General features: G+C 42.2%; 1 protein-coding gene and 1 pseudogene across 1 annotated transcript in view; both read right to left on the reverse strand.

Annotated features, from left to right (window-relative positions):
• Positions 1 to 13457: 13457 nt before the first annotated feature.
• LOC145391340 (cytochrome P450 2L1-like) lies at positions 13458 to 34222 on the reverse strand (annotated as a pseudogene).
• Positions 34223 to 67578: 33356 nt separating this feature from the next.
• LOC145391341 (cytochrome P450 2L1-like) overlaps positions 67579 to 72089 on the reverse strand; it is a 15295-nt gene continuing 10784 nt past the window's right edge. The window contains exons 6-10 of the mRNA XM_080265940.1: positions 71238 to 71355; positions 69565 to 69745; positions 68872 to 68989; positions 68634 to 68778; positions 67579 to 67763 (exon numbers count right to left, since the gene is read on the reverse strand). Coding sequence (XP_080122066.1) covers positions 67579 to 67763; positions 68634 to 68778; positions 68872 to 68989; positions 69565 to 69745; positions 71238 to 71355 — 747 coding nt within the window. The remainder of the gene's footprint in view (positions 67764 to 68633; positions 68779 to 68871; positions 68990 to 69564; positions 69746 to 71237; positions 71356 to 72089) is intronic.

Here is a 72089-nt window from a genome sequence, read left to right on the forward strand (position 1 = left end):
TCAGGAAAAGAACAAATGGCTAAGAAAAATGTGTTATGGAATCCTCAAAGCCACTCACAATAAGCGAACGTTTTTTCTTGACTGTGCACTTACCTGGGGGCAGTCCTGGGGGCCGCCTGAGATGGAGGAAAAGAAGGAAAATGAGGAAACCGAGGAGAAGCGCCTCCGTCACCATCCTGTCACTTGCTGGGGAGAGGCATCGATTGACTGCTTGATGGTAAGGGTGACTAGCAGACTGCCCATATCATAAATACCCCTTTCCCTTGCTCCTTCCCCTTCCCTTCCTCCCTCCCCTGTACTCCTCTTCTGCTTTCCTCTACCCTCCTCTACCCTCCGTTGGCTTCCCATTCCTCCTTTTCTCTACTTCCCTCTCCCCTTCTCTCCTCTGATTTCTTCCGTCTACTTGCCTTTCCCCTTCCCTCCCCTCCTTTCCTCTATTTTCTCCTCCCCGTCTCCCTGCCTTCTCTCGACTACTTGCCCCTTCTCTCCCCTCCCCTCCCCTCTGTTCTCTGCCTCCCATCCCCTGTCCTCCACTCCCTTCTCCTCTCTCCTCTGCTTCCCTCTCCCCTCCCCTCTCGTTTCCCCTACTACCCTCTCCCCTCCCCTCTTCTCACCTTCCCTCTTACTTAACTTTCCCCTGCCCTCGTCTCTTCCACTACTTCTCCGTCCCCTCCCCTTCCCTTCTCCTTCCCTCCCTTCCCCTACCTCACCATCCTTATCTTTAGTACATATAATTAGGTATGATACCAATAGTCCTCTCTGCAATATTCAGCTCAGATAGAACTCGTTAGGTCTATCGGTGTTTGTTATCATTTGTACTCCTTTTTACACCTCTATTCCTCCTTCTCTTCTTTTCCCTTTGCCTCCTCTCCTCTCCTCTCTCCTCTCTCCTTTACTTTTCCTTACCTTCCCTCCTAGCAGGGTAGTAGTAGTAGCAGTTGAGTAGCCCCGGTCTACCTGACCAAGTAGACCCGCCAACCGCAGATGAACAATCGTCCTTGCAAGGTCATCCCATGCAGTGTACCAGTGTTCCCCTGCGGTGGACAGCGCCTAACCACAGCGGAGCACAGGAAAGGATTGAGGTTTGGTTCCTGGATGGACTCCGCATTTGTGTCTCTCCACACTGTTAACAGGGGCAACACAACAGGCTCTGCATCGCCCCTTTTTGAGTTCTGTGGTTTCCGTCCAGCGTTGTAAATGACTTCCTGGGTTACAGAAAACATTTAAGCTTGCCACTCAGTGTAGATTCACCTAAGGAAGTGGTGGCCAGCACAATATGAAGTGAGTTGATGATAGTCGCCACAACCAAACAACCTTCCAAGCAGAGTAACGTGCAGTTATTACAGGCTTTGAAAGGTGATGATCATATTTTTACTACAGGCTTGATAGTGCGGTCGCTGCTGTTGTTGGATTACATTCTTGCATTGCAATCCTGAGTGAGCTACATCACAGTCATCTAGAAAAGAATTTATCAAGGCCATAGTAGCTCTGTAAACGTACAGAGAGAGGTTTGGCAGAAGCCCATAACATCTGGCACTCGGTGTGGTGATCTGCCCGACATAAGGCAAATAGCTGTCTGCTGCAGACTGTAAGCCTGCCAATCAGATGTCAATAATTTAGCTGATTCTTGCAGCGGCGGGGGAGCAAAATGTGGCCGGTGTAATAACTTCATTTTATTCCAACTTGTTCCTTCCTTTTCTCAGCTAACCCAGAAAAGAAAAAAAAAGAAAAAAATGGGTGAATAAGGGAGGGATGGAAGGCATGAAGGAATGAGGGGAGGAGCATGGGAATGAGTGAGTGAGGAAGGAAAGGAAGAGAGGAAGGGAACGAAGGAGTGAGGGAATAAGTGAGTGAGGAAGGAGAGAAAGGGAGAGAAGAAGTAAGGGAATGAGTGAGTGAGTGAGTGAATAAATGAGCGAGAGAGGAGAGAGGGACGGAGAAGGGGTCTATCATGCTGACTAGCAACAAAGCCAAGGAGTTAGTATCCATAAAATATCTGAGACAGTTCTTACGATAAACAACCTCCACAACACTTAACCATTTTCCCGCATGGCTACTTTATTTGTCATTTCTTCCACATGAATATTCGCTCTAAATATGACCGTAAAGTATCTGGTGGTTGTAAGGGTGAAGAGAAGCGTGAATTCAAGCAACCCTATACACAGCTTAAGCTTTAAAAGTTTATAAGCATGGCTCAAGGTCAGGGTGAAATGAATCACGCAGGCGATGTGTTTGTGTTTTAGAGCGATTGGTAAACTGCGAAGATGCTGGACCACGTAGCTAATTTGGAGGGAATGTATGCACGCCTTATGCTGCTTGATGCAGTGCGTGTGTTTGTGTATGTATGAGTAAGATGTCTTGCTGAGTAGTCACAGTTAGAGGTGGCTACAAACAACTCACCTCCATGTCACCCTGTCCTCTGACATTAAACCGCCCTCCCTGTAGCACACACACACACACACACACACACACACACACACACACACACACACACACACACACACACTCTCTCTCTCTCTCTCTCTCTCTCTCTTCACATGGCCAAACCATGTCATACACTTTCAATCACATCCACATCAGCACCATAAAGCACTTCTTCATTCGACTGTCAGATGTGCTGATTCAGAATGACTATATACAGTATCTGTATACCATCTCAGTCCAATCAGTAAACTTCGAAAGGTCAAGACTTTTTTCTGTAATATTATTCAATGTACTGTGTGTGGTGCTGGAAAGGAATACCTTCACGTGGTTCCACCCAATGTAACTGGGTGATGAAACTGCCTGGTTATACAAACATCCCTCACCTGCTACCCTATAACCTTCGAAGGAGGATGGCGAGCCTCACGACGAGAGCAACTTCAGCCTGCAGTGCACTGGGTTCACATTTCAGATGAACCAGCTGCTATCACAACACCAGTACCAACAATATGAGTGGTGTAGAGAAACACGAGTCTGAGACAGAAGTTTATTCCTGACTCGTTTCACACAAAGGCTTCTTCAGAGGAATGAACTTTTCCCTTTGTTGTTATAGATTCACCCCACAGCAGTGGTGGGGACACGAGCAAACAAGAGAGCCCGTCAGAGAGAAGCAAAATGAAAAGCAAACAGGCGGGAAAAATAAAAGCAGGAACAACGGTGATAACAAACTCCCAGATGAAAGCAGCAAGCAGATCAAGGGCAACTGCAGAGATGGGACAGTGAACAGTGAAGTTAGGAGGGCAGTCTGGTAGCTATGTAATTAAGCAGGGCAACACGAGGTGTATCGGCATCGACGCCTTCATGGATAACAGCTTCCTTAGATGGAGAGAGGGAGTTGGAAATATATGTCTCACGGATCTCTTGATAAAGATGTTGGTAAACAAGAGGCAGTATATTCTGGGCATTGATGGGATCCGTGAGGTCATACAGAAGCTCCTCTAGGTATGTATCTGTGCAGACGTCGAGGTGTGCAGGGTTGGAGAGTGGCGGAAGGGGTGCCTCGATGCGTCTGGCAACGTTGGAGGGGTCAGCCTTGCACTTGGTACGCTTCTTGTTTTTGTTTTTCTTCTTCTTCTTAGGTGGAGGGGGAGAAGAACACACGACAGCATCAGATAGTGGTGGGGGTGGAAGAGGCACCTTCACAATGTCAGAAGCAGATGGAAGGGGCGTGGAGGGGAGTTCCTCTACGTCTTGATGGATGGAAGGGACAGGAGAAGAGACCCACTCCTCCTCAACTTCTGACAGCGGGAGGTGAACATCGATGACAGTCTCAGTGTGGTCCAAATCCATGGCTTGTAATGGTACCAGGTCGGTGATTGGAAAGTCGGCGGGGATAGTAGTAGTAGTGCCAGTTGCCCTGTTGAGAGGGGCATCCAGCTGCATCCATTTCCACGGTGTCATGCGTGGTGGTGGTGGCGGCTGCTGCCGCTGGGCCTCACGCTCCTGGCTAGAAGGGAGACGTGTATTGTGGGCAAAGCTTCAAGGGATGGCAAGGCACGGAAGGCCGTTCTCCTCAAAGATTTGAGGGAGGAGAACAGCCAGAACCGCATTGTCACCCCCACTGAAAGCCTCAGCCGTCATGATACATGTCGCAATGAGGGTATTGGTGTCGGCAGAACCCCCAGGACCTCTGGTCCGGTGTGTCTGGGCCAGGCGGCGCTGCCATGCTTGGGCAGAGCCCTTCACAGCAACACCACCCAGTCCAGTGACATCCCTAGCCTCGGGACACTTGGAAGCCTGAACGACACGAAACTCCACCATCTCCCCCTTGCCAAGTGAGTGCTGGGAATGCCGTGGATTTGGTACAGCGATCCCAGAGACGTGTATGAAAACATCAGCGCCAGTGTCCTGGCACTTGGATGAACCCGTAACACGCTCTCAGGTTGAACCAATTCACGGTTCCTTTGATGGTAGAGGCTCCTGATGGCTCGGATCTGCTGCAACCCTCAATGGGTCGCAGGCAAGAGCAGAGGCCCTGGAGGGCTCACGGAGCTCGAGCATAATGGCAACTGGCCAGGCCAAGCAGTGCTAGGAGAGTCCACTTTTCCTGGGTCAGTCTGACTTATATGGCCAGCTGCTGGATCATGCTCTTTTTTAATCCTTAGTCTGCCGGTCGCATATTTGTCCATTACCTTTCCCTCTCTGACCTGATCATCTGCGTTGCTATGTTAGACCACACTATGTCGCCTAATTTTTTGTTATTATTTTTATTGTTTGTTATATACTGTAGAGTGCCTCCAAAGCTCTTCTTTGTACCTTTCTTAAATTTTTCTCTAATGTTTCTGTTTCACTCCATTTTGGCAGATAATGTTTTTCATCTGTGTGGTTGACCAGAACTAAAAAAGCATCCTGCTCCTAAAAATCCTGGATCCGCCACTGCAGTGGACTGCCTTTAGTTGTCCTCCTCCTGAACTCCACCATCCTCCTTCTGGGGAACGGGGAGGGAGTTAAGGGATCTTTGTACAACTAGGCAGCCCTACATCCAAGTTATATCAGTGCCACCACACGAAGGCGTCCTTCTTCATCCCAATGAAGTGAACTAATTAAATGAGAAGGGATGAATTACAAGGCAAACTTTGATATTACGAATATATTTCAGAATATAACACACAGACAGCTACAAAATAATACTAATAATAATAATAAAAATGATTGTGCCTCCCTTAAATCACGTTTATCATGGTAAATCATTATCATATTCATGCAAAAAAAAAAAAAGGATATGGAGACCTACTGCTCTTTTAGATAACACAACTCATGTTAATACAATAATAATAATAATAATAATAATAATAATAATAATAATAACACAAGTAGTAGTAATCATCATCATCTAGACCTCCTTTCCTACCCCAGTGCAGGTTGAGGAGTAGCAACGTCCAGACAGCTGAATATCGCCCAGTCCAATGGGCCATGCTTCCATTCACTCATCATTCAGCCCCGGGAATCCTGGCTCAGTCTGATACGCCAAAAACTTCCACCACGTTCTATAGCTTTTTAATTCAGATCCCTCCAGTGGGGTCAAAGTCACTCTAAGAAACAGTAGGTGGAGACTTGAGACTGTCCACAGGACAGTTACAGAGTTCTAGTTATTATTATTATTATTATTATTATTATTATTGTTATTGTTGTTGTTGTCTATTATTATTATTATTATTATTATTATTATTATTATTATTATCATGGCAATAATAGCAACAACAACAACAGTAATAGTAATTATAATAATTATAATAATAATAATAATAATAATAATAACTAGAAATCTGTAACTGTCCTGTGGCCCATGCCAGGACACATAACCAGGACCTTTTAGATTCCTTCCACAGCCTCTGGTTCTCCTGGAATCTTTGCAAGACTCTGAGGCCAGACTACTAATAATACCTGCAAAAACAGTCGTCTTCAGCTGTGTAATACGTGGAGACAGATCCCATCATTACAAAATAACTGGAAATTATTTTGAAACATGAAAAATAGACAACACAAAGACAAGGGAACTGTTGTAAAGTGTTCAGAGAGAAAGAACTGGACTACAACTTCACAAAGTCATCATGGAGAGTATTATGGAGGTCAAATTATGAGTAATGGTGATATGATAGTGTAGAGGTCAGAATGCACCAGAGTGGAGGCCTTGCATGGGTTCCTTCCTCAACAAGTGACTAGAGTTCTAATTATTTTTACCCTCCACCTGGCGAAGTCAGAGGAGGGTATTCTTATCACTAGCAGCAACAACAATAGGTGGCATCGAGATTTTTTTTCCGGGACAGAACTCAGAAAGTATTCAGTATAGAGTCATAAAACTGTAATTGCTTATGTCTTAAAGTGAACTGGTACATTTGATTGATAGACTGCTGTGTCTTAGATAGTTTATTTATTTGTTTTCAATAATGAAAGAGTAAAAAAAAATTCAGAAATTTCAATATGACCTTCCCGAGGAATCTGAACGGTCCAATGTATATTTAAAAAAAAAATTAGGAACTTTTACACCTTTCAGGAAGAAATTGTACATGATAAATGAATATATATCTAATTAAGTCACATTTGGCCAGTGCCATACCTGAGGGGGGGCTTGGGGGCTGTTTGAAACTGCCCCCCGGGCCCCCAATGGAGGGGGCCCCCCAAAAGCCTTAAAAATTTATAAGTTTTTTTTATTAATATATATATTTACCATCCCGATAATCCCGGCTGAGATATTAGATAAGTTTGGAGAATGAGTGGGGCTAGGTTGTTAGCAGGGCTCCCCTCCAGGAGAGGGGCCCGGCCAAGAACCTAGCCCCCCGGGCCCCCATAGCTCTAGGTATGCCCCTGCAATTGGCAAAGTAGTGTCGGGTGTAAAATATCTACGTGTGAAACAGATGCAGTAGAGCAGTTGATGAGTTAATGTCCGTGAGAGTACTCGTGTATGAAAGTAATGCTTTTTCGTTGTACCCTTCCTATCTTTTGAAAACTTTGCTCTGAAACTCTTCCCCTTGGCAAGCTTTCGCCCAGCGTTTGTCTGACTTTGTTCTTTATGATACTTCTTAACCGGCTTTAACATGAACCAGAAATCCTCTCAAAACGCAGTACTTCAGGGCATAATACATCCATGGTGGACTCTAACCTAGGGAAAGTTAAACCTGGGTAAGTTGGGGGCGGCCGGGGCAAGATGTTTGATAAGAAGGGTCACTGCGGTGGTGGCTGACTGTGGGGATGGGAGGGCACACACACACACACACACACAGTGGTGGCTGACTGTGGGGATGGGAGGGCACACACACACACACACACACACACACACACACAGATCCCATTACCAAAGAAACATGTGTTTTCGAAAAGGTGTATATCTCGACAGCGTAGTCGTAAGTACTTGTAGGGAGATAGTGAGGTCTGTTGTAGATCTTTGGAACACTGCCAGAATAAAGTCGTGAGACGTAGTATGGCTCGAAGGTCTTGCTGCATATTACACGGTGTGTAGTCGGCTAGAGTGAACAGGAAGGTCTCTCTCTCTCTCTCTCTCTCTCTCTCTCTCTCTCTCTCTCTCTCACACACACACACACACACACACACACACACACACACACACACACTTTTCCCTTTGTGTATTAGTGAGGTGAGTTAGAGCACTCTTGGGTTACGGTTTTTTTTGTACAGTTATAATGAATAATGAGTTACAGCGTAATTTAGCGTGACGGCAAAGTCTCCAGCTGACCCTCTTGTTGTCGGGCCTTCCCTTCAACCCCTGCTTACCTGAAGGGAATCAGCTTGGAGAGGATGTGTGTGTGTGTGTGTGTGTGTGTGTGTGTGTGTGTGTGTGTGTGTGTGTGTGTGTGTGTGTGTGTGTGATGTAGTGTCTAGCAGATTTCCATTCACGTGGACTAACCGACTAGGTCTGGTTACTCCACATGTTCGAATACGTCATGAAATTCTTGGTTGTCTGGACTAAAAAGAGATTGTTTGAGATACATCAGATGTTAAGAATGCTTGATGGTCTGGGACAAAAAGATTGGTATATACATTATATGGACTGACATTTCTAGTGAGAAGCTGTGTATGTCTTCAGCAGATACTGCATCCTGTACACTGTTTTATAAGATATATACTAGTGCCTATATAATGTCTACATATCTCTCAGTCACTCAAGGCTGTCGTACCCACGACAGTGAATATTGTCGTAAGATATTAATGCATACTATATACATATTACAATCAACTTGTAAGCTAATTAAGTGAAGTACATAATATTATAATTGTAATAATATAGTGATTATAGTTGCAGTCATTGTAGTAATATAATTATAACATAATAAAATTGTACATGTAAAATAGATATATAGATATAACAACAATATTAAACTAATACCATGGCAAGTCTACTGTAGTCAATTATACAGTATATATGAGAAGGACTTGCTGTATATATTCACATATAAATGAGACATAACAGTATAATTTAAGAAAGCCTATGATACGTGTAACTCACATTTGGTTATAATATATTATATACATATATCTATATCTATCTATATCTATCTATCTATCTATCTAGCTATCTATATATATATATATATATATATATATATATATATATATATATATATATCAGTTTGTCTCACTTGTACAGAACAGTTCTTAAAACACTGATTCTACTGTAGGTTAGCAATACCTTGCATTCTGTGCATGGCCAAATGTAATGTAGCAAATATGATGGAGAAAATTAAAACGATGACTGGAGCTGGGCTGTATACATAATATGGGTTGAATATAATTCTGCTGTATTCTTCCCAAGGTTGTATTGTTTGATTTATTAGTTGCATGGTTTCACACTTGGGTGAAGTCAACTTAATGTGTGCTGGAATGTAATGGCTTGTGTGTGTGGTTGAGAATGGCATAATCGTTTTCAGTGGGCAAAGTAGGTGTCAGAACTGTACAGTAATCTGGTGAGATGTATAAACCAGATGCTGATGTATGGGCTGGAGGTGTGCCTGGGCAAGTCACAAAAATTGATGTATTTTGAGTGAAGGAGAAGAACTGTGAATGTCTAATGAGTTGATGATGGATGACTTTATCTGGAGCAAGTGTGAAGTTGCAGTGATGAGGAATGTCATCTTCTGTGATAGCCATTTCACAAGGGACGGTCTCAGCTGGCTGAAACGTGAAGATGTACGCAGGACAAAGATGAAATGCATGTGATGATGTGCGACATTTGTGTTCAGTTGTTGTTTCACTAGTGAATGTGACAGCGTCCTGTTTCTTGGAGACCATGATGATTCCTGTTTTGATGTTGATTTTTTTTTTTTTTTTTTTTTTATGTGTCCGACTTCTGGGCATAGGCTTCACAGCCTGCTCTCAAGGCCCAGTAGTCCTCCTACATACCATACACGTCTCTACATGTCACCACTTCGGCGCTAACACCCACCGTTCATATTGAATACATGCTAGGGCTGTCTCATACAGGACTGGTGTATTGGTATTAGCGGGGGTACTTTTATGACATGTCGGTGATGGTGACTAATGAGTCATATTCCTTAGAAGGAAAACGATATAATTGATAGACAGTGAAAAAATCATCTGTCACGAACGGTACATGAACTACCATGGATATTGTTGTGAGTGCTGCGTCCAGATATGGATATCATCAGATTTCTTTCCTCAAATAAAGGTTTCAAACCATGCTCATGTATGCCTTGACTAATTATTTGGAGGTGATTGCGAATGAGGAGTAAATTAATGGTGATTCTTCCCTTACCAGCATTAGAAATTCGCTTCATGAAAGACAGATAATGAGCTCTAGTATTGTGTAACTGTAGTATTATTACGTCAGTATGTTCCATGATCACTGACAGGTGTTGGAATAGTGTATTGTTTCCTTCTAGTGCATTTACTTTCTCCAAAATTCCTAGAGTTGATGCTTCTGCCTTCCTTGGGTTCTTTACGATCGTCAGCATTAAGGTGTTCTAGGTATCAGCCAACTTACGTTGATATGAGAGAATTTGTGTAATTTTGTTAAATTTGTTATTAATTTCCCCCAGATCATTTTCTGTAGGCAATCCAAAAATGTTGTCTATAATTGTTCCACATAGGTTGAACAAACCACGTCTCTTACGTGTATTTGTGATGTCGTTTCCTGCCCTAAATTTGTTACTCCCAGCTGATGAGATGTCCTGGATCATGGTGATCATTATATGCTTAGCCTGTTCTAGCGTCCAGTCAGTTAACTTAATTCAGCTACTTCCTGTGTGGGGTGATCATGTGAGGAAGGACGTGTTAATACCACTAAGAGTTCTAGGTGGTCCTGATATTTTTTGTAACATTACTGGTAGGTCTTCCAGTATGTCCAAACTACAGTCGGTACTTATGTCCTGTACTATACATTTGCCGTTGAGGCTGTTGGGGTGATCAGGCGCCCTTGTATGATTATTATGTTGAGGGTGTAAGTGAGGTGATCCTCTTGATATCAACAGGAATATGATCCATTGAATAATTAGCCTCGTCTTTACCTACCAAAATAACAACTGAATTAGATATTATCTAATCCACTTTTGTTAGCAAGTTATGCTAAGTGTGATGATAGTGATGATGAACACTACAGTTATCTCGACCTGTTTAAACTTATTACCTTTAAAAGGAATCTAAATCGATTCCTAAGTAATGTAAATGCCTTTTTATATTGACAGCTGTATTGGTTGCTCGTATGTTTGTCTGCCTGGTATGCGACCGCAGTTTATTTAGTTATGTGTTAATTGCTTCCAGCATATTTTCATCGTGTGTACTAGGCTTTTCAGTCTTGTCCGGTGTTTTATATTCGCGAGCTAAATTTCCTGAACCTGTTGTTAAATGAGTAATATGTATTTCTTTTTCTTCGTCACTTGATAGTGACTTTATCACCATCTTATTAGCTTTTCTCCTATAGTAATTACCCTGTATCGGCCTGCAAATTTCGGTGACAGTTTATTGTCACTAGTCTGCACGACGTCATATACAATATTACCTATGCTGATGTTTGATTCTTTTGCCTTATTATTAAATGAGTCTGTCATCTCTTCCTTGGACATCATTAACTGTTTCTTTACCTTTGTGTGTATTTCTTGAAATTCACTTAAGCGAAGTTTAGGATAATCTCATAACTGTATGCGGGATTTTGTTCACCTTCAACTCGTAGGTTGAACTCAAGTAACACGCACTGTTACTATTGCGCTAATCCTGGTCACACAAAATCTGAGTGTGTCATTAAGAATAAAGATGACAGACAAAGGGCAAAAGGTTTTGAACAGTATTGCAGGCACCATAAATCTTCCGGTCACTGGACCTGAGACTGTAAAACAGTAGACAAATCGGTATCCATCTATAGGTCGGGGGAAGGTCGTACCAGCACAAAAGACGACGACACATACACCCAAATAAACAGATGGTCAACATATGAAGTATCTTTGGAAATGAAAGCATTTTTGGTCTCTGCTGTATGTGAAGACGAAGATATTTCATTTTTGGATTCAGGCTCATAAGTGAATTTCAGTAACTGCCGAACGCCCACAGAACGAGCGTGTGCTGACATGGCCTCCAGCAGCCGTCACCACTCGTCACCACCCCAGTCACTGCAAGCGCCGCAGGCCTCGCCCTTCAGACCATACCTCTAGCAACATGGCCCAGACTGATGCCCATGATAGTCTCCCGTCTTCGGAGAGTGACGAGGAGGGGCAAGAAGTAGCAGTATCTGAAGCACAAGACATGAACATGGAAGGTGGTGCCTCTGCTACAGAGCAAGCGGCACCGTGTGACACAAGTGACACAGGTCCTAGTGTCAATAAACGACAATATAGAGAGGAGGACGGCAATATGCCAGCACCTGAACGTGGCATGGACTTCGGTGTCCCGGAGGAACGATGTGATGCAAGAGTGAAGCTGAATTTTCCCTTGGATTGTGAGCTCTCCCTCTGAGAAAAAGCAAAGTGGGCCATTTCAGTGGCAAAACAGTTTCCTGATTTTAAGGTACTGTTCAAAGAAGATAAGACACATCCATACGTGCCTGTGAATAGTGGCCCTACAGTAGATTGCCTGACCAGTGATGGATTTCAGGGAGTTGTCTTGGAAGCTGTGATCAACTGCCCCCATTCCAGGGTTATCATTCATAGTGTTCCTGTTTGTTGGGGATTGGAGGAGCTTGAGATCCCAGAAAATGTCCTGTGGATGAAAAGAAGAATGGTTGGCCAATACCCCAGACCGCAGCTTATTGCTCTGTTAGAGAGGGGAGATCCCCGAGAAAGTATTCATCAAGGCAGTGGGCTACAAGAGAGTTGCACGTTATGTTTCGGAGCCTGACCTCTGCTACTGCTGTAGCAGGTGAGGGCACATGGCATGGAAGTGTAGTAAAGCATACAGGTGCCGCTTCTGTGTTGGGAAGCACGAGGGTACCATTTGCCCGGAAAAATCAAGAGGAGCAAACACTTCAAATCTAAGTGCTGCAACTGTGGAGGGGAACACAATGCCCACTCGTTCCTTTGTTCCCAGAAACCGCAGATGAAACGGGCGCCAGGGCACACTGCCACTCAACCTTATGTAGCCAATACACCACTGCCATTTCCTACCAATGCTTGGGACACCCGCCTTCAGGCCTCAAATTTCCCACGTCAGGGACAATCATCTGACGCGCATCCATGCACTGCCAGCCACAAGTACATCCTGCTGAGTCCCTGGCAAGCCAGCCCCAAGATGGCGATTCAGGTCAGCACGAGCCAAGCCTATGGGAAATGGTTAGGGATCTTCAGCTGGCAGTGCAAGACCTATCCTGGAGACTCCAGGAGATGGAAACACGTTTGCAACAGCAAAAACAGCAACTGGAGGACTTCTTTGTTGAGTCTGACACAGAGGACGATGATTGTGATTCTGCTGCCAGGGCTTCCCCTCATCGAGGTCATGGCAGTGGTGAGGAACCTGCTGCTGGACACGCAAACCCGATGGGGGCTCGACCTAAGGAAAAAACTAGACCACCTCTCTGCCCCCAGGTTGACAAGTTACAAGGGATTTAATGCCTTGACCCGAGACGTGGCAGAATTTAGGCATTCGATTGTGCAGTTAACAGTATTGGTACAACAATTAGCAGTGAGACCACCATCCAATGGGTAACTCCCTCTACACCTTCCTGTACTGGAATGTAAACGGCTTACAGACTCTATTTACTGACCTCCACTTTTATGTTATAGTGAACAAACCCTCTCCAATTGCCTTATAGGAGGTAGGACGTGATGTGTCCCATCTAAGAGGTTATAGTGTTTTCACCCTGGATCAAGATGAAGGCTGCTTCAGGGGGCTTAGCAGTGTATCTTAAGTCTAGTCTCCCTGTTACACTCTCTGAAAAAGATGTACACAATGGAACTGAATACAAAGTCGTCTGCTTAAATTTTGACAGCATACTCATTTATATTGTGAATATTTATGTGCATGCTAGTTCCTTTCATGTGGATTCCCTTCCCACTTGCATTCTTGAGGAGAGAACTATTCTACTCAGAGACCTTAATGCCAGGCATCCAGATCTGGGTAGCATCAAAACCTCCAATGTCAATGGCGTGCATTGGAAAAATTTCCTTGATATTGTTGATACTGCTTTTCTTACAGATGAAAATTTTCCGACCCATATTCAGGGAGGCAGGCTCGACTATGTAGTCTTGTTCAACTTTGAAACAAGTCCTGCTGGAACACATGAACTCAGGTATCTGCTCAGTGATCATTTCTGCTCTAGAAACTTCTCTTACATTATGTACCACTATTTACAACCCAAGGAAAAGGTTAGTCATTCCAAGTGTAAAGTTTCCTAAACTCTGCTGCCATGTCTAGAAATGGTATCTGACCAATTGGGGGTCCTTTTGGGATATTAACACTTTCTATGAATGTCTTGTTGCTGTTATAGAAAATTTTGCTAAGCACCACAGTTCAGATAAAGTACCCTGAACAGTGGCCAGTAAACCTACATATGCTACTGATCCAGCAATAATAGGATGGCAGAGGACACTGGCTAACTTCCAGAGGCCCTGGCAAAACAGTCCTAATGTCAATGAGGTATGTGGCAGTATGGTGGCAATTACACAGTGCTAACTGAACTACGTCAGAAGGTCAGAAAACGACACTGAGATATCTTCCTCACGACCACTGGGAAGACCAAGTCTCTCCAGTGTGTTTGGTACCATGTATACAGGATAATAGGGAAAACTAGCAGCATAACCTCCGTCCCAAACCCTAGTGGCAAAGCCCAAGCCTTGACTGACCAGTGGGCCAGTGCCTCTGCACAGTCAAGCCTTCCTGCCAGTCTTGGAGAGAGCCTTGGCCACTACAGGCCCTTTAGGAACTCCCTGGTTGATGCCAGTATTAATGTGAGGGATGACACATGTCTTCCCATAACGTACGACGAATTACTTTGTGCTGTAAAAAAAGGTAAATTGACCGCTCCAGGCCAGGAAGGTATAACCTATGGCATTCACAAATTAATACACAGTAGATGGTAAAAGAAATGCCAGTTATTGGTATGCCTGAGTTAAACATGAAATTTACAGAGATCATAAAATCATTCACTACCACCTTTTACATAGTAGAAATATTATCAATTAGAGGAAATATGCTGCTTGGACTAAATACAATGAGGACACAAAATAAAATATTGATGCCCCATTTCAATGGAATTAACTACGACAACGAATTCATTGAGGGGAAAAAGAAGTGAGTGGTAATCATAGGGGCATTTGTCTTCTTAGTGTAATAGGAAAAGTGTATGGTAGGATACTTATTGACAGAGTTAGGGAAATAACAGAGGAATTAGTTGGAGAAGAACAGGGAGGCTTTAGGAAGGGAAGAGGTTGTGTAGATCAGATATTCATTCTTAGATCTTTAGTGGAAAAGATTCTAGAGAAGGGAAAGAAGTTGTATGCGGCTTTCATGGATTTGGAGAAAGCATATGACAGGGTGGATAGACAAGGATTCTGGAAAGTATTAAGAATATATGGAGTAGATGGGAAGTTGAATGCTGTGAAGAGTATGTATGAGGGTGCTAAGGCTGCAGTACCTGTGGATGGTGAACTGAGTGAATTTTTCTCTTTGAAGGTTGGGTTGAAACAGTGATGTGTCATGTCTCCCTTGTTGTTCAATCTGTACATGGATGGGGTAATAAAAGAGAAACAAGGTAGGTCAATGGATATTGGAGTGGCCTAGTGAAAGAGGGTAGTGTTTGGAAACTCTATGTACTGTTGTCTGCAGATGATACTGTGATGTTAAGTGAAGACGAAGGGGAGCTGCAAGGCTTGGTGAATGAGTTTGGGAGAGTGTAAGAAACGGAATCTAAAGGTGAATGTAGGGAAGAGTAAAGTGATGGTCTTTGAGAAAGGTGAAGTCAGTGAATGTACAGTAAGGTTGGATGGTGAGGAAATTGAAAATGTGAGCACGTTTAAGTACTGGGGGAGTGTGATGAGTAAGGATGGGAGTTTGGAGAGTTAAGTGCTTGAAAGGGTACAACAAAGAAGGAAGGTTGCTGGTTCCTTGAAAGCAGTGATAAGAACCAGGGAAGTGAGCATGGAAGTGAAAAAGTTACAACATGACAGTGATGTGATACCATCTCTAACGTATGGAAATGACGCTTGGACGTTGTTGGAAGGACATAAGTCAAGAGTGAGAGCAGTGGAAATGAGTTATTTAAGAGGAGCCTGTGGAGTCACATGGAGAGACGGCTGACAAATGAGGATATAAAGAAGTGCTGTGGTGTGGATGTGGATGTGATAGGAAGCGTTAGGAGGAACACACTGAGGTGGTTTGGCCATGTGGAGAGGATAGAGGGTGAGCGACTGACGAGGAGAATGTATGTGAGTGAGGTGGAGGGGGGGACAGGGAGAGGGAGGCCGAGGATGAGATGGGGGGATGGAGTTGAAAGGTATATGAGAGTGGGGGATGTGAGTTGGGAGGAGGGCAGTGAAATGGCTGGGGACAGGGCGACGTGGAGGCGATTTGTTTGTAACCACTCCGTACGGGATTAAGGCGTCTGGCAGTAGAAAGATAGATAGAATTTCATCTCCTGATACTACAACCAACAATTATAGACAAACTAGTCACAAGAGCGATTACACACACTATACAAAGAAGGTAGAGTCTGCCATATAATCTCTCAAAGAAAACGGGCGCTTAGACCAGGCATTACAAGCCAACACCCACCTCTCACGCACAGTCCAGTTGTGACTCGCTCACTCACTAGGCAAACATTAATTATGATAACAATTTACCATCAAAATCATTCATGCAAATTACTATTAAGAGTAAATTGAGAAACTGTAATGTCATTGTAATAGAAGAGACTATTAGAATAAATGGCCTTTTGATAGAAAGTGCCCTATGTTTGGTAAATGACAAGGGTGAGGCTAATGTCATTTTCGCTAACACCATGAATGGAGATGTGAAGATAAGAAAGGAACCTGTATTTGTAGGTTAGGGATGTGCCCAGCTCCTATACGCGAAGTGATAGTAGCAGGAGTATCGAGCAGAGTAAACTCATCAGACAGAGAGTGCATAAACGAGCATTTGGTTTGCCCAGATACTTCTAATGTGGAAAATGATTTATTACATTTACTAAAGAAACATCCACAGACTGCCGCATTACCTGGTGAAAACGTAGTGTACAAATCTAATCCAAAACCATACTAACGTAAAACAGGATACACAACCAATCTATGTGCCAGCATAGCCTACAGAGTTGCACACTCACAACGCACGCTAACAACGCAGTATGTGGATATACATTATGTGCACTGACATTCTTGGTGAGAAGCTCTGTATGTCTCCAGCAGACACTACATCCCGTACGTTGTGTTATGAGATATATACCATTTCCTATATAATGTCTACATATTGGTCGGTCACCAGATAGAAATGATAAAGAACAACAAACAGATGCAATATTTACAATGAAGTAAATAATGAAGACACTTGGTCAAAATTTTCAGATGTAGATAATGAACTTTAAAAAAATTTTCCTCCAACATACTATAACTTAGACCAAAGATTATTAAGGTCAGGAAAAACATAAATTTCCTGTAAATGACGATTGCAAGGAAAAAACTGTAAAAATGGCTAACTCAGATGCAGCAAACACCAGCACAGTACCTTCTCCACAAAATTCCAGTAATACCCCACTTCCAGTGTATATTTTTCATGAAGATAATGATCTCACAAAATTCTCTGGTACTGAAAAAGACAAGATTGACATAAGCACACTTATTGAACAGTGTCAGCAATATTTCATTACGAGACACATTACAGATGAGAAAGGAAAAATAGCTTTTTTTTTCAGCTAGAATAAACCAAGAATGATGCCCAGATGGTAATTTGCTCAAGTCAGACAAGCTGTTGAGAGCTTCAACATTTGAGTAATTTCAGATAGAATTTCTCAGAAAAATTCTCTGGAGGCAGGAAATTTCTTGGTGGTATAACCCCAGAATTACACAAATTGTAGACCTACTATGGCATATGCACTCAGGCTCACATCTAGGGGGAAGTAACAGTAGATATTCCCACTATTAAGAAAACCTTGTTAGCTAGCCTAGAAAACTCAAATTGGGTCACAGCTGTTGGTAATACGTCACCAGTGCATGTCATCGATATCATTGGCTACATATCAACCTTATGCAAATTTCCTGACAGGGTGTTAAAATCGCCAAAACCATCCCATATAATCCAGGACTCTGTTAGTATTTGATTTCATTTATGAGGTGGAATTAAACTGCAGCAAAGCTGGCATGATTGACACATCACAGGCCAACAGGACAGGGATCATAGTGTCAGAAATTGTAGCAGAGCTAAGTCAAGTCCTGGGAAGGACCAGAGACAATCTCGTCCAGATCACAAACACACAGTCAAGTTAGCTCAAGGACTCATTCCCGCACACCAGGCAACAGAGTGGAATAAAAGTCTGGCCAAAGTCCCAGTAGACATTGGTCGGCACAAAGACAAAGAAATTATCGTATACCGATTTTATCGTAAATCGGTAGATTGAAATCCATTATAAAAGGGGGGTTATGTCAACTCAACTTCTGAAGACTGAACCATAAATGACAACCCACCATCATTCCTTCTTGTGTTGGTCCAAGTCGTTCCCCCGAGGCTGGGTGGCAGCCTGTGATTACAGGCACTAGTGGTCAGCCTGAGTCAGACAGGAACAGGTTAGATGGAGGGGAATCCGTCCCATACCTGCAGTGGGACCCATATCTGCACCAACCATATCACTGAGGCCTACATTGGCACTGACCATACCATTGGGCACACAAATTCACAATAATCCCTTAATTCACACAAACATTTTTCACGCGATTACGTTTATTCACGATATATTCATACAATAACTAAAACAAAATTATAATATTCAATAAAATTATGTTAATATATGAGAGAAATAAATGAAATATAATAATGCCTGCCCACTGCCAGTGCACATACATGTGTGTGTGTGTGTGGGTGGGTGGGTGGGTAGGAGGTCGGTCTACTACACACCATACAGTCAGCTTGAATCCGACGGTCGAACTGCGCGTGAGTGGCGAATTGTTATTTGTGGCTTATTTTTCTGCTTTCCAGTCATTGCTTGCCTTGTTTGTCAACAAGGGGCCTATGCAAGGTGCTAGTGATGCATGTGGTAACACACCAAAGTGGGCTGGTAAAGTGCTGGACAAACTTAGGGAAGGAATGTCGGCGACAATTCGCCGTCAGGACGATTCCCCGTCATTTATTTACATACCAATTTATTTAGCAAGTACAGTACACTAGTTTTGTACTTATATGAGTTATAAAATCCCCCTGAACATTAGTTATTAAAGTATTAATTAGTCAATAATAAATATATTTATAGAATGACGGGGAATCGTCCAGGAGTTTGAAATTGTCCTGACGGGGAATTGTCCATGTTTTGACGGTGAATTGACTGTACGGGGAATTGTCTCGGAACCGTATGTTTGGGGTGAATGGGTCAACTGTTCGTACAATACAGAAGGCAGAACGTAGCATACGGGAGGCAGTGATGGCTAGTGTACCAGACTGTATTCAAGTGTCTCCACCTACGCTTGTGCTTGTCAGTTTTCAGTAAGTGTTAGGGATTACTTTACTGTAGTACAATGTTTGGCTGAGAGGTGATGATAACAGGCTGGCACACATGAACAAGTTGAAAAGACAGGGCTTTGAAGGAGACTTGAACCATAACAATGCACTGCACGCCGGGGCCGCCATCTTGCCTGAGACAAGTGATGGTCACTTTGCGTGTCCCTGGCGCTTCCCGATGGCAAAATCGTTATAGCGGGAAATTTATCGTAAATCGGATTTTGGGGTGGAACTTTTCTATTATCGTTGTAGGAAAATATCGTAAACCGAAACATCGTAAAACGAGTAATGACTGTAGAATGGCTCACGAGTTGTCGTTGCATATTATACTGTCTGTCATTGGCTGGAGTAAATAGGTAGGTCTCTCTCTCTCTCTCTCTCTCTCTCTCTCTCTCTCTCTCTCTCTTTCTCTCCCCCTTGGTTTAATAGCGAGTTGCATTAGAGAACTCATAGGTTATGGAGTTTATTGTACAGTTACATCATATAGTGAGTTACAGCGTAACATAGCATGATGGCAAAGCCTCCTAGCTGACCCTCGTGTCATCGGACCTTCTCTCTAACTTCTTCTGATCTGAAAGGAATCTCTCGAACATTATATACAACTTGGAGAGGATGTGTGTGTGTGTGTGTGTGTGTGTGTGTGTGTGTGTGTGTGTGTGTGTGTGTGATGTAGTGTCTAGCAGATTTCCATTCACCTGGACTAATCGACTAGGTCTGGTTACTCCACGTGTTTGAATACGTCTTGAAATTCTTGGTTGTCTGGACTAAAAAGAGATCGTTTGAGATACATCAGATGTTAAGAATGCTTGATGGTCTGGAACAAAAAGATTGTGGATATACATTATGTGGATTAGCATTCCTAGTGAGAAGCTGTGCATATCTCCAGCAGACACTACAGTATATCCTGTACATTGTGTTATGAATGTGTGTAGATATGTATGGGTATGTATGTATGTATGTAAACTGGGTTCATGGTGTATTGATTAAGCTGTTGGGCAACACTTGTGGGAGAAGGATGCTCCTCCACCCTATAGTATTTCTTCATTCTGTTAAAAAATATATCTTTACACTTCAAGTCCCTTTTTAATGAGCACATTGTTAAACATCTTGAATACAACAACTAAATTAGTGATAGACAATGTGGTTTTCGCCACGAAAGATCCACCATTGACATACTCAGTTTCCTAACTCATACCATCCATCAATCAATTGATCTACATGGAGAAACTCATGCAGTAGCTCTTGATATTTCTAAAGCTTTCGACAGAGTGTGGCACCGTTCCATACTGTCCAAACTCCCTTGCTATGGACTAACGTCATTTGTTCCTTTGATTTCTTCATATCTTAGTGACAGGAAAATAAGAGTAAAAGTAGATGATCTATATTCCAATTTCCACTCAATTAACGCCGGCGTGCCACAGGGGTCAGTTCTGGAGCCAACCCTGTTCCTGGTTCATATTAATGATCTCTTATCTGTCACCCACAATCCCATCCATTCATACGCAGATGACTCAACACTACATAGGTCATTCACATTCAGACACCCATTTACAAAGTTTAATATCTCTACCTCTCTACTCAGTACAGCCATCTCCATAAATCAATACCTATCTACGATCAGTGAATGGGGACAAAACAACCTAGTCTCTTTTAATGCTAGTAAAACTAAATATATACAGTTTACTAATAGACAGATATTACCAGATTCGTACATTACCTTCAGTGCTAGTAATATTCCCATCTCCAAAAGTATTGAAATTCTTGGCATCTCACTTAACAATGCCCTCAGCTGGACCTCTCATGTTAGATCACTTGCTAAAATCGCCTCAAAGAAACTTAGATTATTGTACAGAGTCCGTAACTTCTTCGCTGATGAGCAGTTGGCTATAATTTATAAGAGTCATGTGCTCTCTCAGCTTGAATATTGCTTACTCTTGTGGAATGGATGTGGAGAGGTTGCATTAAAACAAATAAATAAAATTCTGAACAAAGCTGTTAGAATTATTAACAACCCAGCCATTACAAATAAACTACCTCCCCTGCAAGTAAGAAGGAATGTTGCCTCCCTTCCATTATTTTTTAGATATTTTTTTGGCAAATGCTCAGACGAAGTTGCGTCCATGGTGCCACCTCTCCACGCCTTCCCTCGTGCTACTCGGGCATCTGGTAGTGCTCATGACTGGAATGTCATTCAGCCATATTGCAGAACTTATGCCTATCAGAATTCTTTCACTCCCCGAATTGCATCTCTCTGGAACTCGCTTTCCCAGAGTTGTTTCCCTCCAAATTTCAACCCACAGCTGTTCAAGTTTAACTGTTACAGATATTGTATGAACAGAGGACACCAGTAATCTGGTGTATGGATTATTATTTTTTTTTTTATTCATTTGTTTTTCCTTCCTCCGTTCTGTTATTTAAAAAAAAAAAAAACAATCTGCTGCCACTTGAGCATCATGCACAGCCCTTCTCGCCCTATTCCTTTTTTCCTTATACCTCTCATATGACACCTCATCCTTCCTCTGCAGCCACACTTCATATGCACATCTCTTCTCAGCCGCAGCCTTTCTACTTCCTCGCACCACTATTCACTTCCCTATCTTATAACATCACCCACTCGTCTCACACCACACACCTCTTCCGCCTGCCACACCACAGCACTCTTAAACAACCGCCATTCTCCTGATCTTTCACTGCGTTCCACTCATCTATCAATTTCTCCTGATAATCTATCATTGTGTTTCTTTTATCCACCTCATTCACATTCAAAATCTCCCTACCACACCTAACTCTCGTAGCTCTCACCCATCTCTTACTGTACCTACTCACAACTGTGGTCACAGGTAGTGGTCAGACAATAATTACACTTCCACAAAAAGATCATAAACTAGAAAACAAAAATTTTCTTCTAAAATCATTGTTAAGAAGTAAGAATGGCAAAAGTGCACAGATAAGATATGAAAGAAGCTCAGAAACAAGAGAGGATTCAGGATGGGAGGAGACAGACTGACACCATACACCTTCCTGAGACAGACTGACTCCAACAGCAGTCAACCTATCCCCGATAGACTCCACGTCCCTGAAACCAGTGCAGTGTATTTTATGAGTTTATGCATATTTCAAAAACCTGTAACTTTACTGCAGTAAAATTTGGTGAACAGAAGGGCAGTGAATCACTGAAGAGTCGGCTTGATTTTAAGGTGAGACAGAAGACGCTACAAAGTCTCCTATTCCACCTAAGATGTGGTTCTGGGTGGCATTTAAGAGGCTTTGATTCATCTCTTCCTTAGTGATATGTTTGGGTTACTGTATCGCATTATTGTTTCGTATTCACGCGATGGCACCGATATAACTGGACGGCTCCTCTGCCTGGTTGTAAGAGAGTCCCTCATCTCCCTCCTTATCCCCCGAAGGTCGATGGTGGACTGCAGGAGAAGGGGACCTTGAGCGTGCAGTCCACCGGGTTCAGATCCAGATGACTCTAGGGGTGTAACAACTACTACTAATACCACTACTACTACTAATACTGCTACTAGTACTACTACTACTAATACTGCTACTAGTACTAGTACAACAAGAAAATTATCGATGATCCGAGAAAATCCATCCCCCCCCAAAAAAATAAAAAGTAATGAAGAGGAAAAAGTGACGAAGGTATGGAGTTCATAAGTATACTGTCGAATGAAAAAAAAAAAATGAACAAATAAAGACTACAAGGCGATGAGAAAAATCCAAATAATATTGTTCAGTTGTCTTCAGTTATTAAAAAGGAAGTTTAAAATAATATTGTTTAAGATATTTTTATTCCTTGGTAACATAGTACCATCCAACATCCTGCAGTATATTTAGATGTCCAGGAAACACTTCATAAACTCCCCATTAAGGCATGAAGTAAAAGATCGTGGTATGTGGGAAATATTTTGTTCATGAATAAGTCACTTGGTAGTTACTTCGAGGCAGAGAGTACTAATAACTGGTGAATCTTATAAGTGACCTGAAATACGTAGCAGTGTATCCCAGAAGCCAGTTTTCTGACGTGTGTACTAACCTACCTATATCCATTTACCTGTCTATCTATCTATCTTCTATATTTTCTAAAAATAGTCTCCATGCTTTTCCTTTCCAGCTATCATGTTGCATTTTTTCTTTCTTCCTGCCGGTTATTATGTCCAAGGAAGTGATGGATGAGAGAGCCTTCCTCGCACTTCGTCTCTCTATTTCACTTCACTGTTCCCTCCTTACTCCTCCATCATCTCATATCTTCATCACTCCCTGTCCATCACTCCATCTCTTTAATTCACTTCACCACTTCTTTACCCTTGCACCAGCTCACATTCTTTTCATTATTTCCTCTCCATCACTCCTTCTCTGTTTCACTTCACTACTCCCTCCTCTCACTTTCACTTTATCATCACACCCTCTCAGTGATGATGACCCTGTAGGGCTTGGGTGCGTTGATCAGAAGAACTTCAGGATCCTTGCCCATGGTGAGTTGAAGTCCTGGTGGTGGTGCGAACGAGAAGTTCTGCAGGAGCACCGTCAGGAACACAAACACTTCCACCCTGGCCAGACTCACCAGGACACGACCGTCGACCTGATGGTGTGGGAATGGATTTTTTTTTTCTTTTATGCTGCGACATTGAGTCAAAGGCTAACAGAAATTAAAAGGAAGTAATCCCTGTAAGTTGTATACAAGAAGGGAATTCCAAAATCTATTAATTACAGGGTGTCAGGAGGTAGGGGATTTTGAATTATCTTTTTTTTCTTTTAATTAAAGATATGGGAGGAAAAGCTGAAAGACAGAAGAAAATGTATCTCTTCCAAAAAGATTAAAATAGAAGTGAAGGGGCAAATATAACTTACACTAACTCCTTCACTAGAAAAAAAAAAGCCATATAACGAGAACTATTGTACCTACCATGCCATATCGAGGAAATATTGTACCTACCATCACATAACGAAGAATATAGTACCTACCATCGTATAATGGGGAAATAATATAGCTGCCATGACATAACAAGGAAATATTGCACCTACCATGACATAACTGGGAAATATTGTACCTACCATCACAAAACGAGGACATATTGTACCTACCATTACTTTAAGAGGATGTATTGTACCCAAAGCTGGGAATAGCGCTACTATCTTCATAGCGATGGTGGTAACGCCATTACTTTTTTAGCCAGTAGCGGAACTGAGAGCGCAGCTACTTTTTGGCTGTACTCACGCGTTACCGCGCTCCTCGCTACTCACGCGACGAATACAGGTCCGGTGTCGGTGAGTACATACAGATATGCCGACGGTTTGGTTGTATTTATTAATGACGAAAAATAATACCTTCATCAATTCTGTCAATTCATGATGTTTGTTCTACATCACATCAGTACTTTATTAATTATTATTTATTAGTAATGTGTAATAATTAGACAGGAATTTGCTAGTTAATTATTATTTAAATTAAATAAAGATAAATAAGGATGTCAGTTAGATGTAGGCAATGCAAACACACACACACACACACACACACACACACACACACACACACACACACACACACACACATCTATCCCCGTCTCTAACTCCCCACTATTTCCCCCACTCTCTCTTTCAGACTAATTCCTACTCAATACTTTATTATTTCGTAACAGTATGTTGTTTTCAGTTTTAAGTAATGGAAAAAAAAAAACATTACTATTGTATAAATAGCTTTTAAAAGTAAGCTCCAGTTCATTTTTACTTTCGTTTTCGTACATATCTTAAATAGGTATCATTGAAAATATAATAAATCTATATAATATGTATCAATGGTATGCCACATTTTTTTGCCTTTTATCTACGTATGTTTCTTTCAGTAGGTATATTAGGTAACATTGTAAAAGAACATTTGTTACATTATACAGTAAATAGCTTTTTCCTGTACCATCGGCTCTAAGCTTCATTAAAGTGACACCGACACTTTCTTTTTTTCAATATAAGTATATACTGACATTAATGGTACACAACATAACCACTCAGACTGACTAATATTATCGAAGACAGTATATATTGTATTGCTATATCACAGTTTTTTGTTAACCTTTCCTTCGTGTACCACTTTCTTATCCAAAGTAGCGGGAGCGCCGCTACATTTCGTATCAAGTAGTGAAACCAGTAACGCCACTACTTTTTCGAGGTAGTAACGGGAATGGGAGCGCTGCTACTTTTTATTAGTAGCGTTCCCAGCACTGATTGTACCTACCATCACAAAACGAGGAAATATTGTACCTACCATCATATGACGAGGAAATATTGGACCTATTACCACATAACGAGGAATTATTGCACAATCCATCATAGAACGGGGAATAGATTATACCCACCATCGCATAATGAGGAAATATTGTACTTACCATCGCATAACGAGGACATACTGGACCTACTTTCAAATAACGAACATATACTGCACGCCTACCAACGTACAGCATAACATGGGCTTCTACTGTACGTACCGACAGAAAAAGGGACGAATCCTTCTTTCTTGGCGTTGAAGGATCCGTCTGGGTTGATGAAGTGGTCGGGGTGGAAGTGGTGTGGATGCGCCCAGTACTTAGGGTCCTTGTGGCAGCACTCTAGGTGGGGAACTACCACTGTGCCCTGGGAAGATGGGTAGATTAGGTAGATAGGTAGGTAGGTAGATAGGTACATAGGTATAAAGAGAGAGAGAGGGGAAGACCAAACACTAACCTTGGGGATGGTGTAGCCCTCGATCTGGGTGTCCTGCGAGGCGGTGTGTGCGACGGCCATTGGAATAAGGGAAACGCAACGGTGAACCTCGTGGATGAAGGCCTCCAGGTAGGGAAGCCTGGGGGAGGGACAGGAGTTAGAGGGAAACAGTGAGAAGGAGAATGTGTTTGTGTGTGTGTGTGTGTGTGTGTGTGTGTGTGTAAGATTTACTTCATCGTCATTACTGTCATCATCTCCACCATCATCACTTTTATCATCAACATCATTATCATCATTATCATCAACATCATCATCATCGAAATAAGGAACAAGAAGGCTCCCTAAGATCGCATACCTCCTCTAACGCCAATAAAATTTATGGTCTACTACAGACAGACAGCAAACATATTCACATACTGAGAGGCAGAAAGAAAAGCAGAGAGTTAAGAAGGTTAACTGAGAGAGTGACAAACAAAACAGTAAAAGAATTAGTGTTAAGGAAATAAACATAGAGACAGACAAAACAGCAAGGCATAAACACAGAGTTAAGAATATAAACAGACGCAGAGAGACAGAAAAGCAAAAACGTAAGCACATAGAGAGAGAGAGAGAGAGAGAGAGAGAGAGAGAGAGAGAGAGAGAGAGAGAGAGAGCAAAACCTTCATCCCCACTTGCTCCTCTCGTGGTAGTAGAGGAAGCCGCCCTTAGAAACCACGGCGTCGATGTCCCGCTGTAACCTGGCCTGCACCTGCGGGTACTTGGCTAGGTACTTGATCGACCAGCGCAGGAATGACGTCGTGGTCTCAACGCCGGCCAAAAACAAGTCAGTCATCAACGCAGTTAAGTCCTCCTCTGAACGAAGAAATATATATTTTTCAACTTTTACGTAAAAGTAAATCAAAGATCATCACTTCCAAATAATTCTCTAAAATATAAACACTCTTTTTCTTTTCTTTTTTTCTGCCTCAAAAAGACCAGTGCAAGTCTCTGGTCATCACCTTCAAATCCTTCTCTGAAAAAAAATAATCATAATCTTTTCGAATTTGTTATGATAAATATGCCACTCATCATTATCCAGTCAATCTCTGCCTTGCAATCATTTTTTTTAATTGCCTCAAATCATCTTTAAAAGTAAACATTCCCTCTTACAGATTCGAAAAGGACCAGTGCAAGTCACTGGTCATCAAATCTTTTTCAAAAATATAAGAATAGTCTTTTTTTTACTGCTCGAAAAGAATCCGTCTCTATAATATAAACTGCCTTTTCTTTTTTTCTTTTCTTTTTCTTAGATTTTTAGTTATCTAGAAAGACTCAGTAAGAATCACTGATCATCACCTTCGAAACCGCCTGTGAGTAAGCATAACCAGGTTCTTTATTATTATTATTATTATTATTATTATTATTATCTCCCCCAGTCCGATTACGTCCTTTTAGATTTTCTTCTTGCTACTTCAGTCGATTTGCTTCAGCTTCGGAGAGAGTGTTCTCTCTCTCTCTCTCTCTCTCTCTCTCTCTCTCTCTTCGGACTGTAGGAGTAAGATTCATGCAGGCATTCCAGTCAGTTAAGGAAGCTCCTTAACACCTCTTCCTAAGAGGAATATTTTACTTCTTACACCTTGCTTTCCTCTTCTGTGGTATATAAACTATTTTAATATCACACTACTCCGCATATATAACGTGTAAGTTTATGTTAATCAGTCATGTCCAAAAATAAATCGCAAAGGAAGAGGTGTTAGGGAATCACCTTAACTGGCGAGAAAATTATCAGCATCATATTTTAGATTTCATATATTTTTACAATTCAATATTCAGTCTATAGAGAAGACGATGTTAGGCCAAAAAATAGTGAAATGACTAGACTGTGGTGCCCCTCCCGTCATTATAAATACTACTCGTCTATAGTTCATTCACTTGCACTTGGCGGAAATTTTCGTCTTTTTCAGGTTATTTTCTGTAGCTAAGTGTCAGAAAAAGTGCTAAAGCTCTACATCCTTTCTGCAGCACTTCTTCATGACTAGTACGTGTACCATTCATTACATTCGTTTAATCTAATGTTGCAGCTTAGCATTCATGAACGAGAGATTCCCATTTTATGCTTGCTTAAAGTGAAAAGAGTATATATATATATATATATATATATATATATATATATATATATATATATATATATATATATATATATATATATATATATATATATATATATATATATATATATATATATATATATATTATATATATATACATATATATATATATATATATATATATATATATATATATATATATATATATATATATATATATATACACACACACTGAAAAAAAGGAATTTCCGATAAAAGCGACACCTGGACTTCTCTCTCCTACCTCAGACTTTTTCCGATATATCAGACATTAGTATGGATTGCATCAACTTTTTTTCATTAGCTCTGTTGCTTCGTTACTTGTTATCCAGCTCATATCCAGCAATCTACATACTCAAGACCCTGACCCACTCCAATGGCCATCCAAGGCCCATCATTAAGGTCACGACAACCACCCAATTCCCCTTCAACACCCATCATCAAGGTCACAACAACCACCAAATGTTCATCCAACGCCCATCATCAAGGTCACGACAACCACATACAGTAATTCCCATCCAATGCCCATCATCAAGGTAAAGACAACCTACCCAGTGCCTATGCAACGTCCATCGTCAAGGTCACGACAACCAACTAATTCCCATCCAATGCCCATTATTAAGGTCACGACAACAACCCAATGCCCATCTAACGTCCATCATTAAGGTCACGACAACCTACCTAAACATCCTCGTCCTCCACCATCCCCCTGCCCAAGCTGGACTGAGGTCAGGCAGTCCTAACTGCTTCTGGCTTTATTGGACTTTTCAAGATATATATGAATTTATTTCAGTGGGCTCCTCGACTCCGATAAAAGCGAATTCCGGTATATTAAAGTGCATTATATCGAGGTTTGTGTGTGTGTGTGTGTGTGTGTGTGTGTGTGTGTGTGTGTGTATAAAACAAGCCAGATGGTTTCCTGTACACCAGGAAGTCATGTACTACACTGGATTTCGTTAGTTTCGTTTCGTTTTTAAAGGCTCCAACATGCTTGCAAGCGTCGGCCTTGGTCACCTAATGGCGGCTTTCCATGCTGCACGATCCATTGCAGCCTCCCTGTTCAGTCCCTTAACCCTGAAGTCACACTTAATGACCTCGTCCGATGTCTTTCTCAGTCTACCCCTCATAACCCCACCCCCAGTATTAACACTTCTCACCTTCCTCACCCAATTATCATCCTCCATCCTCTCCACATGTCCAAACCATCTCAATCTACCTCTCCTCATCACAACACCAATACACTCCAGTCCTATCCTACCTCTCAACTCATCCATCGTAAACCCAGCCCTGCCCGGACCTTGCACGCAGGAATGTACTACACATCCACCTAATCATTGTCATTTCTGTACGGCTGAGCCGGCGAATATCCTCCTTCTTTACTGCCCAAGTCTCACTACCATACACCATTACAATCCTAACACATGCTGCATACAAAGACCCCTTAGCACTTAGGGAACCATATAACCAGATTATGACACCTAGTGGTTTACTGGGTAATTAAGGCGCTGCAATCGGATTGAACCCGTTCAGGTTTATATCCAAGGGGTGGTTGGGGTTTCCTTCCCACGTAATTCCACTCAGGGATAAGTGAGGCTGGTCACTCTCACCTTAAATGTCAGGACCAACTTTCCTAGCCCCGGGCTCCTACTCTCATCATGGAGAAACACAGGGTTAGATAATGAATGAATGAATGAAATATATATTTAGGATGATTATACTATTAGACATACAGTAGCCTACCTATAGGTGTCAGTGATGCCTGTGTTGGGTAATATATCACCTTGTCACACCCCACCAACAAAGTGTACCCTGATCGCCGCCCGTCTATAAAGAGTTGTCTCTTTTATCGTGGCCTCACCTGACAGAGTATCGTCTTGAGGGGAATCCTTGGACTGTTGTAGCTCAATTATGTAGTAGTCAACGAGGTCCTTGGGGTGAGATGGGTCCAGTGTTGCTTTGTGCTGCTTGATGAAGTCCTGCAACAAGGGATCTCTCTTATATTTTCAGAGTTACATGAGACTTTGTTCAGTATATATATATATATATATATATATATATATATATATATATATATATATATATATATATATATATATATATATATATATATATATATTCTCAATTAACCCCACCTTTGATCTTGGTAGACGTTGGAAAATTATTTGGACAAACATCAGTCAAATCATTCGACTTTCATTACTTGATTAAAAGCTGCCCATACCCTAATATCTAACCTAACCTAACCAAAGCTATCCTAATGTGGCCTAACATAATCTAATCCCTTCTAGCCTAACCTTGGCTAACTAAACTTCACCTGACCTAGCCTAACCTAGCCTATCCCAACCTAACCAAACGAAGCTCAATTAAATTTTAACCTTGGTTATTACACACCTTCATCGTTTCTTGGACTCTCCTCAGATCGTTCTTGACAGTATAATACCCAAGCCTCTTCTTGAGAAACTTTGGAGCCAATGTTAGAAGCCACGGGAAGATGTTGAATAGGAACACGGGGCCTTGCTGATGGTCGGCGGTCATGCTGATGAGTCTTATGAAGTCGTGGGCTTTCGGGTCGTCCAGTTCATAGCGTGTGTCTGGCAGTCATCAGCAGTCGGAGAACAGAGGGAAGATAATTATAAGATCGAAGGAAGCTGCCTGCTGTTACTGAGAACAATGTACAATCATGGGCAAATGTTCACAAACTGTCCGCTGCCAACACTCAGTCTTGCTTTCCATTTTTCTGGCCTGTTCCTATCCTTCCATGTGGTAGTCTTGTGTGTGTGTTTGTGTGTGTGTGTGTGTGTTAATACTATCACAAAATGTTTTCAAATAACGCCTTCCATCTACACAACAAGCAGAATATATGAGAAAAGGGAGTAAGATAAAGGAATCACTGGAACGAAAAATAGGCCTACAGAGATACTTAGAGAAACTAGAGTTTGAAAGTGCAAAGAAAATATTTTTGATGCGAATCAAAATGCTAGAAGTGAAGGAAAATTATAAGAAAAAGTATGAGCCTAACCTAATATGTGACATGTGTCAAGAAGAGAATGAAAATCAACACCATTTATTTATATGTGAAGCATACGAAGATATAACAAGAGAAATTAAAGGATAAGAATCAATAATGGAAATACTAAAACAAAATGAATTGCAGGTGGTAGCAAATACAGTGTGCAGAATACTGAAACGAAGAGAAGTAATTATGAATATAATGAGCAACAAAGAAATGAACAATAGAGACTGAGAAAAAAAAAAAAATCTTGTTTAAAGACAAGAACTCCCGACTGGGAGTAGGCGCCAACAGCACCAACAAGAGCAGCAGATAAATGTAGATGATTTTTTTTTTTTTTTTTTTTTTTTTTGAGGGGCTAACAGGAGGAAGTGGGGAAAAATAATTACAAGAACAGGGGAAGCTGTCTGCAGTCGCTGAGAAGATAGGAAATTTTGGGGAAAGTTTGTTTAATTTTCACCATATTTAACAATAACAGTAAGAAGGAGGACTCAGAAAGTGCAACACCCTCCATAAACAGCTAGGTTAAGGGCCGAATATCTGACTTTACCCAGTGACCTTGATGTTCGATAGATTACCTTTAAAATCATATTACTTCATTCTTGCCTAACCCTTACCGTTTCGACAAAATTTTGTTCAACCACATCAACCCACCTGTCATCCTTTCAACCCTCTTGTCACATCAACCCACATATCACCACATCAACCCACCTGCCACCACCTCAACACACCTGCCACCAACGTCCATATAATGTTAAGGACAGCCACACCCAGGGACAGAGGCAGTGGCTGGTCCTTGCCAGTGTGTTTCTTGAAGTCCTGTACAAGCTGCCTCGCCTCCTCCTGCATCGCATCCTCCAGTGCCGTCTTGCCCATGCCGAGGTCCCGCAGCTGACGGAGGGTGAAGCGGCGGTTCCTTTGCCACTGGAGCCCGTTGCTGAATAACAAGCCTGGGGTTGAAATATTTAGAAAAGGTGATTTATTCCCTTCTTCAGGATAATGACATGAGCTGAAAATAGTCAAAGAGTATTAACGTTCAGTCTTAACTATAGTTTCTAATTCCCTATCTTTCCTGCAACTCCTTTACAGTATTAATGAACCTCGTAATAGTATTCAATTATGGAATCCGAAGTGTAATTTTCTGGTTAATACTCGTAGACGTCTGCTTATATGAGTATCTGTCATCTATTCTTACCCACCATGGACCATTCCCATATATATCTGTTTGTTCCTTTGTCTATTTATCCTTACCTATCGTGGAACCTTGGCTAAACAAAGAGAAAGTGAAGAAGTTGGGCCTGTCTGAGAGTTCAGGCCTTCTCAGGGCAGTTTTCATCGTGTCGTAATTACAGAGGAAGATGCTGGTTACGCATCCAATCCGCCACCTGTAAGATAGTAGTCACAAGTCACACAGTAATCTATCCATCTATCTATGTAATTATCTATATATCTGTCTGCCTATCTATCTCTTGTCAGACGCATTAATCCTGTAAGTGCTGGCAACAAACAGTTCGCCAACATGTCGCGCCATCCTCTACCAAGTGGCTGCCCTCCCTCCAGCTCACACCTCATCTGTCATCCATCTCTCCGCTCTGTCCCTCCCTCCACCTCTTCCTCTGTTCCCCACTTCACCTCACATACACTTTTCTTGTCGTTCTGTCATTCTCCATCCTCTCAACATGACCAAACTATATCAAGAAGTATTATTTTTTCTCTCAGCAATCGCCCACATTCACAGTTCCAAAGTAATCATCTACAGATTTGGCAAAAGGTCTCAAATAATACAGGGTGGTCCACAAATAACGCTTCATGAAATCATCGCCTGACTGTATCTTATGTGTTGTGAGTGAGGGCTTGTCTGTGGCTGTGGGACAAGAAACGAATGTATAACGCGGGGTAGACGCTGAAAGTGCTGCCTAAACCGTTATTGCAACACTCAGTCAATCACCTGGCGGAGTGAACGAGGAGGATTATATATGGATCACTCTGTTAAAACACCTTAAAAGCAAACTCTCTTTAGTAATAATATTGTGAAGAAAAATTGGAATATCTAATCCATTAAACCTATACTATGTTCACTTTAACTAGACGTGAAATTGCCATGTGTCCATCTTGAATGCTGTTTTAACAAAGGATTAACACGAGCACATGGTACCCTGCTCATTTCATTCCAACTCTACCTAAAATTACCATCTCGCCCTCTTGAATTCTGAGCTGTTTAAAAAGATTAACACTACATTATGATGCTTGTTGTGAAGAAATCCTTTGTGTGTGTGTGTGTGTGTGTGTGTGTGTGTGTGTGTGTGTGTGTGTGTGTGTGTGTGTGTGTGTGTGCACTCACATAATAATGTCGCCATACACCTTCCTGAGTTTCATCACTTGGTCGCTGAGGCAGACTGACGTTGAAGGCAGCCAGCCCACCACCGGCAGCCCCCATATCCCTGCAGGCACACACGGTACAATTATTAGCACCTATCGACAACACGAATGCCATTGAGACACCTGACCCACCAACAGTACCCCTCACACACCTGCATATAAATGCCTTAAGCCCCCATCACACATTGCATAATGGAACCACAAATGCGCCACTAATTCTATTAGTAGCGGCATCCTGGTCCTGATTATGGGTAGATTGTGAGCGATCGTGACACTCGTGGCGCACTCGGCCGAGGCCACGAAAAATTAACGAAAGCGTTAATTTATCGCAAAGCTCCCCGATTTTTTTTACTCAATGTAGCGCTATTCTAAGTCTTACGTGACCCTGTCATGATCTTTGTTGCAGCTACGTGACTCTGTCGTGGCTGCCGTAGGTCCTTTCGTGACTGTCGTAACAATAAACTGTTACGGGTGATTCACAATAATCCTAATACTATGCCGAATGCGTCACGATAAATGGAAGCATGAGTCACAATAGAGACACTATAGACAATAATATGATTATTATCACGCACGTGTCAGAATGGTCCTAAGATGGAGTCACGATAACCCTAGGAATATGACGATAGAGTCACAACAGAGCTAATTGTGGGTCATGATAGAGTCACGATAGACCTATGCACTTCTCGCGACCTTGGCGATTTGGCAGCCGCTCTGGCACACGTGGCACATGCGGGGGTGTATGTGAGCATAACTCTTGAAGCTATTGTGGTACGTTTATGAAACCGTCATGACTCTCATGGCATTCTCGTGGTGATCATGGCCTCCTCGTGATGACAAAATGGCCATTAAAAAGGTGAAAATCTGCCAATCGTGACCCAGTCTTAGCTATTATGACTCCATCATGACCATCTTACAACCATCTTACAGCCATCGTGACATTGTTATCGGCATTTATCATGGTCAAATTTCACGACAGCGTCAATTATTGAATTAGTGGCACTATCGTGGTTTGATTATGGAATGTGTGACGGGGACTTTACCTGATAAACATTCCAGTCCTCTTGAGGACAAAAATCGTGACGCCTTCACCATTGACCACGAAACTTCCCAACAAGCGATAACGATACCATTGGTGTAGTTTGATGTTCTTGTCATAGAATGTGCCAAGGGAGGTAAAGATGGCGATAGGGGAGGGGTATGAGCAGTAGCAGAGGAAAAACACTAAACCCAAACACTAATTACAACAGGTTACCTACAGTGTACACCTGTATTCTGATGTCATTTCCTGTTTCACATAATGTTTCATATGGATCAAACCCCTTCACTTCCCACTAACCACCCGATGAGAGAGAGAGAGAGAGAGAGAGAGAGAGAGAGAGAGAGAGAGAGACTCATAAGCATTGCCCGTTACCTCTGAATGGCCCTTTGATTGACCGTTTCTTACGTATGTCGACGAAGGCTCAGTCTGCCGGTGTGGGCGTTGGTGTGGTAGTTGGAGTAGGAAATGAAAAAATAATGAACGGTTAGACACTGATAACGCTGACTAAACCGTCCCCGCAACATAAAAGAATTCGGTGGAGGAGTGGGACTACAATGTTATGTATGCACCCTCTACATATCTAGGTTTACCTTATCAGTACATGAAATTCAGGGGACAAGTTCGCTTACATGACCTTATGATAAGTGGCCGTGGAGATCTCGTAATACTTTTTCCTAAGTGGATCATTTTCTGTCTTACATCTCAGCATACTGTGTGTTGTTGATGTCGATGTAGTGAGACATAAATTACACTCAAGAGATTTTTTATACCTGTCACGGAGGAATGTGAATTTAAGAATAAAATGCTGATATTACTCGAAAGTAAACACAAGGAGTTGACTTTCAAAAAGTTTTACTTTATGCTGGCTTACTCAACCGATTCTCTAAAGACAAGAATTTTATAAACTTTCTCAACAGTACAGAGCAGAGACTAATCACTCACGAATGCTGTATTGTTAGTACTGTTTTGGCCTCTTAGAAAGTGTCCTTACCCCCTGACAATCATTAATAATAATAACAAAGACATAGGTTCATGCTGGTGCAAACTCCTGGCTGGCACAACGGATTTAAAGAATAATAGTCTTATGAAAGAACTGGCTTAACTACCAGTCGTGATTAATATAAGAAGTTTGTGCTAACTGGGAGTAGCAGACTAAAGTAAGCTCAGTATGGAGAAATGAAACATCTTTGATACATTTAAATGAGCTCAAAGAATAGAACTGTATATTATTGATTACAATAAAATAAATTTATGCTTCATGAATCTCAAAAATGAATTCAAGAGGGGTATTCACTGTCGCAGGGGGACTAGTGAATTCAAATATCAAAAGAAATACACTCACTCACTCATTCAGAAGCTAGACTTAACCTAAGAAAAAAAATGGAAATACTGATCACTGGAGGGAACTGAGCTGAAGCTACGAAAGACTGGGCATCTGGCTGTTGCACACCAGGCTCCGCTATCCATTGCTAAGCCCACTACGCCGATCACCGACTAGGTGGAGAGATCCAGGAAATCACTGTACAACAGAGACGCTGCTCTCTACGTTGGGCACAACAAGTTCCTACTCCCGAGGTGGTCCAAAACCAAGTGAGGTATGGGAGTGAGAGATGGTCATGTTCACCGGTAGCGGGCATGGCCTAACTTCAAAGGTCAACGTAAGCAGGGCGAACGATATACATGAGCAATAAAAATCACTCAGTGGAGCACTAATGTCATGCATAAGAACAGTCACTTTTGATGTTCTGAAAAAACTATCTTGATCAAATGCGTACAGGGACAGTTAAATACTAGGTGTCAGTTCACATCATATGACGTGTTGGTAGAGGCCTATGGTCCATGTCATATGATGTTTTGATTTTTTGCAGGCATGTTTGAACTTTGTAGCAGGCCATATGGACTCTGAGTATTGTCCCGGATGGCTGGTGTGCGGGGTCACACTGGCTGGCTGGGGGAGGGGGTTGGGGTGAGGGTGGGGGGGAAGGGCACCCCGGCGGTGAGGATGGCTGTGGTGGTGGGTGGTGGGAGGCCGGCATAGGGAAAGTGTCTTGAACAAGCTGATACTGGTCGGGGGTAGGGGTAGGGATCCAGTGGGGTGGGGTGGGGTGGTGGGGAGGGGTACTAGGGGGCCCAGATGGGGTGTGGGGGAGAGATATTGGTGCCTAAGTACACTTGTACTGACCCAAGCCAGCCTCCCATGCACTACCCTGTCCTTGACCCTGCCATTTCATGCCAGTTTACTGTGTACTGTGACAATGGAAGGACACCCAGGACCATCCAGGACTCGCTCCCCCCCCTCCCCGTGCATTCCACCTCTGCAAAGAAACGCCCCAAGGGTCTGAGTGAGGAGGAGTACCTTCGGGAGTTGGCAAACCTGAGTGGGAAGATATTTTCATCAGCTAGTGAGACCAGCAGTGGTGATAGTGACCCTGATTATGATTATGAGAAGGAAGTGCGCACAATGGAGGCTGAGGTTGCGGCGGGAGAGGAGGAAGAGGAGGAGTGCAGTGGTGTGGAGGTGGAGGAGGAGGAGAAAACTCCACCTGAAGCAGATATTGATGTAATATCGTGGAGTGAAGGCAGTGATTTTGTACCAAATGTGCCGGATTTTGATGAAATAATTCAGAATTCACTGATGAATTTACTCTAGATGACGATGCAATACAGTTGGATTATTTCCAGCTTTTTTTTGATAATGAATTGGTGCAGTTCCTCTGTGATCAAAGTCAGGTTTTTTATGATTATTGTAGTAGGAACTGTACTGGCCCTCCCTCTGCAGCAGATATGCAATGCTGGATCGTGCCTGATGTTGGAGAGATGTATGTCTTTCTTGCATTATCGATTCTGATGGCACGTGTAAAGAAACATGTTTTTCATGAATATTGGATACAGGATGACATTACAGCAACTCCTGTATTTGGCACGTACATGTCTAGAGATCGCTTCCTTGCTTTGCTGAGATACTTACATTTTGCTGATAATGACCACCAAGAACCACGTGACCGCCTGTGGAAGATTCGAAATTTTTTCACAATGCTTAGAGAAAGATTTCCAAAATTCTATAGACAATTTCAGAAAATTCTTGTGATAGATGAGTCTCTGGTGCTGTTTCGTGGCAGTGTTCTGTTCAGACAGTACATTCCCTGAAAAAGACATCGCTTTGGCATAAAATTCTTTGTGTTATGTGACTGCAAAACTGGGTATGTGTTGGACATGATAATGTACAGTATACTGGAAGTGATACAGACATTCAAAGAAAATGGATTCTCAGTTGCGGTTGTGAAGAAACTGGTGGATGAGTATCTGAATGCAAATCATGTGTTGTACACAGACAATTATTATACATCTCCAGCACTGACTCAGTATCTGTTACAGCACAATACAGGCTCATGTGGCACAGAGCACACCAACAGGAATAATTGGCCAAAATATGAGGGACGTCTGAGGCGTGGTGAACTGCAGTTGAAAAAAGCACAGAACATGTTAGCAATAAGGTGGCATGATAAGCGTGATGTGAACATGCTTACGATAGTGCACAGAGGTCGCATGGTAGATAGTGACAAGGTAGATAGAGCAACAAGATAACCTATCATGAAGCCTGATGCAGTACAGTAGTGGACTATACCTAAAACATGCGCCTCATGGACAAAAGTGATATGCAGATATGGGCTGTGGAGTGTGTACGTAAGTGCGCAAAGTGGTATAAGAAAATGTTCTTACACCTCATTGACATCTCCATCCTGAATGCATATAATTTGTATCTGGTCAAAACGTGCAACCGCATGTCACTGAGGCTGTTTAGCAAGAGAGTAATAGAGTTAATTTTTTCCTCATATGAAACTCTGACCTTGACAGTACCTGGCTGTCATCCTGCAGCTGGCATGCCAGACTACCTTTTGGCCCGGACTTCATTTCCCGTCATTTCCTAGAAGACATTCCCGGTACTGGTGCTAGAGCACAGGGACAAAGGGCATGCTTTGTGTGCAAACACACCACGAAATGCCCACAAAAACGCAAGGATGTCAGCTCTTGGTGTAAGGAGTGTGGTGTTGCCCTATGCCTGCCTTGCTTTAGGGAGTATCACACTGTCAAGAAGTACTAAAAACAGTTAAATAATGTGTAAATAGTGTGTAAATAATTGTGAATACCTCAATAGATATAAGTTTATTAGAAAATATGTATCATGGGAAACGTAAAGTAAGCCGATCTTTATTAGTGACTTTATTGTGTTTTTTTGCAATTTTAGTCATAATATTGTGTTCAAATGGCATTGTGAATTAGTGAGAGAACCAAAGACACATTCCAACACGAATTTTGGCATGAAATAATCCCCCAACCTCCCTCCATTACCACTGCCAACACACCACCGCGACCTTGAACATGTTCAGCCTAGCCACCATGCACTGGCTCCCTCACACCGCACCACCACCTCCAAATCTCCACCAGAGAGTAAGTACGCACTTTTTATGTTTTTTGTCATTTGTGATTGATCTGTAATGAAAAAAATATATTTTTGGGAAAATTGATTATCCTGAAAATAACTCGGTTCTGGGATTTGGATAGATAAACCCATGCCTGGCGCCTAGGGGTTTGAGTAATACACAGTGGGTTTTCCACTAGAGTTCGTGATTTCACACTAAAGTACAATGTCACGAATTTGTATAATTACACAATCGCACGAATTCACGACAAGGTGTAATATGCTAAATAAACCCCCATGAAAGAGGTGCTACGAAGAGTCTTAGAACACTAATTATTATATCAGCCATTAGGTTATAGTCTTTTTACACTAACTTGGCCTAAAACTGCCATATCTCCATCCTCATTGCTGAGTAGCAACAAGAAACTAACACTAGAATATGATATTATTTGAGGAGAGGAGCTATGGGAAGGGTGTAGAGCTGCAGTATTGTATTTTTCTGCCACTCAGCTATAATAAATAAACTGCAAATTGACGAAAAATTTAGGCCAAGTTAAGGTAAAACTAGAAGCCCCTTGAAAGGGGGAATCACACCAGTCGCGAGCCGATACATCTATATTGCTGCTCGGAATGTGACCTTGACCTTGACCTACTTTCACCACTTTTGAACTAGTCTGAGATTTTCATCACTACTACACACCTGTAAAATTCTGTGATGATATCTTGAGAGGTTGCTAAGTTATCTTGCTAATAGACACAGAGGAAGACACACAGACAGACAGACAAACTGAAAAGAATACAAGCTTCGTTACTGCGGCTGGTAAAAATGTCAAGCACTTCCCTCTATTGGTTAATATTTCCAAACTGAATGTGTTCTGTGTGTCTCCATGGCCCATATTCTCATTGGGTAAGGAGGCTCCCTAACACCTCTTCCTTAATTAATTATTTTCTGGACTACCCATTAACCCGTCACGTCCCAACCACTTTCGCACCTCCGACACCCCCCAGTCCCGACCATTTTTGGAAAAAATTTTTTTTTGGCTAAAACCTCCACTTTTGGTGAGAAACATCGAAAATTCATAGAGAAATCGCTCACCTGAGGTTTAAAATATTCGATACAGGTAGGAGTACCTCCTTACCTTACAGGGTTTTCTATCAGGCTGGCTGCAAAGAAAACGAGTTCTATGGTAGGATGACTATTCCACACCACTCCTAAACAGTATTTATTTATTTATTTGATATGAATTTATATGTAGTATAAGAGTATATTGGTTTTCAAACTGTAATATAGGCATTATAAGCATTGTTTCACTCACTAACTCATCACCATTCCTGACCTTCTTTTGCCACATTACCTGATCATCATTTCTGACTGTTTCTTCCTCTAATGCTATGTAAACTTTGTCCTCCACATTGTCATCGATTGGGGAATCACTCTGACCCTGAATGTCTTTATTGGCCAGGTCACTGGTAATGGTGAATTGCGAAGATAATGGCGTGTGTGGGGGGGGAGAGGTTATGCGGTGTAAGGCATTGTCCCTGCTTGGCATCTTGTAGAGGAATAGAGGAAGGTGTCCCGTGTACACATACGAAAAATCATTCGCGAAAATTGAAAATTGTGCAAATTAGGGACCTTGCAATTGCAAAACGTACCAGTACGTCGACAGGACTGGGAAATGCAAAATATTGCAACGTACCCATACGTCGACGGGACGTCTCGGGTTAATATCCTCTATTCTGCTTTTATTTTTTTAAATACCGACATTGATTGCATGAATAACACTAAAAAATGTAGCAACTGACCAAATTCAGGAATAAATCAGTAAGGAAGAGGTGTTAAAGCTTCCTAGTAGCACGAGAATGCAGTGTCAAAAATTCACGCAATTATGTATTTATACAAATTTGTGACATTGTACTTTGGTGAGAAAACCACGAACTCTAGTGGATTCCCACTGGGCATCACTCAGTTCAACCGTCCTCATATGCACTTCGATAGGGATGGTTTTCAGAACATTTGTCACTGTTTCATAAGCGACATTCTTATGCATGGCATTAGTGCTTTCACTAAGTGATTTTATTGCGTGTGAATATCGTTCGCCCTCTCTCCGTTGACCACCGCTGGATTAAAGGGGGGGTACAAGGGGCCCGGGCCCTGGGCCACCCACCAAGAGGGGGCCTCCCACCAGAGCAACTTGTGTTCATTTCATTTCGTGTTTATGTATTACATATTACAGCATTGGATGAATAGCCCTGTTCAGTATTTCCTAACTAAAAGTGTCCTATTTATAAATTAGGATTTAGGTTACCAGTCTGTGGTGTATGCCACTGGGGGAGTTGGAAAGGGGGCCTCCCTTCCAAGCGGGCCACGGGCCTCCCACATGCTTAATCCAGCCATGCCGTTGACCATTGAACTTAGGCCACGCCTACTTCCGGAGAACATGGCCATCTCTTAACCCTCTTCCCCATTTGAACTTAGTCAGCTTTGGGACACCTCGAGAGTAGGATCGTTTGTGCCCAGTGTAGAGAGCAGTGTCTCTGTTGTACAGCGATTTTCTGGATCTCCACCTAGAAGGTGATTGGTGAAGTGAGCTTAGCAGCAAATAGCAGCACTTGGTGTTCAACACGCAGACGTCCAGTCTTTCATGGCTTCAGCTCCATTCCCTCCACTGACCAGTATTACTGTTCGTTTTTCTAGGCTTAAATCTGATTAGCTTTGAATGAGTGAGTGAGTGTATTTCCTTTGTTATTTGAATTCACGAGTCACTCTGTGACCATGAATTCTGCTTTTGAATTCATTTTGAGATTCATATAACATAAATTTATTTTATTGTAATCAATAAATTTACAGTTCTTTTTTTTAAAGCTTAATGTAATTAGAATCATGCTTTATTTTTCCGCATTAAGCTTACTTCCGTTTGCCGCTCTTAGTTTGCATAAACTCCTTACATTATTCATAACTGGTATTTAGGCCTGGTCTTTTGTATTAAACTTAAATCCGTTGTGTCAGCCAGGAGTTAAGCACCGGCAAGAACCTGCCCATTATTTTTAGTATTAGTTATTGATTGTCAGGGCTGGAGTCACTTTCTCAAGAGGCTAACAGTACTAATAATCAGCATTCATGAGTAATTAGTCTCTGCTGTATACTGTTGAGAAAGTTTATAAATTCTCCTCCTTAGAGAATCGGCGAAGTAAGCCGGAATAAAGTAAAACTTGCTACTTGATTTTCACAAGTCAATTCCTTGTCTCTACTATGGCATTATTAATTCTTAAATTTACATCCCCCCGTGACATGCAGTTCTACGTCTCTTCATCCATAAATGATGCTCTCCTGTTATGATGCTTCAGATGGGATGTGAGGAACATTACCTCAGGGTGTGCCCACATTTTCTCCAAACATGAGATCAACAAGAGGAAAAGAGGATCAGGCGTCTGACCAGTGCTGTAACCCTGTACTTCGTTTTGTCTTAACCCGCCCCGTCCCGGCCACTTTTCGACCACTGGTACCCCCCAATCCTGGGCAATTTTCGACCTTTTTTTTTTTTTGCTAAAACTTTCGCTTTTGGTGAGAAACATCGAAAATTCATAGAGAAATCGCTCACCTGAGGTTTAAAATACTCATTACAGGTAGGAGAGCCTCCTTACTTTACTGGGTTTTCTATCAGGCTGGCACCAAAGAAAACGAGTTCTATGGGAGGATAACTATTTCACACCACTCATAAACGGTATTTATTTATTTACTGTTACGAATTTATATGTAGTACAAAAGTATATTGGTTTTCAAGCAGTAATATAGGCATTATAAGCATTGTTTCACTCACTAATACCTGACCTTTTTTTGCCACATTACCTGATCATCATTTCTAACTGTTTCTTCCTCTAATGCTATGTAAAGTTTGTCCTCCACATTGTCATTGATTGGGGAATCACTCTGGCCCTGAATTTCGTACCGTGGCATGACATGGCTATACTGGCCAGGTCACTGATAACAGGTGAATTGCTGAGAAAAGGGCATGCAGGGGGGGAAGGAGGTCATGCTGGGTAAGGCATTGTCTCTGCCTGGCATCTTGTTGAGGCAGGCGTCCCGTGTATACGTACCAAAAATGACTCGCGAAAATTGAAAATTGTGGAAATTATGAACCTTGCAATTGCAGGACGTTGAAGTACGTCCTCGGGATTAGCTGTGACAAAACGTGAGGACGTGGAAGTACGTCCTCGGGACGGCGCGGGTTAAAGATCACCTGATTAGAGCAAGTGTGAAGTAGATGCAGAATACAACCCTCAAGGATGTGGTCTGTACATTTCCTCTACTTAAGATCACTGACAAACTAGCAATTACTTCCCTTTCTTATATACAATTTGTCTTTGCAGGCAGGTGGTGGAGAGGGACACCTTCATGTGGTGGCACCAATTTAACTGGTCGGCTTTGCTGCCCTGTTATACAAAAGTCCCTCAACTTCCTATCCCCCGAAAAGGAGGAGGATGGCCTATAGGAGGGAATCTTCAGCCTGCAGTTCACCGGGTTTATGTTCAGATGAGACTGGGGTTCCTACTACTACTAACACTACTACTATTACTGCTACTAGTACTACTAGTACTACTACTACTACAACATCAACAACTACTACTACTACTACTACTACTACCACCAACTGCTGGCAGATGCACTGCAAGATTCTCCAATTTTCTCTCCTCATCCGATCTGCAAGTAATAAATAAATGTTGTCAAGTAAGTTTCTGGATTTTAGTCCTAAATCATGGAGCCTGCCCATCCTTTCCTGAATGAGGCAACCCTGGCAAGCATTCAGCATAGTTAGTTGTTATTAGGGCTGAAATGGTGACATGGAGAGCCGTGACATAGGTATGGGGGAGCTGCTGGCCTTAGGGAACGGGCTATTAAGTTTATGCTCAGAATCGGATACATTAAAGCCCTTACCCTTGCCTAGAGGGAAGTCGAAACCAAGATCTCCTATCGATTATTCCCTTCTAGTGTACAGTTCTCAGGAAAAGAACAAATGGCTAAGAAAAATGTGTTATGGAATCCTCAAAGCCACTCACAATAAGCGAACTTTTTTTCTTGACTGTGCACTTACCTGGGGGCAGTCCCGGGGGCCGCCTGAGAAGGAGGAAAAGAAGGAAAATGAGGAAACCGAGGAGAAGCGCCTCCGTCACCATCCTGTCACTTGCTGGGCAGAGGCATCGATTGACTGCTTGATGGTAAGGGTGATTAGCAGACTGCCCTTATCATAAATACCCCTTTCCCTTGCTCCCCTCCCCTTCCCTTCCTCCCTCCCCTGCACTCCTCCTCTGCTTTCCTCTCCCCTCCTCTCCCCTCCGTTGGCCTCCCATTCCTCCTTTCCTCTACTTCCCTCTCCCCTTCTCTCCTCTGCCTTCTTTCGTCTACTTGCCTTTCCCCTCCCCTCCTCTCCTTTCCTCTATTTTCTCCTCCCCGTCTCCCTGCCTTCTCTCGTCTACTTGCCCCTTCTCTCCTCTCCCCTCCCCTCTGTTCTCTGCCTCCCATCCCCTCTCCTCCACTCCCTTCTCCTCTCTCCTTTGCTTCCCTCTCCCCTCCCCTCTCGTTTCCCCTACTACCCCCTCCCCTCCTCTCATCTCCCCTTCCCTCTTACTTAATTTACCCCTTCCCTCCTCTCTTCCACTACATCTCCGTCCCCTCCCCTTCCTTTCTCCTTCCCTCCCTTCCCCTACCTCACCATCCTTATCTTTAGTACATATAATTAGGTATGATATCAATAGTCCTCTCTGTAGCAAATAGCTCAGATCGTTAGGTCTATTGGTGTTTGTTATCATTTGTATTCCCTTTTACACCTCTATTCCTCTTTCTCTTCTTTCATTCTGTACTTCCGTTTCCCCTTGCCTCCTCTCCTCTCCCCTCTCCTCTCTCCTTTACTTTCCCTTACCTTCCCTCCTAGCTTGGTAGTAGTAGTACCAGTTGAGTAGCCCCGGTCTACCTGGCCGAGTAGACCCGCCAACTGCAGATGAACAATCGTCCCTGCAAGGTCATCCCATGCAGTGTACCAGTGTTCCCCTGCGGTGGACAGCGCCTAACCACAGCGGAGCACAGGAAAGGATTGAGGTTTGGTTCCTGGATGGACTCCGCATTTGTGTCTCTCCACACTGTTAACAGGGGCAACACAACAGGCTATGCATCGCCCCTTTTTGGGTTCTATGGTTTCCGTCCAGCGTTGTAAATGACTTCCTGGGTTACAGAAAACAATTAAGCTTGCCACTCAGTGTAGATTCACCCAAGGATGTGGTGGGCAGCACAATATCAAGTGAGTTGATGATAGTCGCCACAACCTACAACCTTCCAAGCAGAGTAACGTGATCATTACAGGCTTTGAAGGATGAAGAGCATATTTTTACTACAGGCTTGATAGTGCGATCCCTGCTGTGGTTGGATTACATTCCTGCTTTGCAATCCTGAGTGAGCTACATCACAGTCATCTAGACAAGAATTTATCAAGGCCACACTAGCTCTGTAAACGTACAGAGAGAAGTTTGGCAGAAGCGCATAACATCCGGCACTCGGTGTGGTGATCTGCCCAACATAAGGCAATTAGCTGTCTGCTGCAGACTGTAAGCCAGCCATTCAGTTGTCAATAATTTAGCTGATTCTTGCAGCGGCGGAGAAGCAAAATGTGGCCGGTGTAATAACTTCATTTTATTCCAACTTGTTCCTTCCTTTTCTCAGCTAACCCAGAAAAGTAAAAAGAAAAAAAGAATAGGTGAATAAGGGAGGGATAGAAGGCATGAAGGAATGAGGGGAGGAGCATGGGAATGAGTGAGTGAAGAAGGAGAGGAAGAGAGGAAGGGAACGAAGGTGTGAGTGAATAAGTGAGTGAGGAAGGAGAGAAAGGGAGAGAAGAAGTGAGTGAATAAATGAGCGAGGGAGGAGAGAGGGACGGAGAAGGGGTCTATCATGCTGACTAGCAACAAAGCCAAGGAGTTAGTATCCATAAAATATCTGAGACAGTTCTTACGATAAACAAGCCTCCACAACACTTAACCATTTTCCCGCATGGTTACTTTGTTTGTCATTTCTTCCACATGAATATTCGCTCTAAATTTGACCGTGAAGTATCTGGTGGTTGTATGGGTGAAGAGAAGCGTGAATTCAAGCAGCCCTATACACAGCTTAAGTTTTAAAAGTTTATAAGCATGGCTCAAGGTCAGGGTGAAAGGAATTAGGCAGGCGATGTGTTTGTGCTGTAGAGCGATTTGTAAACTGCGACGATGCTGGACCACGTAACTAATTTGGAGGGAATGTATGCACGCCTTGTGCTGCTTGATGCAGTGCATGTGTTTGTGTATGTATGAGTAAGATGTCTTGCTGAGTAGTCACAGTTAGAGGTGGCTAAAGACAACTCACCTCCATGTTATCCTGTCATCTGACATTATACCGCCCTCCCTCTAGCACACACACACACACACACACACACACACACACACGCGCTCTCTGTCTCTGTCTGTCTGTCTGTCTGTCTGTCTGTCTGTCTGTCTGTCTGTCTCTGTCTGTCTGTCTGTCTGTCTGTCTCTGTCTGTCTGTCTGTCTGTCTCTCTCTCTCTCTCTCTCTCTCTCTCTCTCCACATGGCCAAACCATGTCAGACACTTTCAATCACATCCACATCAGCACGATAAAGCACTTCTTCATTCGACTGTCAGATGTGCTGATTCAGAATGACTATATACAGTATCTGTATACCAGCTCAGTCCAATCAGTAAACTTCGAAAGGTCAAGACTTTTTTCTGTAATATTATGCAATGTACTGTGTGTGGTGCTGGAAAGGAATGCCTTCACGTGGTTGCACCCGATGTAACTGGGTGATGAAACTGCCCGGTTATACAAACATCCCTCACCTGCTCCCCTATAACCTTCGAAGAAGGATGGCGAGCCGCACGACGAGAGAAACTTCAGCCTGCAGTGCACTGGGTTCACATTTCAGATGAACCAGCTGCTACCACAACACCAGTACCAACAATATGAGTGGTGTAGAGAAACACGAGTCTGAGACAGAAGTTTATTCCTGACTCGTTTCACACAAAGGTTTCTTCAGAGGAATGAACTTTACCCTTTGTTGTTATAGATTCACCCCACAGCAGTGGTGGGGACACGAGCAAACAAGAGAGCCCGTCAGAGATAAGCAAAATGAAAAGCAGACAGGCGGGAAAAATAAAAGCAGGAACAACGCTGATAACAAACTCCCAGGTGAAGGCAGCAACTGCAGAGATGGAACAGTGAATAGTGAAGTTAGGAGGGCAGTCTGGTAGCTATGTAATTAAGCAGGGCAGCACGAGGTGTATCGGCATCGACGCCTTCATGGATAACAGCTTCCTTAGATGGAGAGAGGGAGTTGGAAATATATGTCTCACGGATCTCCTGATACAGATGTTGGTAAACAAGAGGCAGTATATCCTGGGCATTGATGGGATCCGTGAGGCCATACAGAAGCACGTCTAGGTATGTATCTGTGCAGGCGTCGAGGTGTGCAGGTTTGGAGAATGGTGGAAGGAGTGCCTCGATGCGTCTGGCAACATTGGAGGGGTCAGCCTTGTGCTTGGTACCCTTCTTGTTTTTGTTTTTCTTCTTCTTCTTAGGTGGAGGGGGAGAAGAACACACGACAGCATCAGATGGTCGTGGGGGTGGAAGAGGCACCTCCACAATGTCAGAAGCAGATGGACGGGGCGTGGAGGGGAGTTCCTCTACGTCTTGATGGATGGAAGGGACGGGAGAAGAGACCCGCTCCTCCTCAACTCCTGACAGCGGGAGGTGAACATCGATGACATTCTCAGTGTGGTCCAAATCCATGGCCTGTAATGGTACCGGGTCGGTGATTGGAAAGTCGGCGGGGATAGTAGTAGTAGTGCCAGTTGCCCTGTTGAGAGGGGCATCCAGCTGCAGCCATTTCCGCGGTGTCATGAGTGGTGGTGGTGGTGGCTGCTGCTACTGGGCCTCACGCTCCTGGCTAGGAGGGAGCCGTGTATCGCGGGCAAAGCTTCGAGGGATGGCAAGGCACGGAAGGCCATTCTCCTCAAAGATTTGAGGAAGGAGAACAGCCAGAACCGCATTGTCACCCCCACTGAAAGCCTCAGCCGTCGTGATACATGTCGGAACGAGGGTATTGGTGTCGGCAGGACCCCTGGTCCGGTGTGTCTGGGCCAGGCGGCGCTGCCATGCATGGGCAGAGCCCTTCACAGCAACACCACCCAGTCCAGTGACATCCCTAGCCTCGGGACACGTGGAAGCCTGAACGACACGAAACTCCACCATCTCCCCCTTGCCAAGTGAGCGCTGGGAATGCGTGGATTTGGTACAGCGATCCCATAGACGTGTATGAAAACATCAGCACCAGTGTCCTGGCACTTGGATGAACCCGTAACACGCTCTCAGGTTGAACCAATTCACGGTTCCCTGGATGGTAGAGGCTCCTGGTGGTTCGGATCTGCTGCAACCCTCAATGGGTCGCAGGCAAGAGCAGAGGCCCTGGAGGGCTCATGGAGCTCGGGCTTAATGGCGACTGGCCAGGCCAAGCAGTGCTAGGAGAGTCCACTTTTCTTGGGTCAGTCTGACTTATATGGCCAGCTGCTGGATCACTCTCTTGGTTAATCCTTAGTCTGCCGGTCGCTGATTAGTCTATTACCTTTCCCTCTCTGACCTGATCATCTGCGGTGCTATGTTAGACCACACTATGTCACCTAATTTTTTTTTATTATTATTTTTTTTTGTTATATAGAGTGCCTCCAAAGCTCTTCTTTGTACCTTTGTTAGATTTTTCTCTAATGTTTCTGTTTCACTCCATTTTGGCAGATAATGTTTTTCTTCTGTGTGGTTGACCAGAACTAAAAAAGCATCCTGCTCCTAAAAATCCTGGATCCGCCACTGCAGTGGACTGGCTTTAGTTGTCCTCCTCCTGAACTCCACCATCCTCCTTCTGGGGAACGGGGAGGGAGTTAAGGGATGTTTGTACAACTAGGCAGCCCCACATCCCAGTTATATCAGTGCCACCACACGAAGGCGGCCTTCTCCATCCCAATGAAGTGAACTAATTAAATGAGAAGGGATCAATTACAAGGCAAACTTTGATACTACGAATATATTTCAGAATATAACACACAGACAGCTACAAAATAATAATAATAATAATAATAATAATAATAATAAAAATAATAATGATAATAATAGTAATAATAATAATAATAATAAAAATGATTGTGCCTCCCTTAAATCACGTTTATCATGATAAATCATTATCATATTCATGCAAAAAAAAAAAAAAGGATATGGAGACCTACTGCTCTTATAGATAACACAAATCATGTTAGTACAATAATAATAATAATAATAATAATAATAATAATAATAATAATAATAACATAAGTAGTAGTAATCATCATCATCTAGACCTCCTTTCCTACCCCAGTGCAGGGTGAGGAGTAACAACGTCCAAACAGCCGAATATCGCCCAGTCCAATGGGCCATGCTTCCATTCACTCATCATTCAAGCCTCGGGAATCCTGGCTCTGTCTGATACGCCAAAAACTTCCACCACGTTCTATAGCTTTTTAATTCAGATCCCTCCAGTGGGGTCAAAGTCACTCTAAGAAATCATGTTAGTACAATAATAATAATAATAATAATAATAATAATAATAATAATAACATAAGTAGTAGTAATCATCATCATCTAGACCTCCTTTCCTACCCCAGTGCAGGGTGAGGAGTAACAACGTCCAAACAGCCGAATATCGCCCAGTCCAATGGGCCATGCTTCCATTCACTCATCATTCAAGCCTCGGGAATCCTGGCTCTGTCTGATACGCCAAAAACTTCCACCACGTTCTATAGCTTTTTAATTCAGATCCCTCCAGTGGGGTCAAAGTCACTCTAAGAAACAGTAAGTGGAGGCTTGAGACTGTCCACAGGACCGTTAGAGAGTTCTAGTTATTATTATTATTATTATTATTATTATCATGGCAATAATAACAACAACAACAACAACAACATCAATAATAATAATAATAATAATAATAACTAGAACTATGTAACTGTCCTGTGGCCCATGCCAGGACACATAACCAGGACCTTTTAGATTCCTTCCACAGCCTCTGGTTCTCCTGGAATCGTTGCAAGACTCTGAGGCCAGACTACTAATAATACCTGCAAAAACAGTAATCTTCAGCTATGTAATATGTGGAGACAGATCCCATCATTACAAAATAACTGGATATTATTTTGAAACATGAAAAATAGAAAACACAAAGACAAGGGAACTGTTGTAAAGTGTTCAGAGAGAAAGAACTGGACTACAACTTCACAAAGTCATCATGGAGAGTATTATGGAGGTCAAATTATGAGTAATAATGATATGATAGTGTAGAGGTCAGAATGCACCAGTCAGAGAGGAGGCCTTGCATGGGTTCCCTCCTCAACAAGTGACTAGAGTTCTAATTATTTTTACCCTCCACCTGACGAAGTCAGAGGAGGGTATTCCTATCACTAGCAGCAACAACAATGGGTGGCATCGAGATTTTTTTTTTTCCGGGACGGAACTTAGAAAGTATTCACTATAGGGTCATAAAACTGTACGAGCTTATGTCTTAAAGTGAACTGGTACATTTGATTGATAGACTGCTGTGTCTTAGATAGTTTATTTATTTATTTATTTATTTTTCAATAATGAAAGAGTAAAAAAAAATTCAGAAATTTCAATATGACCTTCCCAAGGAATCTAAACGGTCCAATGTATATTTCTATATAAATTTAGGAACTTTTACACCTTTCAGGAAGAAATTGTACATGATAAATGAATATATATCTAATTAAGTCACATTTGGCCAGTGCCATACCTGAGGGGGGGCGGGGGGGCTGTTTGAAACTGCCCCTCGGGCCCCCAATGGAGGGGGCCCCCAAAAAGCCTTAAAAATTTATAAGCTTTTTTATTAATATATATATTTACCATCCCGACAATCCCGGCTGAGATATTAGATAAGTTTGGAGAATGAGTGGGGCTAGGTTGTTCGCAGGGCTCTCCTCCAGGAGAGGGGCTCGGCAAAGAACCTAGCCCCCAGGGCCCTCATAGCTCTAGGTACGCCCTGCATTTGGCAAAGTAGTGTCGGCTGTAAAATATCTACGTGTGAAACAGATGCAGTAGAGTAGTTGATGAGTTAATGTCCGTGAGAGTACTCGTGTATGAACGTAATGCTTTTTCGTTGTACCCTTCCTATCTTTTGAAAACTTTGCTCTGAAACTCTTCCCCTTGGCAAGCTTTCGCCCAGCGTTTGTCTGACTTTGTTCTTTATGATACTTCTTAACCGGCTTTAACATGAACCAGAAATCCTCTCAAAACCCAGTACTTCAGGGCATAATACATCCATGGTGGACTCTAACCTAGGGAAAGTTAAACCTGGGTAAGTTGGGGGCGGCCGGGGCAAGATGTTTGATAAGAAGGGTCACTGCGGTGGTGGCTGACTGTGGGGATGGCAGGGCACACACACACACACACACACACACACACAGATCCCATTACCAAAGCAACATGTGTTTTCGAAAAGGTGTATATCTCGACAGCGTAGTCGTAAGTACTTGTAGGGAGATAGTGAGGTCTGTTGTAGATCTTTCGAACACTGCCAGAATAAAGTCGTGAGACGTTGTATGGCTCGAAGTTCTTGCTGCTAATTACACGGTGTGTAGTCAGCTAGAGTGAACAGGAAGGTCTCTCTCTCTCTCTCTCTCTCAGTTTTCCCTTTGTGTATTAGTGAGGTGAGTTAGAGCACTCTTGGGTTATGGGGTTTATTGTACAGTTATAATGAATAATGAGTTACAGCGTAATTTAGCGTGACGGCAAAGTCTCCAGCTGACCCTCTTGTTGTCGGGCCTTCTCTTCAACCCCTGCTTACCTGAAGGGAATCAGCTTGGAGAGGATGTGTGTGTGTGTGTGTGTGTGTGTGTGTGTGTGTGTGTGTGTGTGTGTGTGTGTTTGTGTGTGTGTGTGATGTAGTGTCTAGCAGATTTCCATTCACGTGGACTAACCGACTAGGTCTGGTTACTCCACATGTTCGAATACGTCATGAAATTCTTGGTTGTCTGGACTAAAAAGAGATTGTTTGAGATACATCAGATGTTAAGAATGCTCGATGATCTGGGACAAAAAGATTGTGGATATACATTATGTGGATTGACATTCCTAGTGAGAAGCTGTGTATGTCTTCAGCAGATACTACATCCTGTACATTGTGTTATGATATATACTAGTGCCTACATAATGTCTACATTTCTCTCAGTCACTCAAGGCTGTCGTACCCACGACAGTGAATATTGTCGTAAGATATTAATGCATACTATATACATATTAAAATCAACTTGTAAGCTAATTAAGTGAAATACATAATATTATAATTGTGATAATATAGTGATTATAGATGCAGTCACTGTAGTAATATAATTATAACATAATAAAATTGTACATGTAAAATAGATAAATAGATATAACAACAATATTAAAATAATACCATGGCAAGTCTACTGTAGTCAATTATACAGTATATATGAGAAGGACTTGCTGTATATATTCACATATAAATGAGACATAACAGTATAATTTAAGAAAGCCTATGTTACGTGTAACTCACATTTGGTTATAATATATTATATACATATATCTATATCTATCTATATCTATCTATCTATCTATCTATCTATCTATATATATATATATATATATATATATATATATATATATATATATATATATATCAGTTTGTCTCACTTATACAGAACAGTTCTTAAAACACTGATTCTACTGTAGGTTAGCAATACCTTGCATTCTGTGCATGGCCAAATGTAATGTAGCAAATATGATGGAGAAAATTAAAACGATGACTGGAGCTGGGCTGTATACATAATATGGGTTGAATATAATTCTGCTGTATTCTTCCCAAGGTTGTATTGTTTGATTTATTAGTTGCATGGTTTCACACTTCGGTGAAGTCAACTTAATGTGTGCTGGAATGTAATGGCTTGTGTGTGTGGTTGAGAATGGCATAATCGTTTTCAGTGGGCAAAGTAGGTGTCAGAACTGTACAGTAATCTGGTGAGATGTATAAACCAGATGCTGATGTATGGGCTGGAGGTGTGCCTGGGCAAGTCACAAAAATTGATGTATTTTGAGTGAAGGAGAAGAACTGTGAATGTCTATAATGCGTTGATGATGGATGACTTTATCTGGAGCAAGTGTGAAGTTGCAGTGATGAGGAATGTCATCTTCTGTGATAGCCATTTCACAAGGGACTGTCTCAGCTGGTTGAAACGTGAAGATGTACGCAGGACACAGATGAAATGCATGTAATGATGTGCGACATTTGTATTCAGTTGTTGTTTCACTAGTGAAAGTGACAGCGTCCTGTTTCTTGGAGACCATGATGACTTCTGTTTTGAAGCTGATTTTTTTTTTTTTTATGTGTCCGACTTCCGGGCATAGGCTTCACAGCCTGCTCTCAAGGCCCAGTAGTCCTCCTACATACCATACACCTCTCTACATGTCACCACTTCGGCGCTAACACCCACCGTCAATATTGAATACATGCTAGGGCTGTCTCATACAGGACTGGTGTATTGGTATTAGCGGGGGTACTTTTATGACATGTCGGTGATGGTGACTAATGAGTCATATTTCTTAGAAGTAAAACGATATAATTGATAGACTGTGAAAAAATCATCTGTCACGAACGGTACATGAACTACCATTGATGTTGTTGTGAGTGCTCCTTCCAAATATGGATATCATCAGATTTCTTTCCTCAAATAAAGGTTTCAAACCATGCTCATGTATGCCTTGACTAATTATTTGGAGGTGATTGCGAATGAGGAGTAAATTAATGGTGATTCATCCCTTACCAGCATTAGAAATTCGCTTCATGAAAGACAGATAATGAGCTCTAGTATTGTGTAACTGTAATATTATTACGTCAGTATGTTCCATGATCACTGACAGGTGTTGGAATAGTGTATTGTTTCCTTCTAGTGCATTTACTTTCTCCAAAATTCCTAGAGTTGATGCTTCTGCCTTCCTTGGGTTCTTTACGATCGTCAGCATTAAGGTGTTCTAGGTATCAGCCAACTTACGTTGATATGAGAGAATTTGTGCAATTTTGTTAAATTTGTTATTAATTTCCCCCAGATCATTTTCTGTAGGCAATCCAAAAATGTTGTCTATAATTGTTCCACATAGGTTGAACAAACCACGTCTGTTACGTGTATTTGTGATGTCGTTTCCTGCCCTAAATTTGTTACTCCCAGCTGATGAGATGTCCTGGATCATGGTGATCATTATATGCTTAGCCTGTTCTAGCGTCCAGTCAGTTAACTTAATTCAGCTACTTCCTGTGTGGGGTGATCATGTGAGGAAGGACGTGTTAATACCACTAAGAGTTCTAGGTGGTCCTGATATTTTCTGTAACATTACTGGTAGGTCTTCCAGTATTTCCAAACTACAGTCGGTACTTATGTCCTGTACTATACATTTGCCGTTGAGGCTGTTGGGGTGATCAGGCGCCCTTGTATGATTATTATGTTGAGGGTGTAAGTGAGGTGATCCTCTTGATATCGACAGGAATATGATCCATTGAATAATTAGCCTCGTCTTTACCTACCAAAATAACAACTGAATTAGATATTATCTAATCCACTTTTGTTAGCAAGTTATGCTAAGTGTGATGATAGTGATGATGAACACTACAGTTATCTCGACCTGTTTAAACTTATTACCTTTAAAAGGAATCTAAATCGATTCCTAAGTAATGTAAATGCCTTTTTATATTGACAGCTGTATTGGTTGCTCGTATGTTTGTCTGCCTGGTATGCGACCGCAGTTTATTTAGTTATGTGTTAATTGCTTCCAGCATATTTTCATCGTGTGTACTAGGCTTTTCAGTCTTGTCCGGTGTTTTATATTCGCGAGCTAAATTTCCTGAACCTGTTGTTAAATGAGTAATATGTATTTCTTTTTCTTCGTCACTTGATAGTGACTTTATCACCATCTTATTAGCTTTTCTCCTATAGCAATTACCCTGTATCGGCCTGCAAATTTCGGTGACAGTTTATTGTCACTAGTCTGCACGACGTCATATACAATATTACCTATGCTGATGTTTGATTCTTTTGCCTTATTATTAAATGAGTCTGTCATCTCTTCCTTGGACATCATTAACTGTTTCTTTACCTTTGTGTGTATTTCTTGAAATTCACTTAAGCGAAGTTTAGGATAATCTCATAACTGTATGCGGGATTTTGTTCACCTTCAACTCGTAGGTTGAACTCAAGTAACACGCACTGTTACTATTGCGCTAATCCTGGTCACACAAAATCTGAGTGTGTCATTAAGAATAAAGATGACAGACAAAGGGCAAAAGGTTTTGAACAGTATTGCAGGCACCATAAATCTTCCGGTCACTGGACCTGAGACTGTAAAACAGTAGACAAATCGGTATCCATCTATAGGTCGGGGGAAGGTCGTACCAGCACAAAAGACGACGACACATACACCCAAATAAACAGATGGTCAACATATGAAGTATCTTTGGAAATGAAAGCATTTTGGTCTCTGCTGTATGTGAAGACGAAGATATTTCATTTTTGGATTCAGGCTCATAAGTGAATTTCAGTAACTGCCGAACGCCCACAGAACGAGCGTGTGCTGACATGGCCTCCAGCAGCCGTCACCACTGTCACCACCCCAGTCACTGCAAGCGCCGCAGGCCTCGCCCTTCAGACCATACCTCTAGCAACATGGCCCAGACTGATGCCCATGATAGTCTCCCGTCTTCGGAGAGTGACGAGGAGGGGCAAGAAGTAGCAGTATCTGACGCACAAGACATGAACATGGAAGGTGGTGCCTCTGCTACAGAGCAAGCGGCACCGTGTGACACAAGTGACACAGGTCCTAGTGTCAATAAACGACAATATAGAGAGGAGGACGGCAATATGCCAGCACCTGAACGTGGCATGGACTTCGGTGTCCCGGAGGAACGATGTGATGCAAGAGTGAAGCTGAATTTTCCCTTGGATTGTGAGCTCTCCCTCTGAGAAAAAGCAAAGTGGGCCATTTCAGTGGCAAAACAGTTTCCTGATTTTAAGGTACTGTTCAAAGAAGATAAGACACATCCATACGTGCCTGTGAATAGTGGCCCTACAGTAGATTGCCTGACCAGTGATGGATTTCAGGGAGTTGTCTTGGAAGCTGTGATCAACTGCCCCCATTCCAGGGTTATCATTCATAGTGTTCCTGTTTGTTGGGGATTGGAGGAGCTTGAGATCCCAGAAAATGTCCTGTGGATGAAAAGAAGAATGGTTGGCCAATACCCCAGACCGCAGCTTATTGCTCTGTTAGAGAGGGGAGATCCCCGAGAAAGTATTCATCAAGGCAGTGGGCTACAAGAGAGTTGCACGTTATGTTTCGGAGCCTGACCTCTGCTACTGCTGTAGCAGGTGAGGGCACATGGCATGGAAGTGTAGTAAAGCATACAGGTGCCGCTTCTGTGTTGGGAAGCACGAGGGTACCATTTGCCCGGAAAAATCAAGAGGAGCAAACACTTCAAATCTAAGTGCTGCAACTGTGGAGGGGAACACAATGCCCACTCGTTCCTTTGTTCCCAGAAACCGCAGATGAAACGGGCGCCAGGGCACACTGCCGCTCAACCTTATGTAGCCAATACACCACTGCCATTTCCTACCAATGCTTGGGACACCCGCCTTCAGGCCTCAAATTTCCCACGTCAGGGACAATCATCTGACGCGCATCCATGCACTGCCAGCCACAAGTACATCCTGCTGAGTCCCTGGCAAGCCAGCCCCAAGATGGCGATTCAGGTCAGCACGAGCCAAGCCTATGGGAAATGGTTAGGGATCTTCAGCTGGCAGTGCAAGACCTATCCTGGAGACTCCAGGAGATGGAAACACGTTTGCAACAGCAAAAACAGCAACTGGAGGACTTCTTTGTTGAGTCTGACACAGAGGACGATGATTGTGATTCTGCTGCCAGGGCTTCCCCTCATCGAGGTCATGGCAGTGGTGAGGAACCTGCTGCTGGACACGCAAACCCGATGGGGGCTCGACCTAAGGAAAAAACTAGACCACCTCTCTGCCCCCAGGTTGACAAGTTACAAGGGATTTAATGCCTTGACCCGAGACGTGGCAGAATTTAGGCATTCGATTGTGCAGTTAACAGTATTGGTACAACAGTTAGCAGTGAGACCACCATCCAATGGGTAACTCCCTCTACACCTTCCTGTACTGGAATGTAAACGGCTTACAGACTCTATTTACTGACCTCCACTTTTATGTTATAGTGAACAAACCCTCTCCAATTGCCTTATAGGAGGTAGGACGTGATGTGTCCCATCTAAGAGGTTATAGTGTTTTCACCCTGGATCAAGATGAAGGCTGCTTCAGGGGCTTAGCAGTGTATCTTAAGTCTAGTCTCCCTGTTACACTCTCTGAAAAAGATGTACACAATGGAACTGAATACAAAGTCGTCTGCTTAAATTTTGACAGCATACTCATTTATATTGTGAATATTTATGTGCATGCTAGTTCCTTTCATGTGGATTCCCTTCCCACTTGCATTCTTGAGGAGAGAACTATTCTACTCAGAGACCTTAATGCCAGGCATCCAGATCTGGGTAGCATCAAAACCTCCAATGTCAATGGCGTGCATTGGAAAAATTTCCTTGATATTGTTGATACTGCTTTTCTTACAGATGAAAATTTTCCTACCCATATTCAGGGAGGCAGGCTCGACTATGTAGTCTTGTTCAACTTTGAAACAAGTCCTGCTGGAACACATGAACTCAGGTATCTGCTCAGTGATCATTTCGCTCTAGAAACTTCTCTTACATTATGTACCACTATTTACAACCCAAGGAAAAGGTTAGTCATTCCAAGTGTAAAGTTTCCTAAACTCTGCTGCCATGTCTAGAAATGGTATCTGACCAATTGGGGGTCCTTTTGGGATATTAACACTTTCTATGAATGTCTTGTTGCTGTTATAGAAAATTTTGCTAAGCACCACAGTTCAGATAAAGTACCCTGAACAGTGGCCAGTAAACCTACATATGCTACTGATCCAGCAATAATAGGATGGCAGAGGACACTGGCTAACTTCTAGAGGCCCTGGCAAAACAGTCCTAATGTCAATGAGGTATGTGGCAGTATGGTGGCAATTACACAGTGCTAACTGAACTACGTCAGAAGGTCAGAAAACGACACTGAGATATCTTCCTCACGACCACTGGGAAGACCAAGTCTCTCCAGTGTGTTTGGTACCATGTATACAGGATAATAGGGAAAACTAGCAGCATAACCTCCGTCCCAAACCCTAGTGGCAAAGCCCAAGCCTTGACTGACCAGTGGGCCAGTGCCTCTGCACAGTCAAGCCTTCCTGCCAGTCTTGGAGAGAGCCTTGGCCACTACAGGCCCTTTAGGAACTCCCTGGTTGATGCCAGTATTAATGTGAGGGATGACACATGTCTTCCCATAACGTACGACGAATTACTTTGTGCTGTAAAAAAAGGTAAATTGACCGCTCCAGGCCAGGAAGGTATAACCTATGGCATTCACAAATTAATACACAGTAGATGGTAAAGAAATGCCAGTTATTGGTATGCCTGAGTTAAACATGAAATTTACAGAGATCATAAAATCATTCACTACCACCTTTTACATAGTAGAAATATTATCAATTAGAGGAAATATGCTGCTTGGACTAAATACAATGAGGACACAAAATAAAATATTGATGCCCCATTTCAATGGAATTAACTACGACAACGAATTCATTGAGGGGAAAAAGAAGTGAGTGGTAATCATAGGGGCATTTGTCTTCTTAGTGTAATAGGAAAAGTGTATGGTAGGATACTTATTGACAGAGTTAGGGAAATAACAGAGGAATTAGTTGGAGAAGAACAGGGAGGCTTTAGGAAGGGAAGAGGTTGTGTAGATCAGATATTCATTCTTAGATCTTTAGTGGAAAAGATTCTAGAGAAGGGAAAGAAGTTGTATGCGGCTTTCATGGATTTGGAGAAAGCATATGACAGGATGGATAGACAAGGATTCTGGAAAGTATTAAGAATATATGGAGTAGATGGGAAGTTGAATGCTGTGAAGAGTATGTATGAGGGTGCTAAGGCTGCAGTACCTGTGGATGGTGAACTGAGTGAATTTTTCTCTTTGAAGGTTGGGTTGAAACAGTGATGTGTCATGTCTCCCTTGTTGTTCAATCTGTATATGGATGGGGTAATAAAAGAGAAACAAGGTAGGTCAATGGATATTGGAGTGGCCTAGTGAAAGAGGGTAGTGTTTGGAAACTCTATGTACTGTTGTCTGCAGATGATACTGTGATGTTAAGTGAAGACGAAGGGGAGCTGCAAGGCTTGGTGAATGAGTTTGGGAGAGTGTAAGAAACGGAATCTAAAGGTGAATGTAAGGAAGAGTAAAGTGATGGTCTTTGAGAAAGGTGAAGTCAGTGAATGTACAGTAAGGTTGGATGGTGAGGAAATTGAAAATGTGAGCACGTTTAAGTACTGGGGGAGTGTGATGAGTAAGGATGGGAGTTTGGAGAGTTAAGTGCTTGAAAGGGTACAACAAAGAAGGAAGGTTGCTGGTTCCTTGAAAGCAGTGATAAGAACCAGGGAAGTGAGCATGGAAGTGAAAAAGTTACAACATGACAGTGATGTGATACCATCTCTAACGTATGGAAATGACGCTTGGACGTTGTTGGAAGGACACAAGTCAAGAGTGAGAGCAGTGGAAATGAGTTATTTAAGAGGAGCCTGTGGAGTCACATGGAGAGACGGCTGACAAATGAGGATATAAAGAAGTGCTGTGGTGTGGATGTGGATGTGATAGGAAGCGTTAGGAGGAACACACTGAGGTGGTTTGGCCATGTGGAGAGGATAGAGGGTGAGCGACTGACGAGGAGAATGTATGTGAGTGAGGTGGAGGGGGACAGGGAGAGGGAGGCCGAGGATGAGATGGGGGGATGGAGTTGAAAGGTATATGAGAGTGGGGGATGTGAGTTGGGAGGAGGGCAGTGAAATGGCTGGGGACAGGGCGACGTGGAGGCGATTTGTTTGTAACCACTCCGTACGGGATTAAGGCGTCTGGCAGTAGAAAGATAGATAGAATTTCATCTCCTGATACTACAACCAACAATTATAGACAAACTTGTCACAAGAGTGATTGCACACACTATACAAAGAAGGTAGAGTCTGCCATATAATCTCTCAAAGAAAACGGGCGCTTAGACCAGGCATTACAAGCCAACACCCACCTCTCACGCACAGTCCAGTTGTGACTCGCTCACTCACTAGGCAAACATTAATTATGATAACAATTTACCATCAAAATCATTCATGCAAATTACTATTAAGAGTAAATTGAGAAACTGTAATGTCATTGTAATAGAAGAGACTATTAGAATAAATGGCCTTTTGATAGAAAGTGCCCTATGTTTGGTAAATGACAAGGGTGAGGCTAATGTCATTTTCGCTAACACCATGAATGGAGATGTGAAGATAAGAAAGGAACCTGTATTTGTAGGTTAGGGATGTGCCCAGCTCCTATACGCGAAGTGATAGTAGCAGGAGTATCGAGCAGAGTAAACTCATCAGACAGAGAGTGCATAAACGAGCATTTGGTTTGCCCAGATACTTCTAATGTGGAAAATGATTTATTACATTTACTAAAGAAACATCCACAGACTGCCGCATTACCTGGTGAAAACGTAGTGTACAAATCTAATCCAAAACCATACTAACGTAAAACAGGATACACAACCAATCTATGTGCCAGCATACAGAGTTGCACACTCACAACGCACGCTAACATCGCAGTATGTGGATATACATTATGTGCACTGACATTCTTAGTGAGAAGCTCTGTATGTCTCCAGCAGACACTACATCCCGTACGTTGTGTTATGAGATATATACCATTTCCTATATAATGTCTACATATTGGTCGGTCACCAGATAGAAAAGATAAAGAACAACAAACAGATGCAATATTTACAATGAAGTAAATAATGAAGACACTTGGTCAAAATTTTCAGATGTAGATAATGAACTTTAAAAAAATTTTCCTCCAACATACTATAACTTAGACCAAAGATTATTAAGGTCAGGAAAAACATAAATTTCCTGTAAATGACGATTGCAAGGAAAAAACTGTAAAAATGGCTAACTCAGATGCAGCAAACACCAGCACAGTACCTTCTCCACAAAATTCCAGTAATACCCCACTTCCAGTGTATATTTTTCATGAAGATAATGATCTCACAAAATTCTCTGGTACTGAAAAAGACAAGATTGACATAAGCACACTTATTGAACAGTGTCAGCAATATTTCATTAGGAGACACATTACAGATGAGAAAGGAAAAATAGCTCTTTCTTTCAGCTAGAATAAACCAAGAACGATGCCCAGCTGGCAATTTGCTCGTCAGACAAGCTATTGAGAGCTTCAACATTTGAATAATTTCAGATAGAATTTCTCAGAAAAATTCTCTGGAGGCAGGAAATTTCTTGGTGGTATAACCCCAGAATTACACAAATTGTAGACCTACTAAAGCATATGCATTCAGGCTCACATCTAGGGGGAAGTAACAGTAGATATTCTCACTATTAAGAAAACCTTGTTAGCTAGCCTAGAAAACTCAAAATGGGTCACAGCTGTTGGTAATACGTCACCAGTGCATGTCATCGATATCATTGGCTACATATCAACCTTATGCAAATTTCCTGACAGGGTGTTAAAACCGCCAAAACCATCCCATATAATCCAGGACTCTGTTAGTACTTGATTTCATTTATGAGGTGGAATTAAACTGTAGCAAAGCTGGCATGATTGACACATCACAGGCCAACAGGACAGGGATCATAGTGTCAGAAATTGTAGCAGAGATAAGTCAAGTCCTGGGAAGGACCAAAGACAATCTCGTCCAGATCACAAATACACAGTCAAGTTAGCTCAAGGACTCACCCGCACACCAGGCAACAGAGTGGAATAAAAGTCTGGCCAAAGTCCCAGTAGAGATTGGTCGGCACAAAGACAAAGAAATTATCGTATACCGATTTTATCGTAAATCGGTAGATTGAAACCCATTATAAAAGGGGGGTTATGTCAACTCAACTTCTGAAGACTGAACCATAAATGACAACCCACCTTTATTCCTTCCTGTGTTGGTCCAAGTCGTCCCCCCGAGGCTGGGTGACAGCCTGTGATTACAGGCACTAGTGGTCAGCCTCTGAGTCAGACAGGAACTGGTTAGAGGGAGGGGAATCCGTCCCATACCTGCACCAGTCTTAGCACTGGGACCCATATCTGCACCAACCAGGACCCATATCTGCACCAACCATAGCACTGAGGCCTACACTGGCACTGACCATACCTCTGGGCACACAAATCCACAATAATCCGTTAATTTACACAAACTTTTTTCACGCGATTACGTTTATCCACGATATATTCATACAATAAATAAAACAAAATTATAGTATTCAAATAAATTATGTTAATATATGAGAGAAATAAATGAAATATAAAAATGCCTGCCCACTGCCAGTGCGCATACATGTGTGGGTGGGTGGGTGGGTGGGTGGGTGGGTAGGAGGTCGGTCTACCACGCACCATACAGTCAGTTTGAATCCGACGGTCGAACTGCGCGTGAGTGGCGAATTGTTATTTGTGGCTTATTTTGCTGCTTTCCAGTCATTGCTTGCCTTGTTTGTCAACATGGGGCCTATGCAAGGTGCTAGTGATGCATGTGGTAACACACCAAAGTGGGCTGGTAAAGTGCTGGACAAACTTAGGGAAGGAATGCCGGCGACAATTCGCCGTCAGGACGATTCCCCGTCATTTATTTACATACCAATTTATTTAGCAAGTACAGGACACTAGTTTTATACTTATATGAGTTATAAAATCCCCCTGAACATTAGTTATTAAAGTATTAATAAGTCAATAATAAATATATTTATAGAATGATGGGGAATTGTCCAGGGTGTGAATTGTCCTGACCGGGAATTGTCCATGTTTTGACAGTGAATTGACTTTACGGGGAATTGTTTCGGAACCGTATGTTTGGGGTGAATGAGTCAACTGTTCGTACAATACAGAAGGCAGAACGTAGCATACGGGAGGCAGTGATGGCTAGTGTACCAGACTGTATTCAAGTGTCTCCACCTACGCCTGTGCTTGTCAGTTTTCAGTAAGTGTTAGGGATTACTTTACTGTAGTACAATGTTTGGCTGAGAGGTGACGATAACAGGCTGGCACACATGAACAAGTTGAAAAGACAGGGCTTTGAAGGAGACTTGAACCATAACAATGCACTGCACGCCGGGGCCGCCATCTTGCCTGAGACAAGCGATGGTCACTTTGCGTGTCCCTGAAGCATCCTGATGGCAAAATCGTTATAGCGGGAAATTTATCGTAAATCGGATTTTGGGGTGGAACTTTTCTATTATCGTTGTAGCAAAGTATTGTAAACCGAAACATCGTAAAACGAGTAATGGCTGTAGAATGGCTCACGAGTTGTCGCTACATATTATACTGTCTATCATTGGCTAGAGTAAATAGGTAGGTCTCCCTCTTTCTCTCTCTCTCTCTCTCTCTCTCTCTCTCTCTCTCTCTCTCTCTCTCACTTTCCCCCTTGGTTTAATAGCGAAGTGCATTAGAGCACTCATTGGTTATGGAGTTTATTGTACAGTTACATCGAATAGTGAGTTACAGCGTAACATAGCATGATGGCAAAGCCTCCTAGCTGACCCTCGTGTCATCGGACCTCTCCAACCCCTTCTGATCTGAAAGGAATCTCTCGAACATTATATACAACTTGGAGAGGATGTGTGTGTGTGTGTGTGTGTGTGTGTGTGTGTGTGTGTGTGTGTGTGAAGATGTGTGTAGGTGTGTGTGTGTGTGTGTTTGTGTGTGATGTAGTGTCTAGTAGATTTCCATTCACGTGGACTAATCGACTAGGTCCGGTTACTCCACGTGTTTGAATACGTCATGAAATTCTTGGTTGTCTGGGCTAAAAAGAGATTGTTTGAGATACATCAGATGTTAAGAATGCTCGATGGTCTGAGATTGTGGATATACATTATGTGGATTAGCATTCCTAGTGAGAAGCTGTGTATATCTCCAGCACACACTACAGTATATCCTGTACATTGTGTTATGAATACTAGTACCTATAATGTCTACATAAACGGTATGTCCATATCCATGTGTGTAGATATGTATGAGTATATATGTATGTATGTAAACTGGGTTCATGGTGTATTGATTAAGCTATTGGGCAACACTTTTGGGAGAAGGATGCTCCTCCACCCTATAGTAATTCTTCATTCTGTTAAAAAACATATCTTTACACTTCAAGTCCTGCCTTTTTAATAAGCACATTGTTAATCATCTTGAATCCAACAACTTAGTTAGTGATAGACAATGTGGTTTTCGCCACGAAAGATCCACCATTGACATACTCAGTTTCCTAACTCATACCATCCATCAATCAATTGATCTACATGGAGAAACTCATGCAGTAGCTCTTGATATTTCTAAAGCTTTCGACAGAGTATGGCACCGTTCCCTATTGTCCAAACTCCATTGCTATGGACTAACGTCTTTTGTTCCTTTGATTTCTTCATATCTTAGTGACAGGAAAATAAGAGTAAAAGTAGATTATCTATATTCCAATTGCCACTCAATTAACGCCGGCGTGCCGCAGGGGTCAGTTCTGGTGCCAACCCTGTTCCTGGTTCATATTAATGATCTCTTATCTGTCACCCACAATCCCATCCATTCATACGCAGATGACTCAAAACTACATAGGTCATTCACATTCAGACATCCAATGACAAAATTTAATGTCTCTACCTCTCTACTCAGTACAGCCATCTCCATAAATCAATACCTATCTACGAGCAGTGAATGGGGACAAAACAACCTAGTCTCTTTTAATGCTAGTGAAACTATATATATACAATTTACTAATAGACAGATATTGCCAGATTCGTACATTACCTTCAGTGCCACTAATACAGTATTCCCATCTCCAAAAGTATTGAAATTCATGGCATCTCACTTATCAATGCTTTCAGCTGGACCTCTCATGTTAGGTCACTTGCTAAAACCGCCTCAAAGATACTTAGATTATTGTACAGAGTCCGTAACTTCTTCGCTGATGAGCAGTTGGCTATAATTTATGAGTCATGTGCGCTCTCAGCTTGAATATTGCCTACTCTTGTGGAATGGATGTGGAGAGGTTGCATTAAAACAAATAGATAAAATTCAGAACAAAGCTGTTAGAATTATTACCAACCAAGCCTTTACAAATAAACTACCTCCCCTGCAAGTAAGAAGGAATGTTGGCTCCCTTGCATTATTTTTCAGATATTTTTTTGGCAAATGCTCAGACGAAATTGCGTTCATGGTGCCACCTCTCCATGCCTTCCCTCGTGCTACTCGGGCATCTGGTAGTGCTCATGACTGGAATGTCACTCAGCCATATTGCAGAACTTATGCCTACCAGAATTCTTTCATTCCCCGAACTGCATCTCTCTGGAACTCGCTTCCCCAGAGTTGTTTCCCTCCAAATTTCAACCCACAGCTGTTCAAGTTTAACTGTTACAGATATTTTATGAACAGAGGACACCAGTAATCTGGTGTATGGATTATTATTTTTTTTTTTACTCATTTGTTTTTTCTTCCTCCGTTCTGTTATTTAAAAAAAAAAAATATATGCTGCCACTTTAGCATCATGCACAGCCCTTCTCGCCCTATTCCTTTTTTCCTTATACCTCTCATATGACACCTCATCCTTCCTCTGCATCCACACTTCTTATACACATCTCTTCTCAGCCACAGCCTTTCTACTTCCTCGCACCACTATTCACTTCCCTATCTTACAACATCACCCACTCGTCTCACACCACACACCTCTTCCCCATGGCACACCACAGCACTCTTAAACAACCGCCATTCTCCTGATCTTTCACTGCGTTCCACTCATCTTTCAATTTCTCCTGATAATCTATCATTGTCTTTCCTTTATCCAACTCATTCACTTTCAAAACCTCCCTACCACACCTAACTCTCGTAGCTCTCACCCATCTCTTACTGTACCTACTCACAACTTTCCCTCCACCAGGTAGTGCTCAGACATAATTATACTTCCACAAAAAGTATGAAAAACTAGAAAAAAAAATATCTAAAATCATTGTTAAGAAGTAAGAATGGCAAAAGTGCACAGATAAGATCTGAAAGAAGCTCAGAAACAAGAGAGGATTCAGGATGAGAGGAGACAGACTGACACCATACACCTTCCTGAGACAGACTGACTCCAACAGCAGTCAACCTATCCCCGATAGACTCCACGTCCCTGAAACCAGTGCAGTGTATTTTATGTGTTTATGCATATTTCAAAAACCTGTAACTGGACTGCAGTAAAATTTGGTGAACAGAAGGGCAGTGAATCACTGAAGAGTTGGCTTGATTTTAAGGCGAGATAGAAGACGCTACAAAGCCTCCTATTCCACCTAAGATGTGGTTCTGGGTGGCATATAAGAGGCTTTGATTCATCTCTTCCTTAGTGATATGTTTGGGTTACTGTATCGTATTATTGTTTCGTATTCACGTGGTGCCACCGATATAACTGGACGGCTCCTCTGCCTGGTTGTAAGAGAGTCCCTCATCTCCCTCCTTATCCCCCGAAGGTCAATGGTGGACTACAGGAGAAGGGGACCTTGAGCCTGCAGTCCACCGGGTTCAGGTCCAGATGAATCTAGGATTGTAACAACTACTACTAATACCACTACTACTACTAATACCACTACTACTACTACTAATACTGCTACTAGTACTACTACTACTAATACTGCTACTAGTACTACTACTACTAATACTGCTACTAGTACTACTACAACAAGAAAATATCGATGATCCGAGAAAATCCATCCCCCCAAAAAATAAAAAGTAATGAAGAGGAAAAAGTGACGAAGGTATAGAGTTCATGAGTTTACAGACGAACGAAGAAAAACAAAAAAGGAACTAATAAGAAAAACTACAAGGCGGTGAGAAAAATCCACATAATATTGTTCAGTTGTCTTCAGTTATTAAAAAGGAAGTTTAAAATAATATTGTTTAAGATATTTTTATTCCTTGGTAATATAGTACCATCCAACATCCTGCAGTATATTTAGATGTCCAGGAAACACTTGATAAACTCCCCATTAAGGCATGAAGTAAAAGATCGTGGTATGTGGGAAATATTTTGTTCATGAATAAGTCACTTGGTAGTTACTTCGAGACAGGGAGTACTAACAACTGGTGAATCTTTTGAGTGGCCTGAAATACGTAGCAGTGTATCCCAGGAGCCAGTTTTCTGACGTGTGTACTAACCTACCTATATCCTTTTACCTGTCTATATATCTATCTTCTATATTTTCTAAAAATAGTCTCCATGCTTTTCCTTTCCAGCTATCACGTTGCATTTCTTATTTTTTCCTGCCGGTTATTATGTCCAAGGAAGTGATGGATGAGGGAGCCTTCCTCGCACTTCGCCTCTCTATTTCACTTCACTGTTCCCTCCTTACCCCTCCATCATCTCATATCTTCATCACTTCCTTTCCATCACTCCATCTCTTTCATTCACTTCACCACATCTTTACCCCTCCACCATCTCACATTCTTTTCATCATTTCCTCTACATCACTTCTTCTTTGTTTCACTTCACCACTCCCTCCTCTCACTTTCACTTCATCATCACACCCTCTCAGTGATGATGACCCTGTAGGGCTTGGGTGCGTTGATGATGAGAACTTCAGGGTCCTTGTCCATGGTGAGTTCAAGTCCTGGTGGTGGTGCGAAAGAGAAGTTCTGCAGGAGCACCGTCAGGAACACAAACACTTCCACCCTGGCCAGACTCTCACCAGGACACGACCGTCGACCTGATGGTGTGGAGGTGTACTATATATTTTTTTCTTCTATGCTGAGCTATGGAGTCAAACGCTAACAGATATTAAAAGAAAGTATTCCCTGTAAGTAGTATACAAGAAGGGAATGTCAAAATCGATTACTTACAGGGTGTCAGGAGGTAGGGGATTTTGGATTTTCTTTCTTTTAATGCAAAGATACGGGAGCAACGGCTGAAAACAAGAAGAAAAAGCATTGTTTCGAAAAACATTAACATAGAATTGCAAAGGGGAAAATACAGCCAACACCAATCTCTTCACCGGTAAAAATCATAAAACAAGGAACTATTGTATGTATCATCACATAACAAGAAACTATTGTACCTACCATTATATAACGAGGAGCTATTGTACCTACAATCACATAACGAGGAACTACTGTACATGCCATCACATAATGGGGAAGTGTTATACCTTCTATCATATAACGGGGAAATATTGTACCTACTATCATATAACGGGGAAATATTGTACCTTCTATCATGTAACGAGGATATATTGTGTCTTCTATTCCATAAGGTGTAAAGTTTGTGCCTTTAATCGCATAACGAGGAAATGCTGTACCTACCATCGCATAACGGGAAAATATTGTACCTATCATTGCATAATTGGGATATATGGATGAGGAGTAGCAATGTCCAGACAGCACAAACTTGCCCAATCTAAATAGGCCACACTTCCATTCACTCTTCGTTCAAGCCCCAGGAATCCTGGCTCTACCGGATACGCCAAAAACATTCACCACATTTGCAGCTTCACACAAACGTATGTACCTACCATTACATAACGAGCATATACTGTACCCTCACTAATATACAGCATAATATGGGCTTCTACTGCACATACCGATAGCAAAAGGGACGAAGCCTTCTTTCCTGGCGTTGAAGGATCTGTCTGGGTTGATGAAGTGGTCGGGGTGGAAGTGGTGTGGTTGCTCCCAGTACTTAGGGTCCTTGTGGCAGCACTCTAGGTGGGGAACTACCACTGTGCCCTGGGGAGATGGGTAGATTAGGTAGATAGGTAGGTAGGTAGATAAGTACATAGGTATAAAGAGAGATAGAGGAGGGGGAGGGGGAACACTAACCTTGGGGATGGTGTAGCCCTCGATCTGTGTGTCCTGAGAGGCGGAATGTGCTATGGCCATTGGAGCAAGGGATACGCAACGGTGGACCTCGTGGATGAAGGCCTCCAGGTAGGGAAGCCTGGGGGAGGGACAAGAGTCAGAGAGAAAGAATAAGAGAGAGAGAATGTGTGTGTGTGTGTGTGTGTGTGTGTGTGTGTGTGTGTGTGTGTGTGTGTGTGTGTGTGTGTGCGTGTGTGTGCGCGCGCGCTCGCGCGCGCTCCCGCGCTCTCACAAGATTTACTTCATTGTCATCATTATCATCGTCACATTCATCATCAACATCGTTTTCATCATTATCATCATTATTATCATCATCAGCAGCAGCATCGTAATTAAGAGCGAGAAGGCTCCCTAAGACAGCATACCTCCTCTAACGCCAATAAAATTTATGGTCTGCTACAGACAGACAGCAAACATATTCACATACTGAGAGGCAGAAAGAAAAGTAGAGAGATAAGAAGGTTAACTGAGACAGTGACAAACAAAACAGTAAAAGAATCATAGATAAGGAAATAAACACAGAGACAGACAAAACAGCAAGGCATAAACACAGAGTTAAGAAGATAAACAGACGCAGAGAGACAGAAAAGCAAAAAACATAAACAGAGAGAGAGAGAGAGAGACAGAGAGAGAGAGCAAAACCTTCATCCCCACTTGCTCCTCTCGTGGTAGTAGAGGAAGCCGCCCTTAGGAACCATGGCGTCGATGTCCCGCTGTAACCTGGCCTGCACCTGCGGGTACTTGGCCAGGTACTTGATCGACCAGCGCAGGATTGACGTCGTGGTGTCAACGCCGGCCACAAACAATTCGCTCATCAACTCAGTCAAGTCCTTCTCTGAAAAAAGAAATATATTCTTTTCAACTTTTAACCGTAAAGGTAGGTCACAGATCATCGCTTTCAAATCATTCTCTGAACTATAAACAGACTTTTTTTTTTTTACTGCATGAAAAAGACCAATGCAAGTCCCTGGTCATCACCTTCAAATTTTTCCATGAAAAATAATCATAATCTTTTCAAATTTTTGATGATAAATGTCACCCAGCACTATTTAATCAATCTCTGGAGTACAAACATACTTTTTTAGGCCTCTTTACTCCCTGAAAGGGACAAGTATGAATAAGTACAGTTATCCATCTTGAAATCAATCTATAAAATTGAACATCTCCTTTTTTACCAATTCGAAAAGGAATAATGCAAGACTCTGATCATCACCAAATTTTTTCGGAAATATAACCATAGTCTTTTTTTTTCTTTTTTTTACTGCCTTGAAAGAACCAATGGAAAGCACTAATCAGTACTTTTAAATCCATCTCTATAATATGATCTGCCTCTTTTTTTTCCTCAGATTTTTTATTATTTAAAAAATAAAAAATCAGTAAGAATCACTGATCATCACCATATCCACCTCTGAGGAAATATATTCAGGTTTTTTATTATTATTATTTTTGTTATTATTTATTATAATTATTATTATTAGTAGTAGTAGTAGTATCTCCCCGAGTCCGATCTCGGCCTGTTAGACTGTCTTCTTGCTGTTTCAGTCGATTTTGTTCAGCTTCGGAGAGTTTTTTTTTTTTTTCTCTCGGACTGTAAGAGTCAGATTCATGCAAGCATTCCCGTCAGTTAAGGAAGCTCCTTAACACTTCATCCTTAAAATTATATTTTACTTCTTATACCTTGCCCTCTTCTTCTATGGTATATAATATATTAACCAGCCGTATCCAAAAATAAATCGATAAGGATGAGATGTTAGGGAACGGCCTTAACTGACGAGAATACGACCAGCATCGTATTCATATATTTTTACAGTTCAGAATTCAAGCCAGAGCGAGGGCGATTTTAGACTAAGATAAACTGAAATGAGTAGACTATGCTGCGAATCCCACCACAATAAATGCTACCCGTCTATAATATAATTCATTCACTTCCATTTGGAAGTGAATTTTCCTTAGCTAAACGCCAGAAAAAAACAGTGCTACAGCTCTAAATCTTTTCCGCAATACTTCTTCATGACTAGAACCCGCACCATAGTATTTGTTTATCTCTTGTTACACCTCAGCATTAACGATGGAGAGATGCCCATTTTACTCCAATCTGAACTGATGTATATATATATATATATATATATATATATATATATATATATATATATATATATATATATATATATATATATATGATTATACTATTAGTTATACAGTACCCTGCCTACAGGCCTCAATGGTGTCTCTGTTGGGTAAGATATCACCTTGTCACACCCCACCTATAAAATATACGCTGGTCGCCGCCCGTCTATAAACAGTTGTCTCTTTTATCGTGGCCTCACCTGACAGAGTATCGTCTTGAGAGGAATCCTTAGACTGTTGCAGCTCAATTAGATAGAAGTCGACGAGGTCCCTGGGGTGAGACGGGTCCAGTGTTGCTTTGTGTTGCTTGATAAACTCCTGCAACACCGAGTCTCGCTTATATTATCAGGGTGACATGAGGAGACTTTGTTCAGTTTATATATATATATATATATATATATATATATATATATTTATATATATATATATATATATATATATATATATATAGGGGCGTGGAAGAAGTTGAGAGGAGGAAGAGAGAGTTATATGTAGAAAGAAAGAGAGAGGTGAAAAGATTAGTAAGAGGGAGTAAGAAGAGAGTGGATGAGGAATTTGGAGGGAATTTGAGTGTAAAGTGGAGGGACTGTAAGATAATGTTCTGGAAAGAGGTGAAAAGAGTAAGACAGGGTGGAAGTGAAGTTAGCAGGGGAGTGAAAGATAAAAATGGTAGATTACTAGTGGAGAAGGGAGAAAAAGTGAGCAATTCCTTAAGGAATTGCTGAGCATAGAGGATGGATGTAATGCGAGTATAAGTGGCTGGGGAATGGCTGGGAGAAGGAGAGAGGTGAGAAGACAGGAAGAAATCAGTAGGATAGAAGTTGTGGAAGCAATGAAGAAAGTTAAATCGGGGAAAGTCCCAGGAATTGATGGAGTGTGTGGTGAAATGCTGAAGCATGGGGGAGAGATAGTAGTAGAATGGATGTGGAAGATGTGCAGATTGGCCTGAGTCAGGTATAATTATTCCCTTGTACAAAGGAAAAGGGGAAAAAGAAGTGTGTGGTAATCATAGGGGCATTTGTCTTCTTAGTATAATAGGAAAAGTGTATGGT

The sequence above is a fragment of the Coenobita brevimanus genome, chromosome 18, assembly GCF_032717465.1.
Source record: "Coenobita brevimanus isolate Jiangsu-jjx chromosome 18, ASM3271746v2, whole genome shotgun sequence".
Taxonomy (NCBI): Eukaryota; Metazoa; Arthropoda; class Malacostraca; order Decapoda; family Coenobitidae; genus Coenobita; species Coenobita brevimanus.